The sequence below is a fragment of the Carya illinoinensis genome, chromosome 14, assembly GCF_018687715.1.
Source record: "Carya illinoinensis cultivar Pawnee chromosome 14, C.illinoinensisPawnee_v1, whole genome shotgun sequence".
In the NCBI taxonomy this organism is placed as follows: Eukaryota; Viridiplantae; Streptophyta; class Magnoliopsida; order Fagales; family Juglandaceae; genus Carya; species Carya illinoinensis.
The window spans coordinates 27,450,333-27,522,421 of record NC_056765.1 but is presented as its reverse complement, the minus strand read 5'-3'; the positions used below and the strand labels follow the sequence as shown (position 1 = coordinate 27,522,421).

Genomic DNA, 72,089 nt, shown 5'->3' with positions numbered 1-72,089 from the left:
TCCCCTCTCACCGGTGAACATCCCCACCAAGTTTCACCTCCATCCGAGCCACCGTTAGCCACCATGAGCTCCTCCAAGCCATACGATTTTTCACAGATTCTGGCGCCGTCGCACCACCTCCGGCCACCATCTTTTCACAGCTTCTTCCCCTACCTCTTGTCGACCTAAACCACCCATTTTCGGCCTCGATCCGTTGCCGGAGTAGCTCCCACGAGCTCAACTCCGTTCAGCCCCTTTTTGGCCTTCGACCGCCATTTCCACCACCACCCACGGCCAAAACTCATTTCCTTTAGCTTCATAAATATCTCAAGACCATTCCCTATCAATTTCGTGCCTTGGTTTGTCCCCGTTCGGAAATGGGTAATTTATTACCCACGGCAACAGGGTAAATTACACTGTTACGTTGCTTTTCTTACATCATTTGCAACGCCGCAAGCTTTCTAAAAATACCATATAGCGCTGTAAGTATTTTCCAAACCCTATTTTCAGATTTAAATATATATTGCTCTTTCAATTATTTTATCTGCTGGTTGATTGATTCCGGACTGAGTCCGAGGAGTTCGGGGGTCGGATGGATAGAGGACGGAGTTGCTTGTTTTATTGATATATGTTGGTTTTTGTGCATTGATATGGCATTTACATGGTGCATGCACGTGCATTTTTATTTAAGTGTGAAAAGCCTGTTTATTGGCTAAGTGGACTTACGGGTACATGTGTATCACGACCCCAAGCCAGGATGGGGTATTATCTCGGTGGAGCTCCTCTAGTCACTCGAGAGCAGAATAAACTGAGTGATGTCCCCTGGGTTGTCGCTAGGCGACGACGGGAGCGGGGGCTAGGGGTTGCTTGGCTACGAACGCGCCGGACGCGGAATTGAGCATCGCTCTACGCACCGACTCCGTGGCCCTTCGCTGGTGAGGGCTAAAGGATGCTTGGCTACGAACACGTGGGGAGTGGAACTGGGCATCGCTCGTTAGGTGTCACATGCGTGGTGGTACTCTGCGATGTGGCACTGGAGCCAGGGTGTGCGGATGACCCCTAGGGGAGGTCATGGTGTATACGGATAAAATGGATAATGGTTTGAGTTGGATATAGGCCAAATGTGAATTTTGGCATGTTATTTGGAAATGATATGTTTTTGGGCCAAATGAGATTTTTGGCATGTGTGGAAAAATATGTTTTATGGGTTTTGTGCATTGGCATCACTTCATGCATAGTGTTCGAGTTCTATATATTTTTATCTGGTGGTGTTTGGATTTTACTTACCTGCGGTACCATTTTTGGTTCCGTAGATTTTGGTGCAGGATTCGAAGAGGAGGAGGAGGCTGAGCCCGAGGATGCGGCTCCGCCGGAGTTTTGATGTCCAAGTTATGCTTTATAGTTTGGTTTAAAATTATATTTGTGTTATGTAATATTTTATTTATGTATGTTTTAAACAGCTTGTATTACGTTAAGAAAAATTCTGGTACTTCATTATATGACTTTCGTTATCCGCTGCGTGTTTCTTTGTGCACATATGTTACCTTTGCACACACTTGGCACCCGGGTTGTCACCATCCGGACGTCTCGATTTCCCCATGTCCGTGCGTGGGGATTTGGGGGCGTCACAGGTGGTATCAGAGCGGTTTGGCTCTGGGTAAAACCACATGTCCCGTAGGTAGTACCAGAATGTTTTTAAAGTTGTGTTTTAAATTTATTTTAAGTAAAGTTGCTGTTTGATATGTTTTAATTGTTTTATTTGTTTGAGCTTGTTTGCTTGTATGTATTTATTTAGTTGTGTTATTGCATGCTGGTTTCTTTTTTTTGTTTTCTTGTTATGTGGTTTGGTTTGGGTTTTTGGTTTGATGTTGTTGGTTTTATTTGTTTTTCTTAAAGGGGGTCAAATGTTGTGTTGTGGCAGGAAGACGGTATAATCGAGGATACTATTATTAGGCAAGAACATTTAGTGTAGTAGGCTTGAATTTTTAGCGATGTGGTTTGCTTGTATGATGTTGAGGTCTGAAGGGAATGTCATGGTTTAGGCAATCTTTGTAAGGCAGGAACTCACGTAGCAATGAGGAGAGGGATTAGCTTTAAGTCGCTTAAGATGATTGAGGTCAAGGTTTTGTAGAATTTATGTAATGAGGCTATAGGATAGAAGAGTGTAGGTTCAGCGAACTTTAAGGATGTGTTTAAGGGAATTTTGTTTAAGGATTGGGGTCTTTTGCCGCTGTAACCTTGCAGCGCTTCAAGAAAGAGTTTAATGACCGCTTCTTTCCCGCATCGGTAAGGAAGCAAAAGGCAAGAGAGTTCTCAAATTTGGTCCAAGGGGGGCATGACAGTGGAACAGTACACCCGAAAATTTATAGAACTTGGGCGATTTGCTCCCCACCTCATCGCCTCGGAGGAGATGCAGGCAGAGCGTTTCCAGGAGGGTCTACATTCTGATATACGCCGAATGGTGGTCAGCCACCGGATATCCACTTTTCAGGATTTAGTGGATGTGGTCACTCTTGTAGAGTGAGAGCATAATCTGAATATGGGCTCCCCTTCAGGACAAAAGAGGCGGAGTTTTACTGGTGAAAGAAGTAGTTCGGGTTCGCCTCAGAAGTTTGTTCAGCGGGCCGGGACTCGACCATAAGCAGCCTCGGGAGTGCGTATGGGAGGCCGAGTTCCAGTTTGTGGCAAATGTAATAAATCTCATGAGGGTGAGTGTCGTCTGGGTAGTAATCAATGTTTTGAATGCGGTCAGACGGGGCATTTTGCTCTTGAGTGCCCTAGTCGAGTTCAAGAAAGCCGTGAAGCTCGTCGCAGTGGTAGAACTAACCAAAGGCATTTAGCTCGGGCTCGAATCTACGCCGTGACTCTTGGTACTGTTGGAGGCGAGGTTACGGAGACTCAGAATGCTAGAGTCATGGCATGATCTGGGTGATCTTTTAGGGAAGTAGAATAATTGAGTTCTTTAGTTCCGAGGAGTTTATGAAATGGTCTATAGCGTAGTAGTTTGTAAGTTCAACAAATTTCAAGGATAAATTTTATGAAATTTCATTAAAGTTTTAAAGTTTGGGGCCTTATAGATTTTAGGAAAATAAGTTTATGGTAATTAAGGTGTTAGGTTCGACAAGCTTTGGGGGGGGAATTAATTAAATTTCGAGTTTTAGATTTCATGATTCGGATGAATAATTTGGTGACAATTGAGGCTTTAGATTTTACAAGCTTTTAAGGTGAATGTTTTTTATTAAAGCTACCAATCTTGAGAATTTCAAAAAAATGATTTATTATCTATTAATGTTTCAGAATTTGAAGGATTTGAGAGTCGATTTTTCTTTTATGGGATGTAAGTTCTTTGATCTTAGAGGTTCCGGAAGATGATTCTTGTTTGATTTGAGGTTTTAGAATTGCAGAATTGAAGGACTGATTTATAATTGGAATTGAGTTCTTAGTTTTATAGACTTAGTGCTGTAGCTTGATCTACTCTAGTGAGTGATTAGTTTGTAACCATTAAAATGGGGTTGATTAGAGTTGAGTTATTGATATGAAAATTTTTCTGGAGTAGATTTCTTTGAGGATTAGCTGTAATGATCTATTTTGTGTATTTCTTTGAGGATTGAAGATATCGAGCTAGTTTAGAAAATAATTATTGTTAACTCGAGGTTGTAGTGGCAGATTTTAGGAAATGATTCTATTGATTCGAAAGATATAGGTCCATCAGGGTGTTGGAAATAGTAGATTTTGTATTGGTATTGAATATGATTGAATTTGAGGCTATACGATCCGTAGACTTTTGGGAATGGATTCTTAACAAGTTTAAGGTCATTCTCGGTACCAAGCTTTAAGCAATGGCTAGTTGCTGATTTAAGGATATAAGTTGAGTAGATTCAGGAATGATTCTTGTTGAGTTGAGGATATAAGTCTAGGTGATGGAAATGTGATAATGGATCACTTGTACGTTTGAATGATTTTTGGTGTTGGCTAAGAGTGCATGAGATCGATGAGTAGTAATGGTAAGTGTGTATGGATTCCGGGGAGTGCTGGTCCTAGTTTCAGCAATTTTTGGCTTGGTAGGAGTTGAAGAGGAATCTGTGTGATAATATTAAATTCAAGAGATTTTGGCTCTGGGTCGTTTGGTAAGTTGAGTGGAATGTACAGTCGAATCGGGTTACCCATTGGGATGATGGTTTGAAACGACTGTTGTATTCATCTTGAGAATTAATTGCGACTTGAAGTCATAGGAATTTAAATTGGTGAGGCTATACTTTTCTTTGGAGATCAAGTATTCAATTGGGAGAATTGGGGATATGGTTATTTAACTTGAAAGAGATCATTAGGTCACCATGTGTGGTGTATGAAGTAATAAAGCAGTAGGATCCATGAGTGTTGTTTAATAGTTTTTGATGGATTGAAGATTTAAACAGTATGGCCTGTCTTGAGATTTATTTGTGAAGTGCTATGAAGAAATTAGTTGTGTTAAAACTAGAGTTTTTTTAGAGTACAAGTAGGTGGGTGAGTTACCAAGAGCGTTTCGATTATGTCTAGGTGAAGTCAATGGTAGTTTATGGTGAATTAGTTATTGCAAGATTAGACGTTACTCAAAATATAGGAAATGAGCTTAAAGTGTGGGATATCGGATAGAGGTTATCGGCACTCTCGTTGGTTGGCTGGGAAGGATTTAGGCCTTTTGGAGATGTTCCTTATCTTTAGAAGAGACAGGTGTATTTTAGGATGATGTTATGTGTTTGCAAATTGGGGCCTGGAGGTTGATTAGTACTGGTTTCCGTCATCAATCAATGGATGTATTTTTGCGGAATGTTGGTTTTCGTTTAGGGCAGCGATGGCCAACTGAGGAATGAGTGGAGATTTGTGGTTTTTGGAAGTATATGATTTTTATGGAAATGTGGTAAACGTTTTCTTGTGGCTAGGTGTGGATTGAGCTTGTACTTCATGATATTAATTTTTGAGGATATAGCCTTTATGTATGTTGGTGAGTTATTAGAGTGCACGCGAAAGCATGATTTTTGGAGATTCTTAGAAGTTCAATATTTTGTGTTGATTTTGAAGGATTAGTAGTGATTCGAAGTTTTAATGGGAGATTAATCTTTTGATCGTGCAATTTGGTTTATGGATGGTTAACTTTGGAAGTGGCTATTAAGTTACCAAAGTTGGAATGGGATGAAAGTTTGGAAGGTAAAGCAGAGATGTCGTGGATATTAGTAATTTATGGTGTGAAGATAATAACCATTGGATTTATTGGGAGTTGTCGATGATATGTATCTCTCAGTTATATTCAGAGTTGTATCCTGTATTTTTTTGGCGCTGGTGGTTGATCTTGCAAATTTCGAGGACGAAATTTGTTTTTAAGGGGGGGAGGATGTGATGACCCGTTTTTACGTGTATTTTCACTGAAGGGTTGTTTTTAATTTAATTAATATATTGGTTTATTTATTTTAAATTAATGTATTTTAAATTGGTTTTAATTTATTTGATGTTGTGTTTAATTTATTTTACTCGTTTTACGATTTTTGGTCTGAGGAGTGAGGATTGGATCTCATTTCTTTTCTTTCCTCTTTTTCCTTTTCCCTTTTTCCTTTTCGTTTTCATTCTTTTTCTTTCTTTTTCATTCTTTTCTTCTTCTTTCTTCTCCTTTCTCTCCTGCGTACGTCGAACAGCCTGTTTTTCTCCTTCCCGTCGCCGCCCCTTTGACCGCCCAGTTCTCCGCCGTCCGGCCACCGTTTAGTGCACCGTCACCACATTCTCTTCCCCTTCCACCAGAGATCATCCCCACCAATTTTCAGAGCTATCGGACCAGCCGTTAGCTTTCGAGAGCCACCGGAAGTCGCTGCACCTGCTCTGTTTTTGCCCCTGTCGCCGGTTGCTTTCACAGCCCAGAACCGCCGCTCGCCGGCGGCGTGGCCTACACCACCCACCCAATTTTCTTCCCCTCTCACCGGTGAACATCCCCACCAAGTTTCACCTCTATCCGAGCCACCGTTAGCCACCATGAGCTCCTCCAAGCCATACGATTTTTCACCGATTCCGGCGCCGTCGCACCACCTCCGGCCACCATCTTTTCACAGCTTCTTCCCCTACCTCTTGCCGACCTAAACCACCCATTTCCGGCCTCGATCCGTTGCCGGAGCAGCTCCCACGAGCTCAACTCCGTTCAGCCCCTTTTTGGCCTTCGACCGCCATTTCCACCACCACCCACGGCCAAAAATCATTTCCTTTAGCTTCATAAATATCTCAAGACCATTCCCTATCAATATCGTGCCTTGGTTTGTCCCCGTTCGGAAATGGGTAATTTATTACCCACGGCAACAGTGTAAATTACACTGTTACGTTGCTTTTCTTCCGCCATTTGCAACGCCGCAAGCTTTCTAAAAATACCATATAGCGCTGTAAGTATTTTCTAAACCCTATTTTCAGATTTAAATATATATTGCTCTTTCAATTATTTTATCTGCTGGTTGGTTGATTCCGGACTGAGTCCGAGGAGTTCGGGGGTCGGATGGATAGAGGACGAAGTTGCTTGTTTTATTGATATACGTTGGTTGATTATTTTTGTGCATTGATATGGCATTTACATGGTGCATGCACGTGCATTTTTATTTAAGTGTGAAAAGCCTGTTTATTGGCGTAAGTGGACTTACGGGTGCGTGTGTATCATGACCCCAAGCCAGGATGGGGTATTATCTCGGTGGAGCTCCTCTGGTCACTCGGGAGCGGAATAAACTGAGTGATGTTCCCTGGGTTGTCGCTAGGCGACGACGAGAGCGGGGGCTAGGGGTTGCTTGGCTACGAACGCGCCGGGCGCGGAACTGAGCATCCCTCTACGCACCGACTCCGTGGCCCTTCGCTGGTGAGGGCTAAAGGATGCTTGGCTACGAACACGTGGGGCGTGGAACTGGGCATCGCTCGTTAGGTGTCACATGCGTGGTGGTACTCTGCGGTGTGGCACTGGAGCCAGGGTGTGCGGATGACCCCTAGGGGAGGTCATGGTGCATACGGATAAAATGGATAATGGTTTGAGTTGGATATAGGCCAAATGTGACTTTTGGCATGTTATTTGGAAATGATATGTTTTTAGGCCAAATGGGATTTTTGGCATGTGTTGAAAAATATGTTTTGTGGGTTTTGCGCATTGGCATCACTTCATGCATATTGTTCGAGTTCTATATGTTTTTATCTGGTGGTGTTTGGATTTTACTTACCTGCGGTACCATTTTTGGTTCCGTAGATTTTGGTGCAGGATTCGAGGAGGAGGAGAAGGCTGAGTCCGAGGATGCGGCTCCGCCGAAGTTTTGATGTCCAAGTTATGCTTTATAGTTTGGTTTAAAATTATATTTGTGTTATGTAATATTTTATTTATGTATGTTTTAAACAGCTTATATTACGTTGAGATTGGGTGAGTTTACTAACTGAAATCAAATGGAAATGAAAAGTTGGTACACAAAGAACATCTTGAAGTGTAAGATGTTCAGTAAGAGTAATAGTGCCAATATGTGTAACAGTAACGCTCTGTCCATTAGGTAGTTTGATAGATTTATTATGAACTGGACTAAATGAGGTAAAAAAACTAGTAGAGGGGACCATATGGTTAGTAGCCCCTGTATCAAGTATCCAACTAGAAGTAGAAATATTAGAAAAATAATTACTATAAGAATGAAGAGCATAAGGTGGAGAGGAGATAATACCAGATAAGGAATGAGTAGAAGCGACAGTATTGACCGCATGGCTTGAATCATCAGGCTTAGGCTGAGGATTAAAAGTGATCATAGATAGTAACTGCTTATATTGTGCCTCAGTCAAGGAGAAGGGTGAGGCTGCTGGAGAGTTATCACTGAGAGTGACAGTATTGGCAAGGACCTGCTGCCATGGCCTTGGCTTGTACCTCGAAGGAAATCCATGGAGTTTATAACATTTGTCAATAACGTGACCAGTTATGCCACAATGTTTTCATATTGGCCAATCTTTTTTTGGAAAAGACTTAACAGATCGCAATGAATCAGAGTTAGCAACAAAAGCATGAGCATCAATAAGGGGTGGGGGAACAGAGATTTCTCGCTATTGTTCTTCTTGAAGAACAAGGGAAAAAACTTTGTTAAGAGGCGGTAAGGGCTCCATCAACAAGATCTGAGCCCTAGCCGAAGAAAAAGATTCATTTAGGCCCAGGAGGAATTGCAAAATGCGTTCCTGTTGAACATAGGAATTCAACAGAGTAATAGCACCACTAGAACACATAGGAACAGGCTTGTAATTAAGCAATTCATCCCAAAGAGCCTTCGACCGAGTAAAATAAGCACTAACAGTAAGTTGTCCTTGAGATAACGAGGAAATAGACTTCTGGATCTGAAAGATCCGAGGTCCATTCTTTTGAGAGAATCGTTCCTTAAGATCGGTCCAGATCTCGAAAGCAGTAGTAACATACAAAACACTAGCAGCGATTTCGGGTGAAACTGAGTTAAGCAACCACGAAATCACCATATTATTACAGCGTAACCATGAAGAAAAAAGAGAAGCAATAGATGCGGGTTTAGTAACCGTACCATCAACGAACCCTAACTTATTTTTGGCAGAGAGCCATGGTCATTGAGCGAGACCAAGGGTGATAGTTGTCACCGAGGAGGATTTGCGTGACCAGAACAACCCCGGGGTTATCGCTGGGGTGAAGAAAGAAAGGACTCGCAGCATCAGAGGATGGAGGAGGAGGGGGAGGGGGAGGGGGAGGGGATCTGCCGCCATGAGAAAGGGATTAGGTCAAGAAACCTTCTGATACCATAACAAGAATGAAAACCTAGAAAACCTTTCGTATTCAAGAAAACATCCGAGAGTCCAAGTTGATCTGAATGATTAAAGTTCAAGCTTTTATACAAAGATGAAAATAGACTAAACTGCCCTTGAGCAGATATAAAGACTAAAATGCCCTAAATATCTTAAAGATATTAGACCATGTCAATGATAGTATTTTATGTACAATCACCAATTTCGATTAAAAAAAAAAAACCAAGTGTTTATCTTTCAATTTCAATAAAATTGGTCTGCATCTTTTGAAGCCATGCCATGGGTTTCATATTATTATTTCGTTACTAGTGATAGGTATTCGTCCACTAGATTTTCTCCTTTAGCCATTGAAACTCAACATCCAACCATGATCCAAGTTTTACGAGTACTTCCATTGCTACAGGAAGAAACAAGTTTTTGAGACTTAGTAAACAATACAAAAGCATATAATACAAACGTCTAATTAATAAATGCCTAAAAGAAACTACGGTCTCATCCTACATACCCTACAATGCTATTTGCAGTTTTGTTCATATTCCTATTTCCCACTCCCCTCTGTCAAAGCAATGTTAACCTGAAATCTACTTGTATATCTGAAACTAACAACTGCCAACCTATTCCCGGTTACTGCTACAAACAGTCAAACACCAGTACTGACACATGATCGTTCAACCATATTCATCGTAATCGTCCTCATCCTTGTCTATTCTTCTACTAAAGTCGGTGAGTTGAATATAAGGATCAATGGCCACCTTTTCCATGTTAGATAAGGACCAGCCAAGATATGTTGTGAAAAAAGATGACAATGAATTGAAAAATAATAATATGGAACGAGAAAGACAATCACACACGCAATCACACACGACACAAGATGTATGTGGTTCGGCAAATTGCCTACGTCCACGGGAGCTGCAGAGGATTTTATTATTGAGGAATATCACACTACAAGATGGATCTCAACACTGTACGTCCACAGTGTTTCTACAGTGTCAACCGTACGGCCATATGAAGTAAAACATCATATATATATATAGTTAAATGGCGGAAACCCTAAAAAATGCATGTTCGCTCGAGCGGCGTGTCGAGCGCGCGTCGAGCGAACTTCCCTTCCGCATCCTGCTCGAGCTCACTGTCGAGCTGACATCGAGCGTTCAACTCTGCCTGACTTCGCTCGAGCGGCCAATGTCTCCGCTCGAGCGAAAGCCTCCTACTCGAGCTCACTGTCGAGCTAACATTGAGCGTTCGACTCTGCCTGATTTCGCTCGAGCGGCCAATACCTCCGCTCGAGCGGTGTGGACCAGACTACAGTACTCAACAATTCTCCCACTTGGAGACTGGTACACTCGCTGTATCGCCGTCTTCCTCAACCATGATATCCTCCACCTCTGCAACTCATTGCTCCTGTCTTCATGCTAGAAGACTGACTGAAGTTGCGCACAACTTCAGTTTCTCAAGTGTAAGACCCTTTGTCAACATATCAGCAAGGTTCTTGCTTCCACAAATCTTCTCAAGTAACAACTGTCTGTCATCTAACAATGACCGTATGAAGTGATACATGATCTGAATGTGCTTGGTCCTGGAATGGAATGCTGGATTCTTGGCAAGGAATATGACACTCTGACTATCACTGTAAAGAGTGCCTTTCTGATTCTTCTTACCCAATTCTTCCAAGAAGCCTTGTAGCCATACCATCTCCTTTGCAGCCTCTGACACTGCAATATACTCAGCTTCTGTTGTAGACAAAGAAATCATTTTCTGTAGATTAGAACCCCATGACACTGCAGTACCACCAAGTGTATAAACAAAGCCCGTGGTACTCTTTCTGCTGTCAATATCTCCAGCTAAATCAACATCAACATAGCCCTGCACCTCCAAGCTCTCTCCAGAGAAACACAAACAAGTTTCTGAGGAACCCTTTAGGTACCTCAAAATCCACTTCACTGCTTCCCAATGTTGCTTTCCTGGGTTACTCATGTATCTACTCACAACTCCCACTGCATGGGCAATATCCAGTCTTGTGCAAACCATAGCATACATAAGTGAACCAATAGCTGAGGCATAAGGAACCTTACTCATGTAATCTTGTTCCTCCTCTGACTCTGGTAACTGATTCTTTCTGAGTCTGAAGTGACTTCCCAAGGGTGTGCCAACTGGTTTGGCCTTGTCCATATTGAACCTGCTGAGTACCTTTTTCACATACTCAGCCTATGAGAGTCTCAATGTACCTCTGACTCTATCTCTGACAATTCTCATGCCAAGGATTTGCTTTGCAGCTCCAAAATCCTTCATTGCAAAGTGCTCTGACATTTGCTTCTTCAGATTATTGATCTCATCAATACTAGCCCCTGCAATAAGCATGTCATCCACATACAACAATAAAATAATGTAAGAATTGTCAAAATGCCTGACATAGCAACAGTGATCTGCCTGACATCTCATGTACCCTGCACCGTGCATGAAGTTGTCAAATTTCTTGTACCACTGTCTAGGAGCCTGCTTCAGGCCATACAAGCTCTTCTTCAATCTGCAAACTGAACCTTCCTTTCCCTGTACCACAAACCCCTCAGGTTGGTGCATGTAGATGTCTTCTTCAAGGTCTCCATGAAGAAAAGCTGTCTTCACATCTAACTGCTCAAGAAATAGATCTTCAGTAGCAACCATAGCCAGCACCATCCTGATAGCTGTGATCTTCACCACAGGAGAAAAGATCTCAGAGTAATCAATACCCTGCTTTTGTTGAAAGCCCTTTACAACAAGTCTAGCCTTGTACCTCTTACTGCCATCATGCTCAGTTTTCACCCGGTACACCCACTTGTTGTGTAATGCCTTCTTCCCTGATGGAAGTTTTGTTAACTCCCATGTCTGATTTCCTAGCAGGGAATCCATCTCATCTTTCATGGCCAGCTCCCACTTGCTAGAATTCTCATCTTGCAAAGTTTCTTCATAACTCTGAGGTTCTCCACCATCTGTCAACAAAATGTAATTCAAAGTAGGTGAGAAACGCTGTGGAGGACGTATAGTCCTAACTGACCTGCGAACTGCAACTGTAGGAGTAGACGGTTCTGAAACTGCCTGCGGAATAATAGGAATGGGTGCACTGGACCCACTCACCCCGTCATTCACATCTCTACACTGCATTGTGACCTCTGGTGGGTCATCCAAACTCACAAACTCGGACTCCTGAGGAGCTACTACAGAAGTTGTACTAGACTTATCCTTGTACATCATTTTCTCATTGAAAATCACATTCTTGCTTCTTATTATTTTCCGACCCTGATCAACCCAGAAACGATAGCCAAATGCCTTGTCTCCATAGCCAATGAAATAACATTTCTTTGACTTAGCCTCCAGCTTACTATGAGCATCAGAATCAACAAGCACATAAGAAAGACAACCAAAAGTTTTAAGGTGAGAAAATTTAACCTCTTTCCCGCTCCAAACCTCCTCAGGCAATCCACAATCCAGTAGAACTGATGGCCCTCTGTTTATCAAATAAACGGCAGTGCTGACTGCATCTGCCCAGAAAGTGGGTGGTAGTCCAGCGTGTAGCCTCATGCTTCTAGCACGCTCATTGATGGTTCTGTTCATACGCTCAGCAACTCCATTTTGCTGTGGTGTCCCAGGAATGGTCTTCTCCATTCTGATACCCAGAGCTGCACAATACTCATTGAACCCGCAATCAACATACTCACCACCATTGTCAGACCTCAAACATTTCAGTTTCAGGCCTGTCTCTGTCTCAACCATAGCTTTCCAAATTTTGAAAACATTAAATACTTCAGATTTATGTTTCAAAAAATAAACCCATACCTTCCTAAAATGGTCATCAATGAACGTGACATAGTAGCGAGAACCTCCAAGAGATGTCACTGGGGAAGGACCCCACACATCTGTGTGTACAAGATCAAGTCTTCCTGTCTTAGGCGTCCTGCCACTTTTCAAGAAGCTGACCTTCTTTTGTTTCCCCATCACACAACTCTCACACATACTGAGACCAACTGTCTTCAGTTCTGGTAGCTTGCCTCTAGACAGAAGTTCTATCATGCCCTTCTGACTCATATGGCCAAGCCTGCAATGCCACAAATCTGCTATGCTTTCTGCAACGGTAGTAGCAATAGTGTCAATTAAACCAGTAGTCATATACAGTGTACCAGTTTTCTTACCTCGAGCCAGTACCAATGCCCTTTTGTGACCTTCCAGGTGCTATCTGAGAACACCACTGAATGACCACACTCATCAAGCTGCCCAACAGAAATGAGGTTCTTCTTCAACTCAGGAATGTGCCTGACCTTTTGCAAGGTCCATTTGTTCTTGCCAGGGAGTGCAATATCAATGTCTCTCATCCCCACTACGTTCAAAGCCTCTCCATCAGCTAGATACACCTTCCCAAAATCACCTGCAACATAGTTCTGCATTAGCTCCCGGTGGGAATATGTATGGAAAGAAGCCCCTGAATCCAGTATCCAGTCATCAACTGGACTATGAACTGCAAGCAATAGTGCATCCTGTACTTCTTCAGTTACCACATTAGCACTATCATTCTCCGTCTTCTTAGGGTTTTTGCAGTTCTTCTTTATGTGGCCAGCTTTGCCACAATTCCAGCAAGTTGCCTGCTGACCAGGCCTCGACTTGCTCTTGCCCCTGTACTTTGATTTTGATCTTCCTCTGTTTGAGTTCCTGTCATGTGATCTCCCTCGAGATTCAACATTTAGGGCTGAACTCAAACCCGAGGTCTCGCCTGAATCTTTCCTGCGCACCTCCTCAGCCAAAATCAAATCACGAATATCATCATATTTCAGTTTAGTTTTACCAGCAGAATTACTAACAGCCATTCTCATGGCTTCCCAACTATTTGGCAGTGAAGCCAATAGTATCAGTGCATGTATCTCATCATCAAATTCAATTTCAATAGACGACAATTGATTTGTGATAGTATTAAAATCATTCAGATGCTGTGCAACAGAAGTACCATCTGCCATTTTTAAATTGAATAACTTTTTCATCAAATGTACCTTGTTATTCGCTGACAGCTTTTCATACATACCTGACAAAGCTGCCATGAGATCCGCAGTCATCTTCTCCTTGATGACGTTGTGTGCAACGGATCTCGACAGGGTTAATCGAATAACCCCCAGAACCTGTCGATCCAACAGGTTCCAATTAGCATCATCCATCTTCTCCGGTTGCTTCCCCAATAGTGGAAGATGAAGTTTCTTCCCATAGAGGTAGTCCTCTATCTGCATCCTCCAGTATCCAAAATCCGTGCCATCAAACTTCTCGATCCCCGATACCTTCAAATCATCTCCAGCCATCGTTTCTCCTCAGACCCGAACCTTGGCTCTTGATACCAATTGTTGTGAAAAACGATGACAATGAATTGAAAAATAATAATATGAAATGAGAAAGACAATCACACACGCAATCACACACGACACAAGATGTATGTGGCTCGGCAAATTGCCTACGTCCACGGGAGCTGCAGAGGATTTTATTATTGAGGAATATCACACTACAAGATGGATCTCAACACTGTACGTCCACAGTGTTTCTACAGTGTCAACCGTATGGCCATATGAAGTAAAACATCATATATATATAGTTAAACGGTGGAAACCCTAAAAAATGCATGTTCGCTCGAGCGGTGTGTCGAGCACGCGTCGAGCGAACTTCCCTTCCGCATCTTGCTCGAGCTCACTGTCGAGCTGACATCGAGCGTTCAACTCTGCCTGACTTCGCTCGAGCGGCCAATGCCTCCGCTCGAGCGAAAGCCTCCTGCTCGAGCTCGCTGTCGACCTAACATCGAGCGTTCGACTCTGCCTGATTTCGCTCGAGCGGTGTGGACCAGACTCCACAGTACTCAACAAGGTATTCATCATGTTTCGTTTCCGAAACGGGTTCAACAAATGAATTGCTAGAGCCATCAGCTAGAGTTGCTGAGTCGTCGTTCTCTTCCAAGACCACATTCAAGTCAAAGTTTCAAATTGGCGATTCTTCACCTTTACTAGCTAGAATTTGTTCTTTCAAATCCTCAGTTTTTGCCCCATATTATTGAGTCTCTCAAGGCCTTGATTGTGCTTGAAAATTTCAGAATCATCTTCAAACTTCTTATGTTTATGAAGAATTTTAGTGAAAAACCTATCTCACGAAATGAGTGGATGGGAGCATTTCCATTCAATATATATACTGTTACATGGTATACCTTTCCTTACAAGAATTGATACAAGAATCACTAAACTAATCTTAGCTACCAAAAATAATGCAACTGACTTAAGCATGTACAACCAAACTTTCCAAAACTAGGCAAAGCATTTTTATCAGTAAGGAGGAATATGTTGCAGAATCTCATCCTTGATTATTGCTGATTCTTCAGTTGAATTGTGATTGCATGATTCACGAGCTGGTATCATGGGAGCATTGTTGTCACTCCCCCTCGAACGTGGCTAACGATCAAGCAAAAGGCCAAGTTTGTGTCAAAGAGCTTGAAATTGAGCTTTGCGAAGGGGCTTTGTAAATATGTCAGTTAGCTGATTGGAGGATGAAACAAAGCGTGTTTCAAGTGAACCAAGTGCCACATGTTCACGCACGTAGTGATAGTCTAGCTCGATATGCTTAGTACGAGCATGGAGAACTGTATTCACAGTCATGTATAAAGCACTAATGTTGTCACAGTGAAGGGAAGGTGGTTTGGGCAGAAAAATGTCAAGGTCACGCAGCAAGTGAGAGAGCCAAGTAAGTTCAGCCACAGTTAAGGCCATGAAACTGTATTAAGCTTCAGCACTTTATCGAGCCATTGTGGTTTGTTTCTTGGCACTCTATGACATGCACTTCCCACCAAGGAAAGTGCATAATCCAAAGGTTGATCGACGTGTGAGAGGGCATCCTGCCCAGTCTGCATCAAAAAAACAAACCATAAAGGTCCAGACTGCTATTGGCATGAATGTGAAGCCCCATGTTGGTGGTACCCTTAAGTATCTTAGGATGCGTTTGAGAAGCTGAAAATGGGCCACAGTAGGTGATTGTATGAATTTTCAAGCATGATTCACATTGTAAGAGATCAGGTCTAGTCTTGTGAATGTGAGGTATTGCAAACCACCTACGATGCTTCAATACTTAGTAGGATCAATAAATGGTTAGTTGGAGGAGCTTAGATGTCGACCTTTGGAGGGCATAGGAGTGTAAATAGGCTTGCATTCAGCCATGTCAAACCGAGTCAAAAGATCAAGTGCATACCTGTGCTGAGTGAGAAACATGTTGGGACCAAATCTGTGTACCTCAATACCAAGAAAATGATGTTAGATGACCAAGATCTTTAATGGATAATTGATACCCTAGATGCTGGATTAACCATTCTATTTGAGTTGAACTAGAACCTATGACCATCATGTCATCAACATAGACTAAAAGAATGATTAGCTAGAATGACGAACAAAGAGACTGGGATCAGTGGGACTGGAGTAGAACTCAAGCTGAAGTGGGAATGACACTCAATCTGTCAAACCAAACTCTTGGAACTCATTTTAAGTCTATAAAGTGTTCAATGAAGTTTGCACACATAAGATGGATGTTGAGAATCAACATATCTAGGAGGTTGTTGCATATAAACATTGGTGTTTAGCCTTCCATGTAGGAAAGTATTTTTAACATCAAACTGTTCGAGTTCCCACCGTTTGAAAACTGCAATGGTATGCACAACACGAATGCTAGCAAGTCTAATTACCAGAGAAAAGGTCTCAGAGAAGTCTATATCATCAATTTGATTGAACCCCTTTGCAACAAGTCTAGCTTTGAGACATTCCAAGGAGCCATCAGGTTGTATTTTAGCCTTATAAACCCACTTGCAGCCTACAAGATTCATGTTGGGTTGTCGAGGTACAAGAGTCCAGGTATTGTTTGCAGCCAATGCAATATGTTCCTCTTGCATGGCAGAGGACTGGCCTGGGTGTTTTTTTGCAATAACAATGGACCTTGGAATAGAAGGAATAGGAGATAAAGTGTGTAGGTTTGTATATCTTGGATTAGGCTTTCAAATCCCTACTTGTGATCTGGTGATCATTCTGTGAAGAGGCTGAGAAGTGTTTGCAGGTTCATCAGAACGACTGACCAGAGGTGGGGCAGGACCAAAGTTATGATATGAATGGATTTCACTAGTTGAAGTGGATCCATTAGAGTTATGCTCTCTTTTGTTTTTTATTTTTTATTTTTTCCCCATAACGAAGTGCTCATGCCAGTTGGAACCATATCTATAGGATGCAATCCCTCTTAATTGAAATGAAGATTTAGCTCGAGATGGAGAAGTTGATCACTATTGTAAACATTTTCTTTACTTGAATAAATAATCCTAATCCACATCAAGCCAGCATCTTTAACTTCCATTATTATAATTTGAGCACTTCTTTCTGGAAAAAAATAAATATAAAAAAAAATAAAAAATAAAAAGAAAAAGAAGAAGCATTATTTCCAAGCAAATGATCACCCTAGTTTTTCTGTTCAGAATGATAGCCTATACTTGCTCATTCCATCAAACCAAACAACAATGGAAACCCAAAAGGAACCAATAAGCATCTAATAAGAGTCACAAAAACGAGATAAAAGAACCGAATCTTGTCATCAATCCACACCTCCAAATCTACAATTATGCAGTGAGTTGACCATCAGTAAACCATCTTCCTACTCTCTGAACAATCCTTGAATGGGAAAGATGATTCACTTGAAACTTAATGGGGAGAGCAGTATAGAAAAGAATGCTTATTAAATTTGATCATAAGCACCCAACAAGGGTTGCAACATAACCCAATATGCTGAAATTTAAATCAAAAGAGCCTTTTCCAATATATTACAAATATCAAATTAGTCACAAATTAATCTGGACTTCAAGTCAAAATAATCTCAAACCTAATTTCCAACTCAATAATACAAGAGTACAATACTCAAATCACTATTATTCTATCACAATTATTGAAGCCCGTGTCTATCGTAGAAATCATGAGGCTAACCTCAGAGAAAACAGAAAAAATGATTAGAATTATTAATCCAACCATAATAATTAAACCAAACAACGGTGACTAGTTTATATAACATAGACTATTTAAACTTTTACTATTTTAAAGATGCAAAATATACACACCTTTAACATAGAGATTGGGCTTCTTTCATATCTAAGATCCATCAATTTTTCTTCATTTCTGCTGTTGAAATGGGAACAAATTAGAATGTAGAATCACTCACCGGATTCACAGGGACTGAATATATGGGACTATGAGTCTCATGGTAGGAATGTTATCCAACTCCTGTGAACTGATGCACAAAAGAATGGACAACTATGCGTCCCATAGTAATGGGTAAAAGAATTTCAAAAGCTTTTATCATCTACCATTCAACGTGGCATTATAGCAGTAATTAAAGGTGCTTTTTGGGACGTTAATCCCGGTAACATTCACTTGTTTATCTAACTGTAATTAAAAGAAATCATATTTCAGGCCATATAAGAGAAAAACCTGCACTTCATAAATTAAGGAATCACCTCAGAAGTAAACTTTTCACATATTTTAGTGGGAAAATATGTGACGGATGAGCCATTGCATGTCCACGAGAGCTTGGAATTGGGTTAGTTTGCAACCCGAAACAAAGGACAAATACCACCAAAAGGAAGAGAGGGTAATTTCAAACATGATAAATAATATTTGCAATTATAAAATGTGTAAACGTCGTACAATCTTTATTAAAAAAAATATATAAATACGATACATACATAATAATAATAATAATAAATTAATTTTTTAATAATAAACTGAACTCTTTTTTAAACAAAATTATTCAGCTTGCGTCCTCCATGACTTTATCAAACATTTTTCTCACACGAGAGAAATTACTGACGGCTAGGGTTCTGTTTAATTTGTTGATGGGAGGTTCAGATTTTTTAATTAAAACTGTCGTCGCAGTGTGGCAATGACAGATGTCACTTTCGCTCTCTGGCTATGCACATTCATGGCTGACCAGCACACATGCTATTATGCGGCTCACTAATAGGTATCCGTCTAATTTACCATGGTTTAATATTATTATTTCGTTATATTTTATCGAGTTTACTAGTGATAGGTATCCGTCCACTACCTTTTTCTCGTTTAGCCATTCATGAAACTCAACAACCAACCACCAAATTTTCGACTTTCATTGCTACGGGAAGAAACTAGGTTTGAAACTCTCAGTAAACGATACAGAAGCATATTATACAAACGTCTAAAGATGCCCAAAATAACTAAGGTTTCATCCTACCCTACATTAATGGTGTTTGAAGTTTTGTTCATCTTCCTATTTCCTACTCCCTAACCCTCTGTCAGAGCAATATTAACCTGAAATCTACTTTTATATCTGAAAATAACAACTGCCATCCTATTTGGGGTAAGTAACTACAAACACCAGTAATGACACATGATTATTCAACCCTCTTCATCGTAATCTTCCTCATCCTCGTCTATTCTTCTACTAAAGTTGGCGAGTTGACTAGGATCAATGGCCATCTTTTCCATGTCAGATAAGGACCAGCCAGGGTACTCCTCATGTTTCGTTTCTGGAACAGGCTCAGCAGATGAACTGCCGGAGCCAGCAGCTACAGTTTCTAAGTCCCCATTCTCATCCAAGACCACATTCAAGTCAAAATTTCGAATTGGTGCTTCTTCAGCTTTACCAGCTAGAATTTGTTCCTTTGAATCCTCGGTTGCAGCCCCATTATTGAGCCTCTCAAGGCCTTGATTGTGCTTGGAAATTTCGGGATCATCCTCAAGCTTCTCAGAGTGTGCAGCCACCTCCCTCTCTACTGTTCGAGTAACCCGCCCACGACCTCTACCTCTGCCCCTACCCCTTCCTCTGCCACTGCTGGTTGAGTGGCCAGACTCCTGCTGCAATAAAGGAAATAATTCATCAAAAAATCTTCTATATCAAAAACAGAAGCTGATTAGATAATGCTTGCTGATTAGATATTGTCTTGAAAGGAATCTTCCGAGTTACATACATGGGCGTTCTGTTACATTACATATAAAAATTAAAAAAACTCATCCACTTGTATCGTTTGTTTACCAATTCAAAGTTCCAAGACATACATTTCACAGCCACTTGTGAAGTTGAGGTGGAAAAAGAGAATCTAGAACATCAAACATCCAAGTTGAAACTCGCCTGAACACCTTAACAAATACCTCATGCATGATAATGTGACAAAGATAGAATAAGATATTGAAATCCTCCTTAAATACCAAGAACAAGTTTGACAGTGTTAAACAAAAGTGATGATGAGAATTGGAGTACCAGAGTGTTGGGGCAGCATATCTTACCATCCTACTTCTCTTGGACTCATCATCACTGTCATTTTCGTCATCGTCAGTAACTTTCCTGATGAATCAAAGTATTAAATATTACTCATAAAATAGCTCCCTTTTCTCACTATCCTAAAGTCACAAAACAACATTTTTCCAAACCTTCTTTTGGCAGCAGAACGATCTTCACCAGCAGCATCAGAACCACCTAGATCGGGAACCTTGCTGACGATATCCCTCAGAAAATCAAAAACATTAAATGTCTGGACACACTGTTTCCTGTAAATATCAATCATATTAGAGCACCTAAGATTTACTACTTAAAAAAAAATTAACACACAGTATCATCTTTCCCCATACCAAGGATGAATCCTATATCCTAACGTGCATGTCGTACTTGTGCATATGTGGGGAGAGAGAGAGAGAGTTAACATATAAAACTATTTTCTCTCTAGGTATTTGGAACAGTACAAACAACCATATCATTCGAAATACAACTAACAAAAGGCCTGTCTCAAATAATGACAAGTAAAAACATAGAGGTGCAGGAATACTATTTGAAAGATTGGGACAGAGTGTGGCACTCAATGAACTGTAAATACTTAATCATTCCTATCCCATAGAAGATATTTACAAACTAAATGTTAATTAATGTAATTTCACTCACAAATGCAAAGAATTCATGGTCTTTGCTCCTCTCTTCAAAGTAATTTCATATGTGCGATCACATAGATCTTGCAGAAATAGCTCCAAAGCTTTAGCTGCAAATTACACAACAACGGGTCATAAGTATCATAAACAATACAAAAACCAGAACATTATTTTCATGAAATGAAGAATAAAAAGCCAAAGAAAAAGATAAATGTTGAAGGTGAAAGAAGATCTGTGAACTACTGAATAAAGAATCACTTAAAAAAAAAAGAATTAGAAATAAGAGATATATAAAGGTAAAGAAGTGTTAAGAGTTTAACAAATTACTCACAAACTAGAAGAGGCACAGCCATGGCAATCTTCCCAACATCCTCATCAGCTTGCATAATCTTCTTTATACGAGCCTGTAAAATAATTATATCAAATCAAATAAAAATGATCAGGTCCAAAAATCCACTACATTGGAGGAATGCCAATACGTAACACAATGTAGAGACAGAACGCATACTCCATTACTGACGCATCCCAAATGAAGAAAAATAAGGGATACAACTTTTAAAAAAAAAATAAAAATAAAAAGTGAAATGGTAAAGCAATCATGATTATGATGAATTAGGAGACCTAGTCCAAGGCCACTTGTCAGCAAAAAGTGGCATGATCAAACTAAACCAAGAGAGTAAATCTACAGCGATAAAGCCCACAATAAGCTCCCCCTTCTCTATTACCAAAATAAAACCAAACATAAAGGACAAAAAAAGAATATCATTTGTGAAGTGCACACACAGGTATAATTTAGCACAGATTCCTGGAATGTACCAAATCCATGTCAAGTCTACCACATAGAAATGCTACTTTTAAACCGTCTAGAAGTTCTATAGATCAAGATTGATGTCATCCTTTGATGTAATCCTTATCAGAAAGATTGATGTCATCCCTGCATGTGGGTTTACTGCTAACACAAAATTAATTAATGAAATCAAGTGGAAACCTTTCCAACTCAGACATATAGTGAAGCACTGTAGAATCAAAAGGTTTTCCACAAGCAGAACCTAAATGACATATAAGACCAGTTCAGAGAAGAGGAACAGGAATAACAGTCAACAGAAATTCAATGCAAAAGCTATCACAAACTGTAGACTTTCTTTGTATTAAGTCAACTATAGAAAGGAACTTGGATGGCAATGAATTTATGCAAAGTGGAGAAGCGATAGCACACGGTTCTCCTGTTAGTCCAGAAATTTCTCATGTTGGCATGCCCTAAGAACCTAAGAATCCGTAAATCTGTCATGTCCATCAAATCAAGAACAAATGCAATGCTTAGAAGCTAATAATCTATTGTATCTATCTCATTAACAAAGACGAAATATAAAATAAAGAATTTAAAAAAAAATATGATGAATTTGTAGAATAGACGGTGTATTCGTAAAAATATATATATATTTTTTTCCAAAATCAAAAGGGTGATTGCGCTATGGTGAGCAGAAACAAGAAGCCAGCTCAAAAACAGGTAGAAGAATTAGTTTCGAGCACAGAACATTCCACATATATAACTCTATGGCACCCCGGCACACACAAAGTCTAGTACATGTCAACAGGCATAAAGAACCATAAGACGATAAATAAAGAAAGGCAGGATACTTTTTTTAGAAAAAAAGAAGTAAAAAATAATAATTAAAAAGGAAAAAAACACTGATGAAACCAAAAGATCTTCAAGACCCTTAAGAGGCCATAATCCCAAAATTTTTCAGGATCTGCTATCATCAGGTCAAGTTTTTAATGCCCTCTATAAAATTCGTGATGCAGAGAATACAGACTTCAGGGTACCCACACACTCTCAGTAATGCGCACGTACGTATGGCTAACTAAATCAAATTATCGAATGATGCTCAAAAACTCAACATCCAGGTTGTGTATGTGTGGCAGAAGGGCAGAATACCTTATAAATAAATTTCTAGTTAGTAATTTAATCAATACCAATGCAGAATACCATCTTAATTCATACATTTTAAGAAAAGTTACCTTATGAGAACAATGTCCCATACTGGTTGTATTTGACTACCCAGCCAATTATTAATATGTCTAGCTGTCTGTGCACCACACAGAGAACTCCAACATTGGAGAACTACCAATGCAGAATCATCCTATTACCAAGGCATCAATAATGGAAAAGATCTTCCGAAATAAACCCCCGGCTAGCAAGTTTTCACATGGAAAATTTGGCATCTTGACACTCATTGGCAAGCAACAACTGTTGACCAAAGGAGAATAAATCATGGAAACTAAGCCCATTAAAATCCCTAGAAGCTGGCCTTTTATGGGCCAAACCTGGATTGGTGGGAAATGCCTTGCTGCATTGGTGGTGGCTTCAACATTACCCGGTTCCCAAGTGAGAGATCAGGGGAGGCACATCTTTGTCCCAAGCAAAAGATGGGAAGACCATTCACATGGTCATCCAATCGGGCTTCATCTAGATTGGATAGGTTTTTAATTTCTCCCACTTGGGCTTTGTTCGGATCATTTCCCTATCATGGGCTAACTTTCATGATTTCCTTGTATCTATTTCCGCTTCCTAGCTAGGTGCTTTCTCTTGTATACATCCAGTGTATTGGCTACGCCTATTGATATTAATAAACTTTTACTTATAAAAAAATTCTATAAAAGCTGACTGAAGGAGGAGAGTGTTGAAAAGGATGTCTTGATCTCCTCCATTGTCAATTTGCAGTCCTCGAGATTATGAAAAATATTACTAAACAAATATTTATATGAAAACTGAAACAACAGAAGATTTTTTTTCTTTTTTAATATATGTAATCAAGAAGTTTTATTCATAAGAGAAGACAAAACCCAAGTACACAAGAAGTATACATAAGGGAAACAAAAGAAGAAATTATCCTAACCTACAGAGGCTGTCCCACTAAAAGAAACCCAAATAAGGAGGCACAAAGAAATTGTATAGGTAGTCACTAATTTTTTTTTTATAAGTAGAATATGTAGTCACTAAATTGAGACTAGGAAGTTCCCCATGATATGATATACCCCCACTCGCACTTTTCAAACACTTAAAAGACAACTCCAGCTTCCAAAAGCTTCAGCTATTTGTCCCATCAAATCGCAACCCCAAGAACGATAAGAGTAACTAGACTGCACTTAGTGTGCATCAAAAGGGAGAGGCGGGGACAGGACTGTAAAGGTCCCATAACCTTTAGCACGGTAAGTTGTTTGCAAAGAATTTCAACTGGCTCCTTTTGGTATCAACAATTCTTAACCTTTAGCACAGTAAATTGTTTGCAAAAAACTTCTCAACCATTTTTAAATTCATGTGGACAATTAAGCCGCCCATACACAATAGAGCCATTTACTTCTAGCCCACCGAGTGTCTGGTAATTGTCTCTACTTCCTGTACCTCAATGAATCTTCAATACGTATTCAGAAAACTTCTCTCTAACCCACAAGTACTACCATACTGCATGTAACTAAAATGCTATCAGATTCTACCATATTTTGATAATCTTGGAGGACAAAAATAGAAAACCTTTTAGCATGCCACAAATTGACCATAACCTGATGCTAATTAGCTATCTATTAGGAAAAAAGCATCTTCTATGTGTATGTATCCCTTCCACTCTAGTAATATTGACGAAAACCAGATAAAGAAAGAAAAAACCAAACACGACTAAAAGAAACAGGGAACAAGAGAGAAAGTGGGCTGGGGGGGGAACTTACAGCCGGGAAACGAGTATCGAGCTTCTTCCTCATGCTTTCAAACTTCGTTGACAATTCCCGTAAAATTCCAAAAACGAAAAAGAAAAAACACAGCTAGAGAAAAAGAAAAAAAGCCCTAAGAGAGAGAGAGAGAACTGAATCCCAAGTCTCAGTCCTCCAGTTCAGTTCAGTACTCTGACACAAATATGATAAAATGACGCAGCAAAAAATTGAACCAGGAATAAGTAGAAGACTAAAGAAGAAGAAGAAGAAAGTCTGTATTTTAATGTAGAAATAGGCTCGGTTTAGGCTTGGGCCTCTCTTCCTCCACCCAAGCCCCACTTTATACGGACCCAAAAAGCTTGCCATGGCGGCAAGATTCGTACACGATGATGATGAAATTAATCACCACCTCAGCAAATCTTCCCGAAATAGTTCTCTCTTTTCAGTTTTCAACTACAAGATGATGATGATGGAATCAAATTCCATAAAATCTGTACTATTTGGGAATTAGCCTCGTCCCACCATCTTACCAAAACGAGAAAAAGGCTTTAAAATGCAACGAAATTAGGTTCTGCCCTTTGGCTTAAAGATTGTCATTTCATCCTTTGATCGTTAATATTCCAACGATATTTTTTAAGATGAAAAAGTCATAATCTAAGATTTTACTCTATTTTTGTATTTTTTAACGCTATTTTATTTTAAATATATATTTCTTTATTTTTTTTTAATAAACTAAGTGAGCACCATATGGTAGTGCCACTTCAAGAGGGTCATTTGACCAATAAGCTTCAAATGGTCCAATAGCAGTACTATATATATATATATACTAGTAGTTGGGCAACGTCCAAGGGACGTTCGTCCAGTGTATAGAAATATTATTTTTATTAAAGAAAAAATTTTGAATAATAATGTAATATTTTTAGAAAAAAATATATAAATTCTAACATCAAATAGTAAAATAGACTTAAATCAGTTTTAAAGCATTTAGAATTTATAAAAAAAAAAAAGAATCTTGAAACAAACATGTGCAGCACAGGAGATAAACTGTTAACAGTAAAGGAACGTGCATAGCACGTTTTCTTAATTTAATAAAGCGATTATTTTTAAAAAGTAACATAATTTTTATAAAGAAATAAAATACTAAGGTTTTTATAAGATATTATTATTTGATTTTAATGTTTCATAATGAATTTAAATTGATAAATAAATAATATTTTATTAGGATAATTGTATTCATAAATGTAGTTGGTAAATATATTTAAACTTAATTATTTTACATTTCTCTTTGTTTATATAAGGAATGAATAAAAATTTTAAATCACATAAATAAATTGATATATAAATTATAATTTATATAAAAGATCATTATATATAATAGAATATAGAATATATATTTATATAATTTATATAGATATATATAATAGAATATATATATATATATATCTAATATACCTCATAAATAAATGATCATCAATGCATAGGTTACAGGATTATGCATGCTGCATGAATTTTAATAATTATGAATTTATTCATAAGTGATTGGGGAGAGAGAGATTAAAAAATTAAGAACTTTTAAGAAGAGAGAGCCACTTTAATTTATTCATGTAACTAACGGCATTAATTTTAACGGTAAAACAACAAAAACCGTTAAACCAATAAAATTCCGTTAGATAGCCACTTTATATATATAAAGATATATAAGTTTTGTTACACACATTAACATACTATTTATAGTAGAATTTATTATAATTTTAAAAAAATTAAAATACCAATAATTTTTTAGTATAGTTAATGTGGAAGCTTTCCACGTAAAGGTGTGTGTAGGATTTGTAAAAAATAAGACTTATAAATAGATTTTCTATATATATACATATATATATTATGTCCATCCATCAATAGAATCCTAATACGTATCTGAATTACACGTGAGACTTCACACCACAAATGCATTCATTTGCATTATAAAGGCGTGTCATATGCCAAATTGACGTGAACACTAATTTTTTTATCATGAAAAAAAAAAAAAGGATTAAATAAGAATATACACACCAAAAAAAACAAATGGAGAGTAAAATCTAAAATCTTGAAAAACATACACAAATTTTAAAATAAAATTTAAAATAAATAAATTTGAAAAAGAAAACAAAAAAGCTAACAATTAAAAGAAATAAAAATTTTACCAAAAAAAAAAAAATGAAAAAAACCAAAAAATGGTGAAATCTCTCTCGCCAGGGGAAGGCCAAGATTCACCCTCATTAGAGGCCGAGGGTAGAGGCCTCACGTTGTATATCGCTGGCCCAAATCGACTTTAGAGGTGGAGACCCAAATTGGTAAAGGAAAAAACTCAAAACTTATAAGTTACAACACGTAAATTTGATTATTGAAAAATGCTTAAATTAAATATATATATATATAAATTGACGTGATTTAATATAATAAATATATAAAATTGTATGAAGAATTCAAATTTTGGATAAAAAAAGTAAACTTTTAAATAAGCACGAAACAGAGTTAATGCCTAAAAGATTTTATCTCATTTCCTAAGCTCTATCGTGAAATCTTTACTATTAATCACAAAACCTCTTGAGATGCATTTATGCCTTTGTGTGCCGCATGACAGATTTGGAAAATGAGATGATATGAAAATTTTATAAATAATAATAAAATAATTTATAAATAGTAGTGAGATAGTTATTTTATGGGATTTTGAAGAATGATATAAAGAAATTTAAATAAAAAATATTATAAAATTAAAATATTGTAAGAATATAGTTTTATAATATTATTTTGGTTTAAAAATTTGAAAATGTTGGAATTTTTTTATTTTATATTTTAAAATTTTGAAAAAGTTATAATGATTAGTTTAAAAATTTTATATTTAAATTATATTTAGAAATAAGATAAAATAAGATTAAAGCAGAAATTGTTCAGTTTCCAATTAGACATTTTAGGCCCTTTTATTTATTTATTTTATTTTATTTTTTGCCACCATCAATTACTTTCATCTAGTCTCTTAGTGCTTGCATTCTTAACACACACCAATTCTATAGGAATAGTTCTTGGGGCCGGTTTCTTTCCAATATTTCCTGACGGTTCCTTTTGCCTCTACTCATCGATGTAATATTTGACTGTCTTTAAGTTGGGCTAACTCTCCATGTAACTAGAATATTGAAGATCATGGCGGATGTATGTTTAACCAAAGTACTACATTATGCAAATGTGTAGTCACAAAAAGATTATATAAAAATAAATCTATAAAATGACGTAATTTAATATGATATGTGAGATTGTAAAATTACCTTTATCGTAAAGTATATCTAACATATATATCACATGAAGGTTCGTACATCTTTTTATAGATTTAATTTTGTGTAATTTCTTTATGTCTATATATATAGACACACATATATTGCATGCATGCAGTAACATACACTAAATCCAACCCAATGCCATGGCCTCATTTGGATGTTGAGTTAAATTAAAATGAGTTGAATTCTTTATAAATAGTACATAGTGACTTGAGATGATGGAGTGAGTTTTGTGAAGCCTACCTAAAATGAGTTTAGATGTGTTTAGATGTTAAGATAAGTTTAAATGTATTTACGAAAAATTACAAAAGGTTGTGAGTCATACTTGTAAAGAGGTGTTGAATTGAAAAATATTATGGGTCTTACGTGTAAAAAGGTTTTGAGTTCAAATGAGTTATTTGAAAGTTTGGTATTTGAATGTTAGACTAGTTCCTAGAAGCTCAAGCGGGTGGACTTAGGGTAGGTACCGATTTAGATAGTGAAATGATAATTTTTTGTTTTAGATAAAAATTTAAAATAATATTTTTTAATATTATTATTATTTTGAGATTTGAAAAGGTTGAATTAATATTTATTATATTTTATGTATAAATTTTAAAAAGTTGTAATAATAAAATGAGATGAGATAAAAATTTTATGTCTCTTTCCACTTACTAAACCTACCCTAATGGTTTTCGATGCAAAAAAACAAAACCAAATTTAAAAAATAAATAAATAGAAAAGAAGAAGCAGCTTCGAGGCACATTATAAAGAACATGCCACATGAAGCACATATGGCTGCAATTGGACGTGCATGATCTTCAATATACGTCGGTACGTTGTTCATACAATGTTGAGTAAAATAAACTCAAGTCGTTTTCCACTTATTGAATAGAAGGATATGGATATATAATAGAGTAATGTTAGGGACAAGTTTCAAATATACGAATCTTGTGCAAGTATTTTGTAAAAAGGTAGATCCACGAAGAAAAAATGAAATTTTCTCAACTTTTTATGGTGGAGTCCCTTTTTATTTTTTAATAAAGGGTATATATGCACGAAGCTCCTGCATCTGTAATTTGTATATATGATCTTATATAAAAACTCTTGCTGAATGATTGATATTGCATTTAGTTTGGTAGATGGCACAAAAAATAAAAAAGAATTACAAAACTAAGGTGTCATGTAAATAGTGAATTGAGATGAAAGTTGAAAGTTGAATAAAATATTATATTTTAATAATATTATTATTTTTTTATTTCAAAAAATTGAATTATTGTTTATATTTTGTGTGAGAATTTGATAAAGTTATAATTATTAGATGAAATGAATTGAGATCACTTTTTTTATCCAAATTGGCCCTAAACTAAAACCAACAACTTTGATCTACATATCGTTGATATATTTGATAAAAAAAAATCATAAATGAATAATAATATTGGTATTAATATTTGAAAAAATATTAACAATATATATACTTTAAATTAATCGAGTACGTACATCCTCCCTTCCTTCGTTAATCGTTGATACTTGATTTCAAATTTCAGTTTTTCGAACGTTGGAGCCTTGAGGCGGTAAGAATTGCCTGCCTATGATTTCAAATTTCTGGTTTTCGAACGTTGGATCCGTAAGGCGGTAAGAACCTGCCTATATATAGGAATAGGATTAGGAATTCTCCGCCTCTCGATTACTACCAATTTAAGGATTAACGCTCGTCTTGTTAGCTCTTCATGATCTCCTTTGTTGAAGGTTCCATTCTCTGCGTGCAACACTTCTCGAAATACGTATATGATTTTATTTTTTGAAGATCTTTCGAATTTCAAGAACAAAAGTAGGAGAAAGATGATAATGATCATGACAGCAGTGGAGGAAAGGAAGATGGAGTTCGGATCTCTACCACTAAAGAAATGCTGGACTTTTGATGACAACAACTTTAAGAAGTTCTTGAATACTCTTTCACCCAAGAAACGCTGGAGGCCGTTTGAATGTAATAATTTCTCAGCTGCAAACGTCAACAACTACCTGCATGCAGAAGGCCGAGAAGAAGAGTCCAGGAAACCCAAAAGGAAGAGGAAGAAGATGAACTACAATCAACGGACACTTGATCCACCTGTACCCGACATGCCGGCACAGTTGATGAACAAAATCGTGATGGAGCTGCATGGTTGCGACATAAAGCTTGTGATCCAAAAAGTTTTGATCCCCACCGATTTGGATGAATATCAAGCCCGGCTTTCACTTCCAAATGGAAAAATCAAGGTTGAGTTTCTCACCCAAGAGGAAAGAGATACATTAGGAGAAAGAAAAGCAGATGGGGTTCATTGCATAGGGTTGGAATTGCCATTGATAGAGCCAAGCCTGGCCGTATCAAACATCAACATGAGGAAGTGGAAATTGGGTAAAACCGATGCATACATCTTGAGTTCCCCATGGATAGAGATTGTAGCTAAACGGGCTGCGCGTAAACAGTTGTATACAACTTTGGTCCTTCAGAGTTGAGAAAAGGCTCCACTTGGCCTTGGTTAAGCTGCTAGACAACTAATAGCTAGACTTTTCTTGTACCCTTTGTGGTCTTCTGTGCTTTTTGTTTCTTAATTGGTTGAAACATACTGTGAAAAAAGTGTTAGAATTTAATTGTATTATAGTTTTAATACAAAGAGATTACCAAAGGCCGCTTTACAGTCCCGAATGATTTTGCCATCTGATCGGTATTCTGGTGCACTTGGTCAGGTTAATGCCCGCCTTTTCTCGTTAATCAAATGCCCTTTTCCCTATCGTCTAGCTGCATTAAATGTGCCTTTGGTCTTCTCTCATTGTAAAGAAAGGCTCTATCATTCCATGTCTTGTACAGAGGCGTCCCCCATTCTTCATCATCATTATAATTGGGTGGGATAGCGTAATAGCCTTCTTATCCTTTCTTTTTTCTAAGAAATGGGAAGGGTATCACAATTTTATAATAGATAATCGGCCACAAAATTACTTTCCTTGTAAAGATGTTTAAGAGAAAATGATAGAACTTGTTGAAATGAAAGGATGTCATCTTGAATATTGTAATACTTCCAAGGTGGACATTTATAATTCAAAACTTAGTGAACAAGTATAACATAGCCTCGTTTGTTTTTGTACATGAAATGAGATCAATTGAGATAAAAATTAAAAATTAAATAAAATATTGTTAGAATATTTTTTTTTTAATATTATTTTTGTTTTAGAATTTGAAAAAGTTGAATTGTTTATTTTATTTTGTGTGAGAATTTGAAAAAGTTGTAATAATTAGATAAATCTTAAGATGAGATAAGAATAGTTGTGAAAACAAACGAGGTCAAATCAAATTCAAATATCAATACTCCCAAATTAATTTTGTAGATAATATAGTAGACCTTGCCTTAGAGACATTAGTTATGCATATATATATATATTAGTGCCATCTCCTAGACCAAATGAGAGATTGAAAATCATGTCACCTGAGTCAGGATCTGAGTACCCCTCCATATCCTGTTCTATAAGGACTTTTTAAAGGGCAGTAACCGATTTTATGAGAAGAGTTAGGCTTATGAATTTTTTTAGACAGAACCAACTTATATTAAATTTTAGCATTCTACGAGCACGCTGGCAACATATTAAAACAGGTTTTTTAACCTTTGCTTGATAGAGTTGAGCTCAATACTTTTAAAGAAAGGAGGGCATCAAACGAAAGAACCTGAGATAGCTTTATCAACATATTCAATTCTACTAGCCCAATGATGAACTTTGTTAATTACTACAGAGCACGCCAACTCTTAGCCATTATGGTAATGATCATTTCTTGCCAACCATATCTCCCATAAAATGAGCATGGGAGTGACGGATGCAAGAATGGCTTTTTGATCTTTTGTCCTTGATGCCAGCCACCATCTTGATTATATGTGCTACCATGGAACTTGGAAGTTGCAACATGGAAGAAAACCCATAAATAACGGCAAAATAATCCCAAACAGCAAAATAAATGGTAACAGATTCAATTTTAGGAGTAAGTTCAAAAACAGCACTTTGAGCCTAGAGAAATACCACAACTTTTAACAACGGAATCTACTGGCACAGATCCAAAACATAGTTTCCAACCAAAACTGGAAATTTTTGAAGAAATAATAGCATTCCACATCATTTTTGCTAATTGGAACTCAAGATCCATCAAGAGAATTCTGCCAAACCCTTTGATCCAAACCAGATTTCAATGAAACTGGACGACCTAAGATTTCTTGTACCAAAGAGTAACCTCCAAGCTGATTCAATACTGGAATATTTCAATGTACACCCACTATAAGATCCCTTAGTAAAAGGGAAGGTTGAACCACAACATAACTTTTGCAGGAAAGAGAACCACTACCATTCCAATCCTTAAAACCAAAAATTACTAAATACTTCTCTCATCTTCTAAGAACTACAATTAAGAACTAAAGGAACTAATTTATGGATCGATTTCCAGAGAGAGGAGTGGTAACATCTGATATTTTGTTGGGAAAGATCACTTTCAGATTTTCAACCCCAATCCTCATTCTTCTATTGGCCAACAAATCTGGCTCCCAAGCAATCCAATTCCTTTTACCAGGTCCTTCATGTTCACCCCCAAAAAAGGACGGAAAAATCGGTTGTATATGCTATGTAACTCTATGGAGAGTATTAACACATGAGAGAATGTGAATCGGTATGGAGGATAAAACATGTTTTAGCAACAGAAGTCTGCCTCTAGCTGATACACATTTTCCTTTCCACCGAGCTGAGAGCTTCTTGTATGCGCGGGACCATCCAAATATGTAATTGGGATGAAGTTGGAAAATTACTTTTATGAAGGTTTATTAATTGACCAGATGCTATCTTGAAAAATTACTTTCATCTTATGCCCCATCTTCCCTTCCTTTCCCTCGCCTAAAGTTAAACCTCACCCTCCATCTCTTTCATATAGGGATAGGACTAGGAGACGCCATATGAGTTAAAGCTCTCTGGAAAAAACATAAAACTGAGCTTCCATGCCACCCAATTCCTTTATGACCAGACAGATTTCGAGTGTCTGAAGCAGAAGCAGAAACAGCTACTCTGAAATAGCAAAAACAAAATCAACAACTGAACTGGGACAGTCCTCACTTTTTCTATCATTCAATATCCACGAGACTTTCATCTCGTAGCTGATCCAAACACGAAAGCTCCGATCAGTGCGCATTAGGGCTGATCTTCATCAACTAGGTTATGACTAGAACCAGCAGCAAAATTCAAAGCCAAGGCTGAACAGAGCATATACCCCATCAGACCAGGCACTGTGCACTCTGGATATGAAAGGACCCAATATGCCTTCAAACAAATTTCCAACCCAATAACAAAGGCAAGGACAGATAAATGTAGCTGACTTGCCAAAGCAAGAAATCATAAGCATGCCATTCTTTTATAAAAATAAAAAATAAAAGATACTAAGAAGCACCTATTCACTTTGCATTAATTAGATGCCAAGAAGTACCTATCGCAGTTGTATATACTTTTCGATAACAGACTGGTTTACTGAAATCAGTTCCACTCCACCTAGCACGTTATCATTTACAATAAAAGGTGAATGTAATCAAACTCCAATTACCTCTCAAAAAGTTCGACATAAACCAAACTCTAAAACCAGTTCTAATTCACCCACTTCGTTTACAAGCCTTAATGGTATCCCAAGTGAACTTGACAAAGAAAGCAATCAAAAGTCTTAATAATTAAAAGGCCATCCAGGGTAACTCATCTCATCATTCTGTTCGTGAGTGGCTGAGGTGTTTCTTCCTCTATCTTCAGCATGATGACGATTGCTTGAATTTGATGAGCGGAAAGGCCATGTAAACAACCATGGATTCCTTCTTCCCGGATTCTGCGAACTATTCTCCATACCACCAGAGCTACCATAGTTGCTGCTGCTGCTGCTGCTATTGTTCCCTCCACTACTTCGACGAACACGAGGACAATCAGTACCTTGAGCAGGCATTTCAAGGCGACAAACAGGGCATGAATTGTGCTGAGCCAACCAAGGAACTATGCAATCAGAGTGGTAAATATGGTTACATGGCATCTGTCTTGCTTCGGTGCCCAACTCAAATCTTTCCTTACAGACTGGACAGTGTGAGTCAGTGCGCATATGCACTTGTGTAATCTTGATACTGGGCATTGAATCAATTAAGGAACGAGGTGCTGGGGGTGGGCCCCGTCGATCATTCATGGAAAGTTGTTCAATTAGTTCTTCAAACCCTTGGCCAATAAAGTAGTCACTAATATCAGCATCCCTAGGTCCACTTCCTGTACCGCCATTAGAGAAGGCTGAACCAGGAGTACGATTGAAAATAAAATCAGGATCAAGCCCATTGAGAAACGTCCAACTCTGTTCAGGAACCAAACCAGACCTTACTCTAACATCAAAGTTAGGATTTCTTCCAGCCATTCTCTGCCTCATGAAAGCATCAACACAATCCACTAAATCAAGTCTTGGGTTGGGACTTCTACGTGTCATTAGAGCATACAGAAGGTCCATTATATCAGGTGCTTGCCGATAATGATCTCCTGAAATAGGTGTAGAGACATCTTCTGGTGCCATGTCCTGCATCTCACTGAGTTCTTGAATAAAGCCTCTATCACAGTAAGGGCAAACAACTTCTCCCACTTCCAGCCTGAATCGCACCCCACATTGGTAGCACCAGTGTGTGTATGCAGTACTTGACATCTCTTCTTTTGAATAAATTGTAAAATAAAAAACTTTTTCGGGCCTCGGTGCCCCTGGCAATAGAAGGTCAACAACAACCTACTAACAAAAAGAGAAAAAGAAATAAACCTATTAAAATGTCTTTTTACTTGTCAAAAACATAAAAACATAAACCTAAGAGTTAAGCTATATACTATGATCACATTCTACTCTCATCCTATTATGCTGATGTGACACTGTCCAACGGCTCTTGGGTCAGCTCTTGTTTAAAAAGTTAATAATCCAATATCTGATGGGCAGTGCTACCTCAACACAATGGGATGAAAGTATAGTTCTTCGGATTCCTCCATATTCAAAACTAACAGAAGCCAAGCAAAAACTGGGATTTTTATGTCACGATCCACGACCATTTCTCCATCTCCACACCAGGTCATAAATCTAAAAAATGATCAATACAAATCATGCCCGAAAATATCAATTCTATTCATATTGCTGGTCATACATACTCAGTCAATAGGTCAGAACCCATACTCAGTCAATAGTTCAGATTCTTCAGAACCCATCACCCTCTTCCCCTTTATTAGGCTGGAGAGAGAGCACTATTTGAGTCGGGGCTGAATGACAATATATCAAGAGCAATTGGTAGCTTGAATAATACATGATATTAAAAGCCAGCATACGTAGGCTTCAAAGTAATATTAACAAGCAGAACCAAAAACAAATAAAAAAAAATGCAAATAATCCAATAATATCAAGTAAAACTGCTACTTAAATTCTATTACATCCATCCATCTCCTAGGTACCCTATCAAAGCGAATAGCTTCATTGGGAATCATTCCCAAAAAACATGCACAGGCGTGGAGAGTTTCCCTTTTAAGTACTTACAGGACTAAGACAAAGATCCAAAAGATTCAACGAAGAAAGATAAAAGTAAGAAGGAAAGAAATAGAACCCAATTTATGTGATGCCACAGATACTACGATCTTTATCAATATCTCTAGCACAAAGCAGCAGTTCCATTCCTTACATATATCAAAATAAATAAAAACCCTGACTTTCATTTCAAATCCGCCAGAAAATACTCAGAGACACCGTAAAAAAGTAAATCTGACAAAACGAAACCAGTTACGATGCCAAACAATTGCTATAATAAACCAGACCGAAGACACAAATCCACAAATAAAAGAGCACAGTCACAATTATCAACCATCAAACAAAATAACTGCAATAAATTCCGGGAAGGGAAAAAAAAAAAAAAAAAATCAATTTTCTACAGAGCGAAGAGATGAAAAGGGTACAAACCGGAGAACGAACGAGAAAAGGAGATGAGTTCCGGGTGGGATTATTTACAAATCCCACTTATGTGTGATCACAGCTACAAGAGAGAAATAAGAGGAGGTGACTGACTCCGGGCTGCCTCTTTCTGCGAAAGATGGGTGCATTTTACATAGCTAGTGGTTGGAAAGATAATCTGTGGGACATTCAATTCCTACTCCCATGAATAAAACAAAAACAAAAGCATTATTCAATAATTCTGTTCCTCCTTAAAAGTAAATTTCTAGAACCTACCGACAAAACAAAAAAAACTCAAACATAAATAAATAATCAAAAAGTAATTTATTTAAACACTTCATTAATATAATATTGATACTTTTTTATTAATATAAAATAATTAATTTAGTTAATTATATCAATAGAATATATAAATAATATATAAAAATAACAATATATAACATAACTCATAAATAAATAGATAAAGCTAATATACTCTCACATTTTGTCTCTTCATTTTAACTGTTTATGTATTTAATTTTTTTTTAAAAAATGACTTAATGATTAAAGAAGTGATTATTGGTATATTAGTATTTTTTTTTTATTTTTTACAAATGTTTGAACATGTTTAAAAAATGCTTGACATAAAATATATATATATATAATTTACATTAAGGGCACATCAAGTAAACAAATTGAAAAGGCATAGTAACACTATCCTAAATAAATAGTAAAAGATGAATAAATATATAAATAATGGATTATTTTAGCATATAAATAATGAAGTTGGATGAATACTTTTAATTTCTTTTAACTCTCAATTTTATTATTTTTAAGGAGGAATTTAAATTTTGTTATTACAGTTGATCTCCTCTGAATGCCAATAATGATTGCCTTATTTTGTATATCCAGCTGTGAATGTCTCCAAATATCCTCTAAAGATGTCATCTATAGACTGAATATATTGTATATTCCTTTTTATTTAAAAAAGTCTTTTATTTTTTTTTTAATATATTAGAATTATTGTCATTAGCCACTTAGTTTGCATTTTGCAACTCATATGTTTTAAAAAAAATAAATTCATTTTTATTAGTTTTTCTAAGTTTTTGGCCTATTTTTCATAATAATAATAAGATATTTTTAGACGTCTGATAATTTCATTTTATCATAAGACGTCATATTAATTAAGATAGATATTTATATAAAAATTTTAATTTCATGATATGCTATGATAGGATGAAATATTGCATCGCCCGTATTTCATAAATGCCTAATAATTATATATATATTGATAATTAATAGATTTTTAAAATCATCTAATTGTAATATGAGTTGCCATATGGTTTCTAAACCAATTTTGTTTTATATATTTTAAATCAACGAAATATTTTTTTAAAGTTTAAATAATTTATGTCAATCCGAATATACTATCACTAATGAAAAAAAAAATTAATGAAAAATCTTATTCCAATGTAATTCTTTGTTTTACTTAATCTCACGAAGAATTAAGTGTAGGCTAGCATGAGATAAGGATTCAATTCAAATATATCAATAGTTTACTTTGACTTATCTCAATTCAAATTTATCAGTTGTTTATTTTGACTTTTCATATAAAATATAATAAATAATTTAATATTTTTAAATTCTAATTTAACTTTTTCAAATATTAAAATAATATTAATATTAAAAAATAATATTTTAATAATATTTTATTCAACTTTCATTATCTCATCTAAAATCATCTCATCTCTAAATCCAAACTAAACCTAAATTAATAACTAAATGACATATCAATTTTGAAATGAATGGAAGGAAGTTTCCTTTAAACAATTTGGAGGAAAACTCATATTATTCCTTATGTGGCACTATGTAATTGTAGAATAACTAAAATAGGATAAATAACTTTTCAATATATGATGTCATAAATTAATTCTTTGCTATATGATGTATTTTTTACGGAGTTTTCTATGATAAATACATCTCACAACTATAAGATCTCAAAATAAAATAAAAGTCCTATCTTATAAAAAAACAAGTCATATATTGCATGTCTATATATAATGAGAAATGATAATTACAGTCGTGAATATGTAAGTGTTGTGTAATTATTAAAAAAAAATTAAAAAAATACGAAATTTATATAAAAAAATTAATTTTTTAATAATAGACTCTACTCATTTTTAAAATGACTACACAACTATATGTACCATCATTACTCATATATCATAAACGATCACATTATTTATAAGAATTCTAGGGGGGTTTGTCATTATTCTATTTTCAATAAAGTCAAGATAACAACATTTTTTTTTTCATTTGACTTTAATTGACAATTAATAAATTCATGGACACGTCATGCCTATTGATATCTTGTTTACGTACGTGCAAAGGCAAGCTTTCGGTGAATTCATAATTTTCAATGCAAATTTATGATTTTAGAGTTTATAGTATTTTAAAGAACTTAAATTTGAAAGCACGTTTTAAAGTAATAAAATGTTGATCTCATTAAATATGATTTAAATATTGTCTCATAAATTATCATAGAAAATCTAGAGGATCTTCCTGAAATAACATGCATCTACTCTAGCTCTTAAACCCAAATTAAATAGAAAAAAAAATTAAAAAAAAAAGGCATGGGCAGTAATTAGTAGGGAAATTAATAAATAAAATTTCCACTTAAAAAAGGGGAAACAAAATTTTGAAAATTTAAATCCATAAAAACGATTTTTAAAATTGGACGAAAATAACTAATTTGATATGGTGTGAATGCATTTGGGGTGAAATACAATTGCATTATCCTACGTCATAAATAGACATATCAAATGGATCCGACAACATTTATTGCTGCCCATATAAATGAGCAATAAATAATGTAAGCGCCCATCTCATGCACCTATCTCTACTTCACTTGACACCCTCTAATTCGAACAAAAACTTGAGGGGATTGTGATGTCAAAATAAATTATCATCTCAACCCTTAGTAGGCTCAAGTGATAAAAGTCTTGAGTTTGGAGGTATATTCTTTCAGGTCTAAGGTTCAAATTTTTTTGAGTGTAAACAATTTTAAAGACAGACTAGTAGATTTTTTCTTTAAATTAGCTAAAGTATAATTATATGAAACTTCTTGTCGAGAACCTATGCACCCTTAAGATTAGTTAGAACATTGTTCTTGGACACCCGATACCAATAAAAAAAAATTATCATCTCATTGTTCTAATTTATAAGTAGATTGTAATAAAAGAATAAATATCAACTGGCTGATGTAATGGCTAGATTCTTTTAAGTCAAGATTGTTTAATCGCAAGTGGTATATTCCAAAATGTACACGATTCTACGGTTGAATATTTCAAAGATTTCAAACTCGTATTCTGGTAAGAATTGTTTTCTATCTTAACTTTGTTATATTTTATACCGATATCTTCTTTTAAGTGATTGATCTATAAAATTATTTAAAATATGTCGTATCAACACCTAACTCTACAAAGAAATATAGGGCAAAAACGTTAAAAATTAAACCATATAATATTGTTGATAAAGAATATCTATGTTCAACTTGAAATAGGATGTGAAGCGTTTGAGTCACTCGGCAATATAAACATGATGCTGATCTTCGATCTTATCATGTGGCATACCACAACATTTCACATACACTAAAATGAAAGATGAGTCGCGTGAATTACATGCGATGCAATCATGAGTCCAAGACTTCAAACCACACGTCTCTTTCTATCGACTATGGCTTCCCCAACTAATCGATCCACTTGTTAGATCAAAGCAAACGACTTTTTGGTGGTTCCCTTCTTTAATAAAGGAACACGAACATGTAGTTCACTTACTGTCCTCCTTCTTTTTTTTTTTTTTTTTGAGCATTAGGTTCATTGTAACGAGACTTTTTTTTGGGTAAAGGACAGTAGGACAGCCCTCTTGTAGGTCTAATTTGATTTGAATGCATTATTGATCGAAAAAATGTAAGTAATATAAAATCTAACAATCAAACTCCTTTCTAAGAAATTTACATCCCGTTTTGATATTGAACTCAGTTAAAATGAATTAAATTTTTTTATAAATAATAATAAATTAAAATATTAGAATGAGTTTTGTAAATTTTAAGTCCCGTTTGATTACACAGATGAGATAAAATATTTAAAATAATAGTAAACAAAATATTATTATAATATAATTTTTTAATATTAATTTTATATTAAAATTTGAAAAAATTTAAATTATTTATTATATTTTATATGAGAATTTAAAAAAATCGTAACAATGAGTTAATATGAGATAAAATTTTTAATTTTGTATAACCCCACAATCCGGACTTAAATGTGTTTAGATGTTAATATGAAATTTATAAAAAATTAAAAAAAAATTATAAGTCTCATGTGTAAAGAAATTTTAAGTTAAAATAAGTTTAATAATTTGAAAATTAAATATTTGAATATTAGACCCAATTTTAAATCAAATTAAGCTGAATTAATCACAGTTCAGTCCAAGTTCCAATTGGGTATTTGCGTGCCAAAATCGTCCATGAATTTTCTTGTTCATCTACTTCAATGCCTTACCAAACATGTTTGGGTTGGAGAATACGGCGAGGAGCTGGCAGAAAGGATGAGCTCAGAGAGTGAAGAAAATTGTAGCATAAGGACTAAGATCTTCAGTATTTTGACTAAATTTTTACAATTCGGGAAAATATAAACATAATCTATAAACCCAACAATTATACTAAATCCTGCCTATAGACACTGAGGAGACATATTGTCTAATATTGTTTTATATCAATAGACAGCACTCGCATTAGAAAATTATAGAAAACCATGATCCTGCATATTGCATACGTGAGAACCAGACGAGTATAAGCCTTCAGTATTTTTATGTCAATATTTTTTCTTCCTCGAGAAGCTTTTCTTTTCCTAATTAACATACGGATTCTAGCTCAAACCAATATTCGTATGCGAACAAAGGATTCTATTAGAATATTGTTCGGTAGAGAGGATGAACAAGTAGAATCAAATGTTCATCTCACAATTCTAGAGAACAAAACCACAACCAAAGCACAAGGCTAAATAAAACAGTAAAAGAGGATGACAAATGACCAAAAAATAAATAGCCGAAAGACTTGGGTACCGCTGCAGTCTTGGTAAGAAGGATCTTAGATTTTGTTGAAGGCAACAATGTCACAGCTTTGGATAAATTCATTGCAGGGTTCCGCCGTAAGACGCTCCTCAATTAGGTCATCCACAGATACAAGGTCATCCACAATTGTAAGCATGATGTGCAGCTTCTTTATCCCATAGCCGACCGGAACCAATTTTGCTGTAACAAATAACATGAAATGGTATTCCGGTAAGAAAATTGTTTGAAACTGTTAAGTACACACACTTTTATATAGAAAAACAAGGATTTTTTTTTTTTTTACACGATTGTACAAATGCAAATGTATTTCATCCGGTTAATCCCTGGACCCGTGTAAGAAGAAACAAGAAATTATATCAATAAAGAACTAAACCGTACATGCACCCCAAAAGAGACCAGGCATCTCAATACTACGAACAGCCTCTTCCAGCTTCTTCATGTCAGTCTCATCGTCCCAAGGCTTTACATCCATAAGGACAGATGATTTCCCACCTACAATGATTATAGGTTAAAAGATTAAATGAATAGAAATAAGAAACACTAATTAGTCTTGGCAGGCAATTTTTGTTTCAAGCCAAAAGAAGTGACAGCCGTTAAGATGGGCAAAAGTCGCAACTATGCTCAATATCGTGAAGATGCAATCCTAAAGATAATTTGTGCGAGACATTATAAACTACAAGCAGAAAATAAAGCATTTTTTTATCTAACACGTTCTTTTCGACAAGCACTTCATGTAAATTAGATTTTTCTTTTTTTGGTAAGTAAAATATTATATGTATCAATAAAAGTAACCGAGTACACTGAACGTATACAAGAAAATATCTAGTCCATACTAGAGAGCTCCTAATGACCCAAAAAGCCAGAGAAAAACTACCCCAAAATACACCATTGGAATGGAACACACCTCCCCAACCCCTCCCTTGTTTTCCATAAAACTAATACTCTACCCAAAACTCCCTCCTCGGGACCATATTTCACAATGCCCTCTGTTTAGTCTTCCCTCGACTTGAGCTATCACCCTTAGCATTGCAGTTGATTATCCAAAATAGATGCTTTAACTCCCTATTTTTTTTATTTGGTTTCACGCGCATGGCTCGCCTCAATAGCAGTGAGAAGTGCTTTAAATTGGTCTTCACGTCCTCCATGTGAAATCCCCACGATATGCTGAATCTCATAAACTTTATTCATAACCCAATCCGATGGTGAATCCGCTATATTGTTTATCGTTAAATTAGATTTTTATTTTGCAATAACTTCATGTAAATTAGATAAGTTGACAATAAAACCTTACTCTCTTTCTTTTTGGACGATGCCTTCTTAGCTGCCTCCCTCTCCTCTGCTGCCTTCTTTTCCTCCTCTGTTTCATCACCAAAGAGGTCAATGTCATCATCATCTTCAGCAGGAGCAGCCTGAAAATTTAGTATGCGAATGAGGAATGTTCTGATTAATTTTAAATAGCATCGGCATTATAAACTTCAAGTAAGACGCTGCTGTTTTCAACATCAACTGAATTAGCAAAACAAGTCACTTTTATGGAATCAGATGACATATGCTATCTAATAATTTGTGAAATCCACAGAAAAACAGCACGTGAATAGAATGAATAGAAAGAAAACAAAAGCTCATAGGTACACCTTAACTTCCTCGGTAGGAGCAGCTTCAACTGGAGAGGCCTTGCCACTCACTCTCACCCCAACAGCTTTGCCAGGGAAGCTACCAATAACAAATTCCCAACAAAAAACAAATCAAAATACAAGAATTGCAAATAAATAAGTAAACTTTGCCAAAACACAGAATGGTATTTTAAAAGCAAATGACAGTGAAGCACAAAGCCAGGAGTGAGAGAATGAATCGAACCTGGCAGCAAGCTGAGCCGAAACAGCATCGTACCACTTGCTGGCATTGGGAAAGGAGTTTCCGGGCTTCTCCAAAACGGCTGCGTATACCTTTATGTCATCCCTCGTAATCCCATCCCTGTAAACCCAACGGTCAATATAATCAAATAGAGCCTTTTAACAGTCTCGATTAGATGAACGAATGAAAAAGAATTCAAACGGAAATCAGAAGAAGGGATTGATACCCAGAAATATATGATTTTCCGGAAAGAAACTCATCAAGAGATTTGAGGCCCGACTCGGTGTGGAGATCTGAGAAGGTGATAGCCATTGAATTCGATTTTGATCTAAGAAGAATTGAGTGAGTGGGAGATAGTGGACTTGAAGCTTAAAAGGGCGAGAAGGGAGGCCGAACTCCAGTAACACCGAGCAAAGGAAAACGGATCGCGTCCATACGAATGGTATTTATAGTCTTAATATTATACGCAAACCCTAAAGGATATTCCCTTTCCTATTTTTTATTTATTTATTTAATTTTGTTTTTCTAAGCCCTAAACTTCTATTCTGTTTTCCCCAACTCTTTTTTTTTTCTCCAAAAATTATTTATAAATGAATGCTATTTATTATCTTAATTATTATTATTCTTTCATCAATATATAATATATGATATTAGATGATAGATTCATAAGTGAAATATAGTAAATATTTTCTAATCATCTAATATCACATCATGTAATGGTAAGAAAAATGATGATAAATGAATTTTTTCTTATTTATATTATTGCTTCTTTGAAGAAAGAGATTTGCTACTCATTATCTCACACACCACATACTATACTTATTTTTATTTATTTTTTAGTTTTTTAATTTTTTTTTTTAGTTTTATTCTTCCTAAATTAATTGAATTCTATTACTTTTCATCCATATATCACATATTTGATAAGGTAAAAACTTAATAAAAAAATTGTATACATGTAGAGTGCAGATGATAAATAGAATTTTTCTTAAAAAAATAATAAAATTTTACATTTTCTTGAATTCTATTGAGATATTATTCTTTATAAATTTTTAAGTTTTATAGAAAGAATTAAAAAATAATAATTGAACAGTCAATAAAAAGTACCACATCAATGCCAAGGAATAGTGAAGAAATAGAAATGAGATAAAACTTTCATAATTTTTTGGGTAAATGGAGCCATTCCTTAAAAATATGTTTAAATATAAAATAATGAATTTGTGACTTGTGTAATATTTATCATTTAAATTATTTATAAAGAAAAAACCTAAAAAGAAAGAAAAATATCTCCATCGTAGCCATCCATTAGGCAGTCAACTGTGGCCACCCCTTGAACAGCTAAATTGAGCTGCTCACGAGGGTAGCCACCGTCGGCTGTCCCTTAGGCGTTGTTGACCACCTCGTGGTGGCAGTGTGGTGGTTGTGAATATATTATACAACATATTTTATAACACATATTGTAAAATAAAAATATTTTGTAAAATATTGTTCGTTTTATAAGATAGTTTATAAAAAATGAAAATATTTTAGTAATAAATAGATTATATAAAAATGAATTTATAAACTGATATAAGTAGATACGATACGTTAAATTGTAAAATTATTTTTATTATAAAATAGATCAAATAAATTTCATGAAGATATATTAATTTATAGGTCTACTTTGTAATCTTTTTGTTAGGTAAAATGTTGTGAAGAATGATGTATGTAATATATATGTGCCACGGCCACAATAGCTTCTTTCTCAATCGCTTCCTATATATGTAGCTCTATCTTTCTTTTCATTTCTCCAGAGAATACCAACCAACTAATTCGCAATATCTTCTCAGTTTTCCTTTCTTCTGCTGCGATTCTTGGTTTTTTTATTCTGTTTCTCACGCAGGTTTTCTTCTCTCTTCCTCTCTCTCCACCCCATGGATGACGATAAAGAACAAGATCAAAACGAGTCTGAAGGAAATTATGATTTCATACCAAGTGAAGATGAGGAGAAGATGAACGAGTTCAGTACTTCATCTGGAACCACGGATAATCGCGACGACGGGTCGAAGCCAAAAGATATAAAAGAACGTATTTGTGACGTTTGTGGCAAAACATTTAAGGATGGACGTGCTTTTGGAGGTCACAAAGGATCTCACAGTCGGACAAACCAACATCATTTTCTTTCCAAGAACATCAAGAAAAGTGATCCTTCGGCTTTGGATAGGGGTCGGAGGAGGGTTCAACCTCCCCAGCCGCCGCCGCCGGAGGTTGACAGAAACGGTTCTAGTGTGAGCAGTTCAGACTCTGTGGATGATAGTAGCAGTGGTTCAACATATTCAAAATTTACGGGGTACAATATTGATCTTTCGAAGTCTCTGTCCAACTGGTCCAAGTCTGACAGAAGGGGGCGAGGAGACACAAGGGCAGTTTGGGCTGCCGAAGTTCTCTTGTCTATTACTCGTGGAAAGCATTCTACTCGTCCCAACCAAATCCTCCCTGCTAGTAATGGTGGCTCGACAAATTGCGGCTCTGTGACTGACAGCAAGAAATCTGAACTTTCGATCTCGTGCATGGATAAAATAATTGATTCTTTGGACACGGAGAAACAAAGAATGAAGAAGCTTGTAATTGATGAGACTAAAGGGCATGGCAAAGATCAAGAACATGACGAGAGAAAGAATACTAGTGAAGATCACGGTTATCAAATAAGTAAAGAGAAGATGAAAATTAAGAAGAAAGTGACGAATCACGTGAGGCATTCAGGAACTCATGATCAAGAAGAAGAAGCACTTGGCTTGATTGATAAAACTCAGAAGATGCCTCGAAGGTATGAATGCAGAGATTGCGGCAAATCCTACCCCACTTACCAAGCCATGGGAGGTCACAGATCTGTCCACAAGGGAATGGAGAATAAAAATACAACAAATATTGCATCATCAGTTGGGGATGACCAGGAAGAAAGCAGTCCCAATAATAGCATCGAAACCGATGAGACTAAAGAAAGCGATGAATGTTTTGAATGAACCTAGTCGATCCTGTTATATATAGAGGTGAAGATTCTAATTGATCATGTCAATGAACCTCCTCATGCATGTTTAGTCGTGAAATGCATCAGCTTGGCTCAAAAAGTTAGTCAATTTGTTGAAATATTTCTGTATTTGATGCTTCTTGATTGGAACTTCGATCCATGCAAGCTGATAATTTAGTTTCTGAAACCTTGGCTTCTCAAATATAGTTATGTCTCTGATCTACTTCTTAAACCCTTTTGGCCATGGGTAATCCAGTTTAATTGGAGCATCTTCTTTGTGCAATTGGAAGTATCCAAATGATGAGTTCTGATTCATGTCTTGTTCATGTGTATTTTTGTCATGATCTGGTTAAGCTATTCTGGGATAGCTCATTCATATATACATGATTCCTCGCTCTATCAGCCTTTTGTTTTTTAATGATAATTGTCGAGTTATTGAAGTTGAAAGGCCATGCAGAATATTTTCTTTCCATGACAACTCTACTATATATATACCCTAGTTAGCTAAATTCAATACTTATATATTACAAGAAAACTGTTTATTTGTGGCCAACTATTTCATACTATTTCTTACGAAAATGACTATTTCTACTAAAATGATCGAGTTTGTATTCATCACAAAATATAGCTATTCTTGTCTCAAATAATCTGTCATAAATACTCATTTTTCTTGAAATATTAGTGGTCATGCTACCTGTAGATGATCACTCTTAATTAAGTTTGCAAAATTTATGCCCTTAAATCCCGACCCTTTTCACTCGCATAATTTCTTCTTGAATTTGAAGGAAGATTCTTAGAAGGATACTGATTTTAGCACTATACTAAATTGGATTCAAAATATAATAAAAATTGAAATGAAAAAAAAAATGATAATGAGAAATGAGAGAGAAACTGAGAACTACATTTTTTTTAAGATCATCCGAGTCTCTGTTCATAGGAATGGAAATAATAACAACTTTAAATTCTTTTAAAACTATTTTGTAACTCTTTATCAAATTGACTCAATTGAGGGTAGTTTCAAATGATAAACCAATAACTCTTTTACAATTAAATAAAACTACATTTCAACATGAAATGAGAGGTATTTTTATAATATTAAAATTTATTTTTAATGGAGTGACATGATTTTATTAATTGTTTAAAAATGAGTTGTAAAAGAGTTGTAGATGTAATATCAAATTATCTCATTTCATCTCATCTCATCTTATTTAATAATTATAATTATTTATATTTTCATATAAAATATAATTAAAAAAATTAACTTTTTCAAATTTTAAGATAAATATAAATTTAAAAAAATATATTATAATAATATTTTATTCAATTTTTAACAAAATATCACATCTCATCTGAATTGTATAACTAAACGAAATTCTACCACTTTTCAAATGCGAAGCTAGCGGTCTTGCTGGTAATTAGCTTTTGTTGAATTGATTGCTTTAATTGGTATGCGTAGTTATAGAAATTTTAATTTTTTACGTGTAGGATATATTTATTTTACAATATTTTAATTAAAGCTTGGTTTTGAAAATTTTATAGCCCAAACTTCTTCTTTAACCACAGTTTTTCTCTGTTATAAAAGGAAATTGATACTTGGACCTGTAATTTTGCCACTCAAAGTCATTTAATTAGGAATGGAAAGCCTCCTTTGGTAATCTCTTTGTATTAAAACTATAATACGACTCAATTCTAACACTTTTTGCACAGTGTGGTTCAACCAATTAAGAAACAAAAAAACAAATTTCCAAGAAAGTCTATTAATTGTCTAGCAGCTTAACCAAAGCCAAATGAAGCCTTTTCTCAACTCTGAATGACCAAAGTTGTATACTACTATGTGCTTTGAGCCCGTTTGCAGCTGCAATCTCTATCCATGGGGAACTCAAGATGTATGCATCGGTTTTACCCAATTTCCACTTCCTCAAGTTGATTTTTGATACGACCAGGCTTGGCTCTATCAATGGCAGTACCCAATTTAACTGGGCCATTTGTCGATATCAGATTCGAGCATACGCATGGGAATATTTACAATTTTACACATGCAAATAAATAAACTTGTTAAAATTATGAGGGTAAGACTTCCACATATACTCGATCTCTACATCAAATATGACACTTCTATTTAGAAAAATAAAAGTATTTTTGTGGAACTTACTATGTATTTTTTCATGTGTAATATATAAAGTTAAAAATTATAAGCTCAAGTGATATGCATGCATCCAGATTTTTGTTAAGATTATATAAAAGTAATAGATTACAAAGCTAAGGTGGATCCTTTCCACTATCTAAAAACAACAAACACCTATAGAGTAAATCTAAGAGTATATAGCTAAAACCAAAGTTGGTTGCAACCTATTACGCCACCGCGTGCACGCATCGATTTGCTGATCAATGAATTTTAGCAAAATTTCACCTCTTATAAGGAGTTGATTCTATTTTGATAGAACGGCTGGCATTCATGATTATAGCAATTAAAAGTCCAAATTAAGACTAAGCAATAAATTGTAATGTCCTATTTTCGAAAAAGAAGTTATAAAGCAATAAAAATATATCTATATTGCATAATTAAATGAATTATCCACTTACAGCTCTCTAATTACCAAACTATAGGTGTAATCAGTCTGGACCGAACATCCATAGGTCTGGTCCGTTCGATCTGGCCCAATTATTTTTTATTCTTTTATCTTTTAAAATAAATTAATAAATTTTCTATTTCTTAAAAAAATTAATAAATTAAAATTAAGTGAATTATTAATGTGGATTATATAACTAACTCATTAAATTTTTTTTTTTACTATAATTATATTTATGATATTGATAGTTACTACTTATTAATTTAGATGGCTTTATTCTTTAGTATGCATAATTATTAATAATGTCATACATTTTATATATGATTAATGAATATCAAATAATTTCATTATATAAATTATTTATATTTGCCTGCAACTTAGGTATTTAAAAAAATTACCTAATTATTTTAATTAACTGTAAATAGTAGAGTATGTCTAAATGTTTGATGTATTAAATATTTACATATAATGACATAAATTATCATATGATTTATGATGAATTGATATCATATATTATTTTATATTTTATATGGTCAATGATAATAAATTAAATAAAAATTACATCAATTTATATAATTACTATATAAAAATAATATATTAAAAATATTTTTAAAAAATATATATAGGGTTCGGTCCAAAATTTGTAGACCCCAAAACTAGATTGAATGTCATCGACCAGTCCCAACTTTGGTCCGGCCGACTAGCTTATAGCCCTATAATACCAACTATAGTCAACTTTCAAAATATAAGTTTCAAAGACAGTTTAAAGGTTGACATATAGTATACTAATTAGGGCTAGGCAACGGGGGCCCGTCCCCCAGCCCACTCGTGCATCCTGCCCAACCTACATGCTATCGAGCAGGAGGGATGGGCCGAAAGATTTTTTTTAACAGAGCACGACAGATCACAGGTAGGATATCCACCCGTCCATAAACCTGCTCACCCGCCCCACCTATATAAAATTAAAAAACCCTAATCTCACTCTTGTGTCCCATCTCACCCTCTTCTTCTTCTTCTTTGGTTCGCGATGTCGTGGGTTGCAAACCAGATACCCACAACATCGTTCTCTGGTCTTAAACCAGAGACCCATATCATTGTTTTTTGGTCTTGAATCAATTTTGGTTCAATTCTTTGTTTGAGTTTCGTTCGATTTTTTAGTTTTGTTGGTTGATTTTGTTTAGTTTGATTTGTTGGATGATTTGTCATTGTATAGATGTAGTTTGGATCTGGAAGGTACGGCAGAGGGTTTTCGACGTCATTTGAGAATGGAGGAGTGGCCAATTCCCACCTCTATCTGTCCTCCTATATGACAGGGACGACCTTTGTATGAAACAGACATGAGGGGCCAGGGGAGGAGAGGGCTGCTACCTGCCCTATAAATACTAATGTCATGTGGAATTCTCTAATTAGTTTTCTAGCAAGAAATTGACACAGTGTGCCAAATTGTGGTTAACAAAGCTGGGAATACCTTTTCCCGCGATTTTTCTCCTAGGAAATATTATTTCTAGCAATTGATTTGAGCGGGAAAATGTTATTACTAGCTATGGTTATTGTGGGAAATAGATATTTGTGGCGAAGATAAGTCGCCAAAAAAACTTTTAAAAATTATAAAAAAAAATTTGTAAAATACGACCACATATGTACAACTCTCTCATTAATCCAAATACAACATCAGTTGTATGTACTTGTAATTGTGCATCTAGAATGTAGATACCTATAAACTTGTACTAGTGCTAAACATGCAATGAGTTGTATGTACTTGTAGTTGGCAAATAAACATACAACTAATTCAGCTAACATGTTCACCAATACAAGCATATAAATTACTATAAAGCTCTACTAAGGAGAGATCAAATAAAGAGAGTCAAGTACAGTACTAGCATATGAAAGAAAGGGGCTGGTTAGCAGCTAACAGAAGTTCAAAAAGCTCCCTAACGCATGAGGTTGACTATTTGTAGATATATCAGACGCCTCAAATGTTTCTGATGTTTCTGACTCACCCTCTGTTGAAAGTGAAATGAAAGAGGTGAGAAAACATGTATAGAATTACAAAATAGATGCAATAATTAAATATTGACCAGTCCATAGAGTGTTTTAGACATCCCATGTATTGATGGGGATGGGTTAACAAGCCAAAACTAGTTATCGAGCAAAAAATAATTTTAGAGATCTTGATTGGGGATGAAAATTTAAACTGGAAAACTGAAAAACCAGCCAGAACTGGTTGGTCCAGTTTTCAACCGGTCCAGTCTAGGATCGGTTCCTACATTTTAAAAAACGGTTAAATCCAGTATGGCTTCGGTTCTTGACTTTTCGGGACCGGACCGGTTTATAAAATATATATAAAAAAAATTAATTTTTAAAATTATATAAAATAATATATATAATTTTTATATATAATATATATAATTATATTTAGGAAGTAACATTCCTAAAGCATAAAATACTAACACCAGTAAGTCTAGCATGGAAAAGCAGAAACGATAGGATAGTATAGGTTTTTTCATGAATTAAATGCATTTCACATGTTACTAGACTTGATTCAACTAAAAGAAATGAAAAAATCAATTTGAATGACCAAATACAGGAACCATGGAGATCAGTTTTCCCAATGCTTTACTACCTAAAGCAGTCAAGTTTTCTAGAATGAAGAAATAATTGTTCTAAAGCATCAATTAGTCAAGGTTGGCTTATGGTCCACTCACTTAGGCTAACAGGCATTGCAGTTGCTCAATTACTGAAAGATTTTGAACTGGCCTTTAGAATGAATAAGCCAAAGAGATTAGATCTGCATGGAAGTTTTTCTTTCAATGGTGATTTTGTGTCAAGATTGCTGACAAAGAGCTCATAAAGACCCATTCGAAAAACCATCATCATAGTTCCCAAAAGATAGACATCTCCAAGTGCAATGTAGTAGTAATTAGTGATTTGAGTACACTAACAGAGAACAAGGGCAAATGGCCTATCATGAGGGGATTTATGGAGGTCAAGTCCCCATACCCCAAACCCTGCTTAAGAATTTTCTGTCACTTACACAATGTGTAGACTTAAGAACCACCTAATCAGATGGATAGAGGATCATGTTTTTCTGTGTCACTTACACAATATGTGGACTTAAGAAACCACCATAATCATCTTCCAAGGATTGGGGAAGATCAAAGTGAATAAGTGTCACAAAGAGCTTTAGACCTGGCAGATTATGAGAAGCTGAAAAGATAATTGGATTGAATCATGACCTCTGGCTAGAAGTTCATTGATGAGGTTTTTGTGGTATTTGATTCCTTCCATGTTCACATCCCACTTAAGCGTTCCATCTAACACAAACATAGAATAAATACTACCACGTGTAATTCCAAACCAAGATAAAACTTGATGTTGCCCATTTTTATATACATTTTTTCTTCTTTTTCCCTTTTCTCCCCTCCTCATTTTTCTCTAAATTCTAATAACAGGTCAGTTCAAATCATTATCTTACTTGGCAAAACTCGGGACCATGAGATTGAGAACCTGTATGCATCTAAACCCATATGCTTCATAATCCCAACATCTTCCTATGTCAAAAAAAAATGAGAAGGATCATAAATGTTGCAAAATCATCTAGAATTTTCATATCTGATCATCTTTTATATCATGCTAGGCTCCAAAACAAGAAATTTCAAGTTATCAAAATGGACTGCAATAGATAACATGTACTCAAAGGTTAATATGAGTGACTCTCCTTTTTTTCTTTCTGTACTGTGCACCATAACTTATAGTGATGGTATTGATCAATAGTTACATCTTCATTACTGTCATCTTGTATCCTATCTGCAATTTTATCATAGAAATGGATTTAGAATACATTAACGGAGTATTTTTCTACAATAATTAGAGATATAACTAGGAGCCAACTAAAACTAGCAAATATCTCCAAGAAGATCTAGATAGGTTAATGTTGACATGCGGTTTCAAAATTGGCATGCAAGGTAATTCAGCTACGGGAATGAAGCCTATCTTATCGGTGGCTACAGCTACATTATGAATACCAAAATTGACACTATCTGCAATTTTTTAACAAACAAAGAGGGAAAATGCACAAATGAGTTCCCAATGTTCTGTATAATAGAGACAATGGACTGATCTAGATATTGCAAGCTCAGATATGACCGAGAGTGAGTCCCCTTCCAAAATAACACTCTTAAAATTGAGTAAAAGTGGGTCATTGATAGGTATTTTTGCCACTTTTGTGCTCCAGAACCTGAATAGAGCATCTATAAAATAGGTATTGCCTCTGATTTTAGTGTCAAATTTTACCTTTATGACACCAGTTGGGGAAGGTTCCGAAAGATGAGTCTGAACTTTTGCCTCATCTTCTTTCCATGCTTTTAAATGCTTGTTGGCCACTGAGTTGATTTTCTCCGATAGAGAAAGGGCATCTACCAAGATATGGTCAAAGACTTCTTCTTTTTTTATTTTTTTTTTATTTTTTTATTTTTTTTATATTATTATTAGTTTTGCCTACTAGACCAGATTAAGGCAAAGTATGAAAATGAAACAAAGTCATTCGAATTGATTTTCAAAGAAGGATTGATTTTAATAATAGGCCGTACCCACTCAGTGATTGTATGGTTTGAAAACAACAAAATATCAAGAGGCCAACAAGAATTCCTACAAATGATTCTAGCAATAGGGCCATTGAGGAACAAGTCCACTAATGTTCCCTCGGCATCCTTGCAAAGGGGATGGAGAATGCTCTCTGGATTTAACAAATTGAATATGACCTGCAATAATCTCTTCGATCCCTTTATTTATGTAACAAAATTAGTAGCACTGGGCTACATTTTTCAAAGCCTATTTGGGTGTGGCTAAACAAATTGATATAAGCGGGTAGAATATTCTTGCAAATCTTCCATAGGAGCAATTCTAATATTTCGTGCAGTTTAAATCTCCATAATTAAGCCCATTCAGAATACGAAAATGGAGTATTTGGAGTATATTGATTAGTAGCAAAGAATCGAAATGCAGATTTCACACACGAGGGAGAACTTGGGTTTGGGTCATTCTATTTTGTCGAGCTAGTGCAAGAGAATGGGCTTCAATCCAGGTTATTCTAAATCTCTATGAGGAGGCCTCAGGTCAGAAGCTCAACAAGTCTAAAACCTCGATCTATTTCAGTCCTAATACAAGACAAGCAACTAGGGAGTACATCTTGAGTCTTGCTCAAACAAGAGCCTCCTCTTGTTATGAAAGGTATTTGGGTCTCCCAAATCTCATAGGCAGATCTAAATATGCTGCTTTCAAGGGCATACTAGACAGAGTCAGGGGAAAAGTCAGTAACTGGAAAAACAAATTTCTAACCCAGGCAGGGAAGGATATTCTCCTCAAGGCAGTGGTTCAAGCCCTCCCTACCTACTGCATGGGAGTTTTTAAGCTCCCCAAATCCCTTCTAGGTGAGATCAACAAAGTTATGAACCAGTTCTGGTGGGGTCATCTCCAAAATGAAAAAAAGGTGCATTGGGTGTCTTGGGGACAGATGGGTAGATCGAAAACTAGAGGAGGTCTGAGTTATAGAGACCTTGAGAGCTTTAATTTGGCTCTACTGGCCAAGCAGGGGTGGAGACTTCTTCAATATCCTGACTCTATAGCTGCTCAAGTCCTCAAGCTGAAATACTTCCCAAATGTGGATTTCTTTCAAGCCAAGTTGGGCTCTAGACCATCTTTCATATGGAGAAGCATTCAGGCTGCAAGAGGTTTGGTTGAAAAAGGGTCACTATGGCGCATAGGTAATGGTCTAGGAACCAAAATCTGGAAAGATAGATGGTTGCCCCAACCTTCTAGTTACAAAATCCAAAGCCCTGTCCATCTGTTTCCTGAGAATGAAGTGGTGGCAAGACTCATCAATAATGAGACAAAACAATGGGATAGAGGTCTAACCACAGCTCTTTTTGGGCCTGATACAGCTTCTTTAATTCAAAGAATTCCTATCAGTTTTTCTGGTGCCAACGACAGACTCATTTGGTTGGGCACCAAAGATGGATCTTTCTCAGTCAAGTTTGCCTATCATTTACAGAAAGAGTCCATAGAACAACTTAAGGGTCAATCCTCTAGAGGAATACAGAACAAGGAAGTTTGGACAGGATGCTGGAAGCTGCAGATCCCTAATGCAACTAAGATTTTCATCTGGAGGGCCTGCCTGGAATCTCTTCCAACCATGCTCAACCTATCTAAGAGGAAGATAGTAGACTCCCCTATATGCCCCATCTGTTGCAGGGAACAGGAATCCACAACTCATGCACTGTGGGAATGTACTTCTGCTATGGATGTATGGAGTCAAGGCCATATAGTGTTTCAAAAAAGTTCTTTAAGGAAAGCCAATTTCAAAGAGCTTTTCGAGAGCCTATATAGTCAGTGTGATCAAAGCTTAATGGAACAGTTTTCTGTGTTAGCCAGGAGCATTTGGTCTAGAAGAAACAGGATGATCTTCGAGGGGTCCTTTGTGCATCCAAGTCTGTTAGTAAATCAGGCCTCACAATCTTTGACTGATTATAGGACTGCCCAAGAGAACCTGAAGACAAAGGCTCAGATCCACTCTCAAGCATCCGTGTGGTCTCCTCCTCCATCAGGTGTCACGAAAATTAACTGGGATGCTGCTGTGGATGGTCCTAACAATAGAATTGGTATTGGTCTGGTGGCTCGAGACCAAGTGGGTAATGTTATGATCAGCAAAAAGCTCTCCATTTCTTGCTTTCCTGAACCTCTGCTGGCTGAAGCTATAGGTGCTTTCCATGCGGTTTCCCTAGCCAAGGAGATGGGTCTCACTTCTGTTATCTTTGAAGGGGATTCCTTACAAGTTGTTAATGGTCTCAATTTCCCTTCAGACAGGGGCGATAGTGTGGGCATGTTTTTATCTGACACTAAGAGTATTCTCTCTAGTTTTAGTCTTTGGTCTGTCGTTTTTGTTGGGAGGAGTGGTAATCACTGCGCTCATGTACTAGCCAAAGAATCTCTAGTGTTGGCTATGAACTCGACTGAACTGGTCTATGGTACACCATGTAATCGTGGCCCCTTTTAATGGGTTTTATATGAAAGTATGACGTTTCTCTCAAAAAAAAAAAAAAAGTATGTGTGAGAGAGATCTATATATAATAAGAGAGGTGCTATATATAGTCCTCTTAAGAGGACTGTGCAGTCCTAACATATAAAATTACTTGATTATCTCCATTCTTAGGTTGTAAATGACTACTTTATCCCTCTTCATCTACGTCCTAAAGCCAAACGAAAACAATTTAAGTTCTGCAATATTTCTCTTCTGAAGCAATTCTGTCACCCCCCCCCCCCCCCCCCCCCCAACCAAATCTCCAGCCTATTGTTGACCAACACAACCCAATCTCCTCCACCATCAACGGAACATGCTGTTTTTTTTTTTTTTTAACATTTTCCTCAAGCTTTTTGCTCTCCAGCTCTACCTCACTCGTTTATCTTTTCTTTCATTTTGGTTGATTGCAGTTCTTGTTTTTTCCAAAACTCAACACAAATTTTCCAGAACCAAACATGATAAAATGACTAGAAAAATATGAAAAAGGGATTCAGCTATAAATCAATTAAATTAACAAAAAGGAAAATGTGAAATCAAAGACAAAATTCATCAAAGCAACACCCCTTAACCTATCCTCCGAAAGATCACATTGCACATCAGCATTCACCTGAGCCGACGATACCGACATTTTTTTGTACCCATTTAAACCAAATACATCGGTGTACAAAGACAAGCTAGTCTGTAACACCCAAGTGCCCTTGAAAACCAATCCTGATGATCATAACAAAAACTCCGCGAAGAACGCCGAAAGGTTGATCGATAAATACAAGGAAGAACCTGCACAAACGATCGTCAACGCACCGAAAAAATATACACAAACGAAATTCCAGCGATAAGAAGACAAAACCTTTATTTATAAGCAAAGGGTCTGTGTATTCATGGAGAATGACGAGATGATCAATGCCCAGAAGAGAAAAAGTGTCACTAATTGCAGGAAAAATGAGAATCGGTAGGTGGGGTGACCGGAGAAGGTCAAGAAGATGAAGATTTCGGAAAAGGAGGCAATGTGAAGGGCGATGATCGGGATGAAGAAATCGAGGTTTTTCCATCTGGGTTTGGATAAATACCGGGGCGACGGCGACATCGATGGGGCGAGGGTGAGTTCATCTACTCCTTAAGGGATTTTTCACTCACAGATACGAGTGATTTACATGTCACTAATTAATGAAACACTCCGTTTCGTTTCATTTAAATGAAACGGATTCGGGCCTGCAAAGCAGTCCACATCCACGGACTACAATAAGAATTATTCATATTAAATGTTATAATAGCAAAATTTGTTCCATTTATTTTCACACTACAAATAAATGTTATAATTACACATTGTAGGAATAAATATTGTAAGACTCGTTTCATATATCCATACAAGTTCGTACAGAATTTGAGGGTAATTTTTTTCCAGCTCTCAATCCTCATATTCTTGAACAAAGTTCTTTTTCTTATCAACTTCTGTCTCTACTGTCTGAATTATCAACTTGTCTTTTACTTCATTGCTTGGATTGATGGGGCCAATCCTCACATCGTTCATCGTTGAAATGATTTCTTGGCTTGATTCATGTAGTGGAGAATGACCCACTTATTTTTGGGTCCATGTGATCTATTGGGGCGGAATGCATACATGATCTCTTGCTACAGAAAAAAAGTTCCATGCATGTTTGAAAAAGTGCATGTTTAATCCACTTCTGCACATGGCCGAGAATGCCATGACTCCTTAGAATTTCTCAATTATTTGCACCCAAGTTAGGTCATGTTACCATAAAAATAAAATGAAAAAAACTAGTTGCTAGCTAAGATTTGATCTTCTTAATTTGATCGAGTATAAATCGTGCTTACAGTATTATTAATGCGTTTAATGTTTGGATATCAAAACGTTTAACTTTTTTGGAAACATAATCTCCTTGCTTTTTAACTTTTTCAAAAAATATCTTTATATATATAAAGTGGCTATCTAACGGAATTTTATTGGTTTAACGGTTTTTGTTGTTTTACCGTTAAAATTAACGCCGTTAGTTACATGAATAAATTAAAGTGGCTCTCTCTTCTTAAAAGTTCTTAATTTTTTAATCTCTCTCTCCCCAATCACTTATGAATAAATTTATAATTATTAAAATTCATGCAGCATGCATGATCCTGTAACCTATGCATTGATGATCATTTATTTATGAGGTATATTAGATATCTATATATATATATTTTATTATATATATCTATATAAATTATATAAATATATATTCTATATTCTATTATATATATATGATCTTTTATATAAATTATAATTTATATATCAATTTATTTATGTGATTTAAAATTTTTATTCATTCCTTATATAAACAAAGAAAAATGTAAAATAATTAAGTTTAAATATATTTACCAACTACATTTACGAATACAATTATCCTAATAAAATATTATTTATTTATCAATTTAAATTCATTATGAAACATTAAAATCAAATAATAATATCTTATAAAAACCTTAGTATTTTATTTCTTTATAAAAATTATGTTACTTTTTAAAAGTAATCGCTTTATTAAATTAAGAAAACGTGCTATCCACGTTCCTTTACTGTTAACAGTTTATCTCCTGTGCTGCACATGTTTGTTTCAAGATTTTTTTTTTTTTTTTTTTTTTTATAAATTCTAAATGCTTTAAAACTGATTTAAGTCTATCTTACTATTTGATGTTAGAATTTATATATTTTTTTTCTAAAAGTATTACATTATTATTCAAAATTTTTTCCTTAATAAAAATAATATTTCTATACACTGGACGAACGTCCCTTGGACGTTGCCCAACTACTAGTATATATAAAAAAAGGGAAACCTCAATCTCACTTGGTGCTTGAAGCTGTGAAGGGAAGCATTGCAAAAGTGCGTGGTCAGGTTTTTTCATGAACTTTTTACGTTCTTTTTCAGTTGGGTCTTGTGTGGGCATGTTGGTCCCAGCAATGGTTGGCCGATTTGGGAAGTAGCCCCCATAAGCATATTGACCGAAGTTGGCAGCGGCATGGTGGCCAGAAGTCACCCAAGTGATTGTTGTGAGGATTTCGATTAGGTCATTTTGTGTTTTGAGAACCGGCCACCATGGTTTGTCCTTCTTGTCGGCGTGGCCAACTGTTCGAATTTCAGTCCATCATGATTGGAGCTCTTGATCAGACTCCACAAGGCTAGGGTCAACATAGTTGTGGTTGGCTAGGGTCAACATAGTAGTGGTTGACATAGTCTGTGACCCATTGTTTGATAGAATCCCAGAGGATTAGACCATCATTGGCTTAGAGGTAGTCTTTGATTGTTAGCCTAGTCCATGAGGAGCAGTTGGATCCTCAATGGCCATTCCCCTATGTACACAATTGTAAAAGAGCCGATCGATCTTAACATTTGATATGTGGGAATTAGATTATACACATTAATGAAAAGCTATAATATTATGCCACTTGCCAATAAGTTGTAAAACATCAAGTTTTCTATTTGTTAAAGAGTACTTCTACTTATAGTTGATGTGGATTACTCATCTTTTACTTATATCATAGGATTTGATTTAGGATAGCGTTTTCCTCCAAACTGGTTTGAAAAAAGTTTCCTGTAATCCCATCTATAAAAATGAAGTGTCCTTAGAAAATCTAAATTTAAGAACTGTAAATGATGTCATGTGTCCCTTCATTAAGAAAATATGTGTTTCTTTGCATGCTCAAAGGACAAATGAAGAATTTTTAAATGGGTTTGGAGGAAAACTCTTTTATTTGATTTTTTATTTTTGAAAATCTAAAAGATTGGCTAATTGGAAACTAGGTACCTGCTAATAAGGTTAGCAGGAAGTGACTGCTAGTCGAACTGCCCCTGGAGATCATAGGCGGCAGAGCATATTTCCATGGAATATTTACCAGCTGCGAATGTAGACTCACTAGTGCCACCTGCATTGACAAGTGCTTTTCCAGCCAGATCATTGATCTCCATTGTGTAACGAAAATGAGAGTGCAACAGTCTGTAGATTGGATCCATTACGCTAAGTTGCCTATTTGTCGCAATTACATAAGGCTCTGTTACACAATGAGTTCGTAGCCTGTAAAAGAGATCAATCAAATCATTTCCCTCATTAATATAAATCAAATTGAGTTTTGATGGAAAAACCATAGCAAATAATTAGTTTATAAAATACTGAAAAATAATATATACCAGTGACTAATGAGCTAGTGATAGCCAGAGTCAAGGGCAAGGACATGAGCTTTAGCAATCCTCCATAGCCAAACTTCTGTTGAATGCCAATAAGGTGCATAAACTTGCTTTCACTACGGCTTTCCGTCCATAACCATAATATGAAATACCTTATCAGAAAGAAACTTTGCAATTGAACCAAGAAACTGAAAACAGGCAATTTTTACAAATAAGTTATGCAACTGAAAATAGCTGTTTAGGATACTTTGCTATATAAGTATACAGCTCATCAATCAAGCACACCATCTGCAAAATCTTCATGTCAACGCAATAGAGCTGCTTTGGAAGATACAAAACTATATTTTTACATATGCTAATGTGTTGAGCGTATTTAGTGCGTAAGTAAAAAGACTTCTAAATAGATTCATTTTTAAAACAATGGATCCAATGCATCCTACTAAAAAAGCCCGCAAGTTACCCATCTTTTTGTAACTTATCAAACTGCCAAGACAGTGCCAAAAGAGAACCAAATTAATCCCCATCCAAAAAATAAATGAAACAATGAAAAGACAGCAACATTCATTTTCTGAACTATATACAGGATTTCGATGTTGATCAAGCTTTTCCTGGCACTGACATCTGATTTGTTGTAGAAGTTGAGTTTCTATTCTTAACAGAAATTTCTTCAATTTCAGCAACAGTTAAAGGTTGGCCACCTGCTTTCAAATATATTTTGTTGTGAAATTCTGAACATGATGACCATATTCTTATAGAAATTACACGGGAACTTTTCTTTTATAATAAAAAATCACATAGGAATTCTCTAACGAGTAAACATAAGCAAATAGAGTTGCATATTGCTCATTCATTAATATATATGCTATGGCCCATATTGCAGACCAATGATATAAACGTTTTTTTTTCATTAATTGTCCTCTTAGTACTGAAATTGAGATCTATGGAAATGCATGCAATCGAAAGAAACTTGCAGACCATACGAGAGAGACTCAAGGACTTAACAACATGTTCTGACAAAGATAGTTTTAAGTGTACTTAAAATATAGGAGCAATGTTATGTATAAGTCTCAAATATATAAGTTCCATGTAGATTATTTTACATTTTTTCAGGGAGAGATGTACTTTCTTTTTTTTTATAAAGAGGCCGTGGGGAGTTTGTTTATTTGATAATTCTATAAATCACTTTGCTCAAAATAAAAATAATCGAATTATATTGATAAATGGTTGGAAAAGCTAATACGTACCTAACTTAGAAAGGTGAATGTACAGTTGCTGTTGTCCAATTGTAGTTCATATGGTTGGCTTGTAGAAGAAGCCAGTCAAATCAATTGATCATTAATCTCTATGTGGGGGATGTGAGCAACCTTGTGCCATTCTTTTCCTTTTTTATTTTGCAACTGTTTCTCCAACAGTGGACATTTGTGGATCTTTAGAGTAGAAATAGAGGCAGGAAACCCATTTTTTGGCACGACCTTAAGATTAGGACAATCATAGATCTCCATATGCTTAAGAGAGGTGAGGCGTTGAAGGCCCAAGTAGTCCAAAGATGTCATAGTTGGAATTCCAGAGATGGAAAGATGGATTAGAGTAGAAATGGAGTCAAACGTTCTCTCTTCTGGCGTGAATTTTAGGCTTGGAAGGTTTAGGATATACAATTTTTCAAGAAAGGTGAGTTGTTGAAGGCCCTTCTTGTCTAGAGATTTCATATTTGAAAATCCAGAGATAGTAAGACTGGTCATAGTCATTGGCAGCAACGACGGCTGTGGAAAAGACTCCACATCTTCGCATTTGCCACTGATTGACAATTTTCGAAGAGAGGGGAGTTTTTGCAGACCCCATGTCGTTCGACGGGCGACGAGTATGTCACAATCTTCGATGAAAATTGATTTTATATTGGTAGGTAAGCCCCCTTCACCGAATGATTGCAGCATTGGACACTTGCAGATAGATAGCGACTCAAGAGATGGAAGGAGTAGGTGCATCTTGTCAGGCAATGACCTTAAACTCCCACAATCATGTATCTCAAATCTTTTCAATTTTTGGGCACGCAATCCTGGATTTGGAAATAATACGAAATTGGGACAATTCTCGATTCTTATAATCCAGGCGGCTAAATCACTTTCATGTTGTTCTGAATCAGTAAGACACTCCAGATTCCCACATCCCTTGATGGTTAAAAAATCGATCTCTGCTATTAAGTTTACTGGAAAGCACCTAAGAGAATCACAACTATTTTCCAAGTACAACTCTTTGAGGGATGAATAGTTGAAGTGCGCTGCAAATTCTAACTTCTTACAGTTTGAGATCTTAAGAGTTTCCAATGAGGAGGGTAGATCATCATCGGAAAGAAACTTGAGCGAGGGACATCCATCGATTTCCAATCTTTGAAGAGGACTGCTGAAATCCATCATTCCCTCCGGTAGGGACCGTATCGCAGCACATCCTTCAAGTACTACAATTTGCAATCCAGATGGAAATTCATTTAACAAGACCTCATTAAAATTTGTTAACTTCAATTCACGTAGAGTAGGAGACCTTGGGAGTGAGGACTTCAGCTGCGAACATTCAGCAATCGCAAGTTTGGCTAAAGAAGGAAGATGGATGGGCAACCCTCCTGTTAGCTTGGGGCACTTAACAATCTCAAGCTCTTCAAGACGAGGAAAAGCTTCACATTCATCAAAACAAAACCAGTTTTCCCAATCTGGCATGTCTTTGAACCTTAAAAATTTCAAGGCTTCGAATGGCTTAAACATAGAAGAGCCGCTACCATAGAACTCCTTACCCACTCTAGCAATTCCATGAAAGCCAGTGATATAGAGCCATTGGAGAGAGTGTAGTTGTCCAAATGCTGGCAAGATGTGGCAATATTTACAATTATAAAGAAAAAGATATTTCATCTTAGAGAACGAATGATGAGCAATCCAATCCGGAAAGCTTTTGCCACCATAATTGTAGATAAAGAGGTTATTCAAGTTTGTATGGGGTTGGAGATTCTCCAATACAATTAGTTGACTTTCTGAAATGCTAGACGTTGTATCGTCCCACAACAACTCTAAGCCCTTAAGGCGCTTTTTATCCTTTAAGCTTGCATCCAAAGCATCCATGGGAGATTTGACATTTTGGAGCTTCCTAATAGAGAGCTCCCCCCCGATATCTTCAAGTTTCCCCAACTCCCCAATGCTCGATCCAGAATTTTTTGTACTGACAACAAATTCACCCAAAGTCTGTAGACATTTTAGTCTACCCAGATGTAACGGCATCTCCGTTATGGCAGTTCTATATAAAACAAGATGACGCAAACTAACAAGTTTATGCATATCTTTAGGCAATACAGTAAGATCCGAACACCACATTAATCTCAATATTTGCAAATTGCACAATTGACATATAGAATCAGGCAGTTTTCTAATTGGTGTGTCAGACAGATCCAAATATCGTAGATGTCTAATATTGCCAATTGAATCAGGTAACTCAGTCAAATTTATATCATTTTTGAAGGAAAGCACTCGTAAGAATCTTAACTTGGGCAACAAATCATGGGGGAATTTTGTCAATAAGATTCCATTCCAAACATCTATTGGGAGAAAAGTGCGCAAGCCCTTGGCCTCGTAAAGCGCCTCCAACGTCTTTGGCATGTTTTCAAAGCTTTTTGTAACAATTGATAAATGGCGAGTCTTGTTTGTAACTTGGAGCGAATTGCTACCCTCCAGTCTAAGGATAAATTGTCGAGATACAAATCTTGCTAAGTCGTTGACAAGATCATGCATTCCGAATCTATAATTATTCACACTTGATTGTTGTAATAACGATCTTGATACCAAATCCGAGATGTAATCATCGCCTACTTGCTCCATTATTTTGCCTTCAGAATTTTTCAAGAAACCCTCTGCCATCCACAATGAAACTAGTTCATCTTTTAAGAAAAAATGACCTTTTGGAAATATTGAACAATAAGCAAAGCATCGCTTTAAATATGAGGGCAAATATTTATAACTTAATCTTAGAGCAGGAATAATTTCAGTCGGCATGTCCCACAACTCGCTCTTTAATATTCTATTCCAATCATCAACACCCACTTTAGACGACAAAAGAGCTCCAATTGTCTTGGCTGCTAAAGGTAGGCCTTTGCATTTTTCAACAATCTGTCTTCCAATTGCTTCTAGCTCTGGATGCATATCAAAGATACTGCCATGAAACGCATGACTGACAAAAAGTGACCAACATTCTTTTTCTGGTAATGGCTTCAGATTGTAAGTTAAAATAGGTCGCATGATCGATGCTGCTCCTTCTTCACGTGTTGTTACCAAAACTCTGCTCCCTTGTGCTCCAACTCTGAAGGGATTACTTAAGACCTCCCAGTTAATATAATCATAATTCCAAACATCATCTAATACAAACAGAAATTTCTGTCCCTTCAAACTCTCCTTTAGTGTACTTTGAAGCCAATCTAGAGTCTCACCATCACCTTTATCAGATGAACATACTCTCTCTAGAATTGCTTTTGTTACCGTAAAGATGTCAAAGTTTTCTGAAACACAAGCCCATGCTTTAAGGTCAAAATACTCCTTCACCCTCTTGTCATTGTATATAAGCTGAGCAAGGGTGGTCTTGCCGACTCCACCCATACCGACAATAGCAATCACAAATGACTTATTGCCACTTACATCCTCCGAGAACATGGAATTAATTATTTTCTCCTTATCATCTTCTCTACCACAAATACCAGATTCTTCAACCAAAGAAGTTGTGGGCAATCTTTGGGATGATTTCCCTTGAATGCCATCTTTTAGACCTATTATGTCCTTTCGTCTGACAAGAGACTCCAATCTTTCAAGCAATTGTTTTATCTTTGGTTCTATTTCCTTGACAAAAGGTTTAAAAGAAGTAGAGATGGCTTTTCGTACCTTGCTTGCAGTGGTATGAAATTCAGCATCCAACTTGCATCGGGTGGCTTCGGTATCAATCTCATCCAAGATGTCCTCTGCATCATATATAGCAACTTTCAACTCATCGAGCCATTCTTTCACGTTGGGATTTGCCATTTGTTTTTCCTCTGCATCTTCAAACACAGCATTTACAGACAGCAAAGCTATCTTCAGTTCGTTCAAGAGTGCTTGGTCGAGTTTTTGTCCTCGAAAAAAGTTAACAAATTCACGAGATGCCACCCTTTCAAAAAACACTTGGAGGAGTGGGGAGAGAAATATGCCTGCAACATCAGCCATGTTTTCTGCTTTGAAATGGAAGAAATTATTGGAAATGAAGGAAAGTGATCCAGAAGAGAAATAAGATTACGAGCCGTCTTTTGCTTCGACGCTAAAACTGAATATCCATCCACCGTGAAGTGAAGAAACTAATGAATATTAATTCATTCATTCAACATGTGGCCGACACTCAAAAGGAAAGACGACTTGCAAATAGGTGGAACCATCGTTCAACATGCCACCGTCAATTCCACGCAATATAGTTTTGTTTTGTAATCATTCCAAGCTTGACTTCCCATCACGACTAGATGAATATTGCATTCACGCGTTTCTTCTGAAGAATGGACTGTTAGTTGGGTTGAGCCAAGGGATGGATGGGCCTACAATCTTGCTAGATAACTACTAAGCAGTTATTTCCAATATCTCTCTATAATAATAAGCGTCTATCGCGCTTCTACAGGAATGAGCAGTAAATTGTTGCATTCCGTTTCTTTCTTCCGTTTTTATTACATAGTTACTTTTTTAACCTTTTGTTTTCTTCCTTTGTGTCCGTTTATATAAGGATGTTTTAGTCTTTCGTGAGACTGTGTCAGTGATATTCAGAAGAATTTCAGACCAGACAAATCTTTCATTCTCAGCTTCATATTCCTCCCAAGTTCTCTCTCTAAACTCAGACCCATCCTCTATTCTCTCCCTCTATCTCGCGACTCTCGATTTCTCTTCGTCTTGCTGAAACCCAAAACACCAAAACTGTGAAATTTTAAAATTTTTGAGATTTGCTTGGTTGGCTGCTAATGGGAGGGGTAGAGATAGGCTTCTGGAGAGATTTCAGAGTGAAAACAACCTATCCCAGTACGAGCAACCTCAGGAGGGCGGCTCCAAGGTTCAGAACACTGTCAGCGTCAATAACAATAACACTGTCAGCGTCAACCTCAAGATGAAAATGGACGAAGAGATTTACGGACTTAACCATGGCAGAGGTCTCTTGGGTCCCCTAAGAAAGCCCTCACCAGACACCATCTCCGTGAAGAACGACTCCAACGCTGATGTTGGAATTTTCTAACCAGTCGCTTTCCCACCAGCAGTTGCAAATGCAAGCCAGTCAAGTAAGCTTTTATTTATTGTGCTTTCTTAGCATTACGGGTAGCTTGTTTATTCATAACTTAAAAGCTTACAAATCTGTCAATTGTTGATGGGATCTATATTACTACCGACAGTTTCAGCAGTTTAGGGACCAACAAATGTTGAAGCATCATGGTTCGGCGGCTTGGGATGCACAATTGAAAGCGACTGCACGATACCAACAGCGGCAGACCCAGCATATGGTACTAAACCGGGGTAGAAACAGCGAGTTCGTTGGAGGCCGAAACGGTCGTCCTCTAGGTTTGTCAGCATCTGCATGGCCCCCTCTGCAGCCGGCTTAGCAAAAGCACCCGCAGCAGCGTCAGCAAAATGGCTCTGGCATGAGAGCTGTATTTTCTTGGAAATCCTGGTGGTAAAAAGGAATGCGCCGGTACCGGTGTGTTCTTGCTTCGTCGCGTTGATTGTCCATCTAAACAGTAGCATGTAGAGACGTGCAAGGCCTTGATTTCAACTGACGGTGGTGTGGGGATCGATGAATTTGCTTTAGTAATGTGACAGGGACGTATGGCATCATAGAATTGACCCCATCAACCTAACATTGACGTTTCATCCTCAATCATAAAATATATATTTGTATTTTAAGTAAACAGTATCTTCTATTGATTAAATTATATTTTTAAATCCATATTAAATAGATAAGATATAACTCATTCAATCATTTAAATTTATTAAGCAGATGATTTATTAATTTGTATGTTGTGCGGACTTTTTTTAGGATACTTGTGACGCCCCCAAATTCCGTTTGGGATCGGACGGACATTTGAAGCGTCGAGACATGCAACACAAGGTTACCTGCCCCCGTTCATGACATATAAGATGCAATATTCCTAACATGCATCTAACAATATGCAATATTCGCAGCGGATAAATTTTTTGTCTTTAGCAATACTATGCACCAAATTGAAAATATCCCAAATGCTTAAAACATACTTCATACATAAAAATCCATTGAACAACTAAGATCACAACACTAGTCCAAAATGGTTATGATCCAAAAAGTAGTAGAGATGCAACTCAATCGTACAAGTAGTAACTTACGTTAATTACTATATCAACATTTATGTCGCACCGTCACTTAGTCAACTGTGTCTAGTTGATCAGCTCCTGATTCTCCTTCAGGTCCTGTAACAAGATCTACCATTCGGGGGGAATGGTAGTTGGGACTACCAAAGTGAGATTTGATTACAAATCTCAGTAAGTTAACAAAAAACTTCCACACAAGCTAATGATGCATGGATGTCAGTAAAAGCATAAATGCATAATCAAATTCATAAGAAATTAAAGCATAATTTGGAGTACAACATAGCATAATTGACATAACTTAAATTGAAACATGAACTGAACTTGACTTGCAACTTGACTTAGCATGAACTTGCTCTGAAACTTGAATTAACATGAAAATACATACTCCACAGTTGTTGTGGCCCCATGTATTCTACACAAACTTGACTTAACATGAAAAATACATACTCCACAGTTGTTGTGGCCCCATGTATTCTATACAAACTTGACTTAACATGAAAAATACATACTCCACAGTTGTTGTGGCCCCATGTATTCTATGTGTAAATACATACTCCACAGTTGTTGTGGCCCCATGCATTCTACACATCACAATGCAGTTAAATACATACTCCACAGTTGTTGTGGCCCCATGTATTCTATGTGTAAATACATACTCCACAGTTGTTGTGGCCCCATGTATTCTACACAAACTTGACTTAACATGAAAAATACATATTCCACAGTTGTTGTGGCCCCATGTATTTTACGCATCACATTTGTAGTTAAATACATACTCCACAGTTGTTGTGGCCCCATGTATTCTACACATCATAATGTACTCAAGATGAAATGTGACTGGAATACGAAAGGACTGAAGTCCTGACGTAACATAACGTGACTTGAACATAACTTAGAATACATGACCAACTTGAGATAGAAACATTTCGTAACATGGCATAACATATAATAGACAACATATTTAACATGACATACTTGCAACAGTGAATATTACATGACTTGACTTACATGTAATAGATGACATACTTAGCATGACGTACTTGTAATGTACAGTAATACATAACAGAATATATTATGTAACAGATAAAAATTGATGACAGAATAAATTCTGTATAATAGACAATTACATGATAACTTGACATGGCATGACACATATGATAACATACATACATACACTGTAGTTCTTTTACTTAGCATACATACACAGTAGACTGCTAATAAGTTAAAAGCTAACTTACCTCGATCTCCGCGTTTCTTATAAAACCTCAAGCGCGATCACGAGGAACTGTAATTAGTGATTCTAAAAGTTAGTACTAAATCACTAATAATTTGAAATATGGAAAAATACTAACTTAAAGAGTAAAATTTCCATTTTACTTTCTATATGTAGGAAAATGACCGTTTTACCCATAACTTAAGGATTTTGCATGCTAACTCCAAAAGTCACCAAAATTTACATGCCTCATGTAAATTTTATCCTCAACTCAAATATCAATTTAGAAAAATTTAAAACTAATCACAACTATTAAAACTCCATAGGGCCGAAATTCTCATATGCTATTTCTATTGATTTTTGTTTCCAACTTGTTTTGATCAACCTTTTGATCTATGACTTATAAATATGTGATCTTCAAACCAAACCATCACATGGTTTAAAAAGATGTCCTAAAACATATATAAGCTTCTAATTCAAGATCACATGGTTAAAAATTAACCAAAACATAAATTTAGCCAAGAACATCCACACTTTGGCTTATCTGAATATCTCTTTGTATAAAATTTCATATATTTGAAACTAACATCAAATATCTTCAAAATAATAATATAACATGTATATAAGATGCTTAGGATCCTCCAATAAAATTATCAAAGTCATTAGAATAGGTTTAGACCACCAAAGAGTTAAACTTTCTCAAAATAGAAACTGTTTTTCTTCTTCCAGTTTCTAAGTTTCTAAATCTAAGCAAATATTTCATCAAAACCTTCAATCATGCAAAAATCCTCAACCAATAGTCATATATACATGTTAACAATACTCCATAAAAATTTCGGACCAATATCTATCCATTAGCTTGGTCAAAAACTCCAAACTATAACATATTCTCCAGTTTATCTCCCAGAATGACCTTTCTATAGTTTACACAATATTTGACTGACCAAATGATCTTCAAATGGGGCAAATAAGATATCCATGTAAACTAGACTCAAAAAGGAACAACTTATATGAAGGAGACTTTATGATAAAACACTTACAACAGCTTCGAAATGGGCATGCAAAAGAACTCCTAAAAGCTGTCCGAGAGAGAATGTTTGATATTCTTTTAAAGAAACGTGTAAATGAAGATAAGTTCGTGGGTGATGGCTGGAGATGCTTATGGAAGAGATAAGGGAGATGATAAGGCTGGAGTTGAGAGTTGAGTGTGGTTTTCTCCTACCCAAAATATCTATAAAATATTATCTCAAAATATTCTATCCAATAATATCTATAAAAATCAGCTCAATATATTTTCCAAATGTGGAGTAGACTTGGAAGAGTAAGGTGGCTAAAATCTTTCTATATGTATTTTAAATCTCTATTCTTAAGATATTTTCCAAATGTGTATTTTGCTTAGGTGTCATGATCTCACACCTTGATTTCCTTCACAATTCCATCTAATGGTTTCTCTTTGTGCCAAGTACCTAATACTATTCATTATGTGTGGTTAAGATCTTGCCAAGTATCTAAATAAAATATCGATATCCTAATTTGGACATTTCACACTGTGATTTTGAAAACACAACGTTTAGTACGTTTACCGAGATTACTATTCACTCCAAAAATAAACGTAATAAACTTAGTACTGAAAAATCCTAAATATTCAATTAAGCCTAGTGGTGTAGACTATAATGTATTCTGACACTTCTAACTATCTCAAATAATTAAAATCGCATTTCTGGCACCATAGTGAGTGATAACACTAACTATGTTGACAGGCTAAAACCTATGCGATTAGTCGATTCGTGTAAACTTACGGAATTTTCACGAGATTCCTAAAGTCAATAGAAATTCCTTAATTGAATTTCTAGCGGGCTGTTACAATACTGGTCTTTAGTTTCAATGTTAGTAGTTAGGATGGGACGAGTGGTTTTTTTATAATGATGTTACATCAGATTTCATAATGGCAGTATATATATATATATATATATATATATATTGGCTTGATATTTTATAGGTTAGAGATATATTCCTGTTAATGCCACATGCATTCGATCCACAGTAATCGTTTTTGTTTCCTCATCTAAAATAGTAATTTCAGTACTAAATAATATTCTTATCTCACTCTTATCCTTATCTCGACATTCCTTTATCACACAATAAATGGTGTTGGCATAGTACTAGACTTAAAAGTAGCACAACTCATTTAAAATATAAAATAATAAATCAGTTAACATGTTTTTTTATTGACACACCACATAAAAAATATTGACATATTGATCTACTTAAATAAAAAAATATATATTTGTTTTTTGAATTTTTTATTAATATATATAATAAATCCTAAGCTTGGTAAATGGGGGGTACGTGGTATATAAATCCCATGTATATATAGCCCCATGGTCGTGAGCTGCACGTAATTTCTCAAACCAATCATGACTCATATCAATCTGGTTTTACCCCGACAATATCTATCCTGCTTGTACACACAAGATATAAATGTTCCTTTGCTTTTGATATTTTCACTATAAAGACTTCTTAAAATAATCCATGATAAGTTTCAAAATAATCCATGATATGTAAAAGCATTATTCTCATGCAAAAAATATGTTACATATAGATATAATAATAGTTATAAAAATATGGAATCATTATCATGATCGATGTTGAATTATTGCACTACGTACGTACTGGCCTACCTTATAGGAAACAAACATGAAAAGCGACAAAAATTCATCAAATTATGATTTTAGTAGAATATATATAAAGGGAAGTGATTGAAAAAAATAATAAAAAAATAATAGAAAAAATTGATTTTGCCTATAAAATCTTGCCAATTCATGTGTGATGTGAGTCTGCACTTAGGACGAAAGATATTAAATATAGATATATCTTTTGTAAATTTGCTGTCAATCTCAACATCAAGAAAAATATTACCATCCTGGGAAAAAAAGGGGTATGGGAGAGAGCCACAAATCATAAACAATTAAAGAAATGAAATTTGAGAGATGGGTACCACTTAATTTTGTTGTTAAACGAAAGCTACCACATGAATCATAGATGTGAGGGACTCGAAGTTAGGATCAGGTTGATCATCCAAGTGGTTCTTTTTTTAAAACTTAGTTCAATAATTTATTTCAAGAAGTCGATGTCTAATGTCAACAACCAAGTTAATTTATATTATATAGATGTATATATATATATATATATATATATATATAATATAAGGCAAATATGAGGAATGGATCAAGAAGATTGAAGTCAATCAGACAGACAAGATATCACACAGATCTCAAGCACAAGCATATTAATAATGCCAAAGTGGAAGTCTCGGAAGATTTTAGAGGAAAAACGTGGGAACTGTAAAGGGTGACATCGAGATGTGTACTAGTTTGTGTCTGTCTAGCTCACTCTAGATTGTCAGTCATGTAACAACAAATAAGCCAGTCCTGTCGGTTTGACTTCAAGGTCTCCACTTGCAGGTAAAGAAAACTTATTTTTTTATTAGTGAAAAAGGAGGACGGGAAATGGACACATCAAAGGCTGGAACCAGGTCACATGCAGGAACATGAATAGAATAATGATAAGGGGAATGACGAAGGTAGCATCAAAGATTGAAATAGAAGCATCAAATATGTATTTTTATTCTACCAATGTTGTTTGAAGATTACAAAGCGATTTTGTTAAGTAGGATATGATATTAATGTGTCCATGGAGTACAGAAATTTTCAGTACGTAATAGCAGCTTCTATTGATAAAATAATTTTCTACCTTTGGTTTGAATGTCAAGTTATAATGTAGGGACAACAATAGTTACATATTTAATCAAAATATGGCAATAAAACAAAAAGTCGATAATGACTCATTAAAAAAATCACAAATCCTTTTCCATATGACTTTATTTTATTGGTCCAACAATTAGACAATTTTTAAGGCAAATATTAATTGCATTAAACTAAGGGTGGCCATATATTTTGAAAGAAGTATTTTACAAATGGTTATGGACGCGTTTCATCGCTATTCGCATACGATCACATGCAATCGAATAAT

The 72,089-nt window shown here is 35.9% G+C and overlaps 6 protein-coding genes across 14 annotated transcripts; 2 read left to right on the top strand and 4 right to left on the bottom strand.

Annotated features, from left to right (window-relative positions):
* Nucleotides 1-18,904: 18,904 nt before the first annotated feature.
* Nucleotides 18,905-24,994, bottom strand: LOC122293246 (dr1-associated corepressor-like). 2 transcript variants are annotated; one of them, XM_043101771.1, is made up of 6 exons: nt 24,438-24,994; nt 21,046-21,118; nt 20,731-20,824; nt 20,226-20,342; nt 20,082-20,139; nt 18,905-19,649 (listed from the first exon to the last, which is right to left on the bottom strand). In XM_043101771.1, the coding sequence occupies exons 1-6, from the start codon at nt 24,468-24,470 to the stop codon at nt 19,194-19,196; spliced, it is 831 nt and encodes a 276-aa protein (XP_042957705.1). In that variant the 5' UTR covers nt 24,471-24,994; the 3' UTR covers nt 18,905-19,193. The 2 variants fall into 2 exon arrangements, with proteins under 2 accessions (XP_042957705.1, XP_042957704.1); XM_043101770.1 differs by having other exon boundaries at nt 18,905-19,652; nt 24,438-24,992.
* A 4,297-nt stretch (nt 24,995-29,291) lies between these two features.
* Nucleotides 29,292-30,368, top strand: LOC122293222. Its single transcript, XM_043101735.1, has one exon. It carries the CDS (start codon nt 29,495-29,497, stop codon nt 30,203-30,205), a length of 711 nt encoding a protein of 236 aa, XP_042957669.1. The 5' UTR covers nt 29,292-29,494; the 3' UTR covers nt 30,206-30,368.
* Nucleotides 30,369-33,145: 2,777 nt separating this feature from the next.
* LOC122294719 (probable E3 ubiquitin-protein ligase RHC1A) lies at nt 33,146-35,887 on the bottom strand. Of its 2 annotated transcripts, none has more exons than XM_043103639.1 (2): nt 35,703-35,887; nt 33,146-34,502 (listed from the first exon to the last, which is right to left on the bottom strand). In XM_043103639.1, the coding sequence occupies exon 2, from the start codon at nt 34,419-34,421 to the stop codon at nt 33,423-33,425; it is 999 nt and encodes a 332-aa protein (XP_042959573.1). In that variant the 5' UTR covers nt 34,422-34,502; nt 35,703-35,887; the 3' UTR covers nt 33,146-33,422. The 2 variants fall into 2 exon arrangements, with proteins under 2 accessions (XP_042959573.1, XP_042959572.1); XM_043103638.1 differs by having other exon boundaries at nt 33,146-34,499; nt 35,703-35,886.
* A 4,733-nt stretch (nt 35,888-40,620) lies between these two features.
* On the bottom strand, nt 40,621-43,086 carry LOC122294996 (elongation factor 1-beta 2-like). Its single transcript, XM_043104001.1, has 6 exons — nt 42,886-43,086; nt 42,663-42,779; nt 42,440-42,518; nt 42,097-42,214; nt 41,184-41,297; nt 40,621-40,985 (listed from the first exon to the last, which is right to left on the bottom strand). Exons 1-6 carry the CDS (start codon nt 42,969-42,971, stop codon nt 40,822-40,824), a joined length of 678 nt encoding a protein of 225 aa, XP_042959935.1. The 5' UTR covers nt 42,972-43,086; the 3' UTR covers nt 40,621-40,821.
* A 1,483-nt stretch (nt 43,087-44,569) lies between these two features.
* LOC122293758 (zinc finger protein ZAT4-like) lies at nt 44,570-45,658 on the top strand. The gene has a single exon (XM_043102242.1). The coding sequence runs from the start codon at nt 44,570-44,572 to the stop codon at nt 45,656-45,658; it is 1,089 nt and encodes a 362-aa protein (XP_042958176.1).
* Nucleotides 45,659-49,860: 4,202 nt separating this feature from the next.
* Nucleotides 49,861-64,895, bottom strand: LOC122294134 (putative disease resistance RPP13-like protein 1). Of its 7 annotated transcripts, XM_043102620.1 has the most exons (5): nt 59,481-64,895; nt 59,101-59,367; nt 55,916-56,085; nt 51,709-52,040; nt 49,861-50,236 (listed from the first exon to the last, which is right to left on the bottom strand). In XM_043102620.1, the coding sequence occupies exon 1, from the start codon at nt 64,697-64,699 to the stop codon at nt 60,797-60,799; it is 3,903 nt and encodes a 1,300-aa protein (XP_042958554.1). In that variant the 5' UTR covers nt 64,700-64,895; the 3' UTR covers nt 49,861-50,236; nt 51,709-52,040; nt 55,916-56,085; nt 59,101-59,367; nt 59,481-60,796. The 7 variants fall into 7 exon arrangements, with proteins under 7 accessions (XP_042958554.1, XP_042958555.1, XP_042958553.1 ...); XM_043102621.1 differs by lacking the exon at nt 51,709-52,040; XM_043102619.1 differs by lacking the exons at nt 49,861-50,236; nt 51,709-52,040 and having other exon boundaries at nt 55,798-56,085; nt 59,481-60,175; nt 60,722-64,895.
* Nucleotides 64,896-72,089: the final 7,194 nt, after the last annotated feature.

Excerpts from the sequence above, each read along its gene's own strand:
- LOC122293246 (XM_043101770.1), bottom strand. The coding sequence starts at position 24,470 with ATGAGGAAGAAGCTCGATACTCGTTTCCCGGCT. Across the intron at positions 20,825-21,045 it reads GGCTGTGCCTCTTCTAGTTT|CTAAAGCTTTGGAGCTATTT; the intron begins GTGAGTAATTTG and ends TGTAATTTGCAG. Across the intron at positions 20,343-20,730 it reads ACCATGAATTCTTTGCATTT|GAAACAGTGTGTCCAGACAT; the intron begins GTGAGTGAAATT and ends TGATATTTACAG.
- LOC122293222 (XM_043101735.1), top strand. The coding sequence starts at position 29,495 with ATGATTTTATTTTTTGAAGATCTTTCGAATTTCAAGAACAAAAGTAGG.
- LOC122294719 (XM_043103639.1), bottom strand. The coding sequence starts at position 34,421 with ATGTCAAGTACTGCATACACACACTGGTGCTACCAATGTGGGGTGCGA.
- LOC122294996 (XM_043104001.1), bottom strand. The coding sequence starts at position 42,971 with ATGGCTATCACCTTCTCAGATCTCCACACCGAGTCGGGCCTCAAATCT. Across the intron at positions 42,215-42,439 it reads CTCCTACCGAGGAAGTTAAG|GCTGCTCCTGCTGAAGATGA; the intron begins GTGTACCTATGA and ends CTAAATTTTCAG. Across the intron at positions 40,986-41,183 it reads TGGTCTCTTTTGGGGTGCAT|CAAAATTGGTTCCGGTCGGC; the intron begins GTACGGTTTAGT and ends TATTTGTTACAG.
- LOC122293758 (XM_043102242.1), top strand. The coding sequence starts at position 44,570 with ATGGATGACGATAAAGAACAAGATCAAAACGAGTCTGAAGGAAATTAT.
- LOC122294134 (XM_043102620.1), bottom strand. The coding sequence starts at position 64,699 with ATGGCTGATGTTGCAGGCATATTTCTCTCCCCACTCCTCCAAGTGTTT.